Source organism: Amborella trichopoda, chromosome 3 (genome assembly GCF_054954075.1).
Source record: "Amborella trichopoda isolate Santa Cruz 75 chromosome 3, AtrichopodaSantaCruz75HAP2 v2.0, whole genome shotgun sequence".
In the NCBI taxonomy this organism is placed as follows: domain Eukaryota; kingdom Viridiplantae; phylum Streptophyta; class Magnoliopsida; order Amborellales; family Amborellaceae; genus Amborella; species Amborella trichopoda.
Window position 1 is genome coordinate 59,528,547 of NC_142338.1, and position 60,942 is coordinate 59,589,488.

Consider the following 60,942-nt stretch of genomic DNA (forward strand, 5'->3'; position numbering starts at 1 on the left):
AATTAGGATCAAATTATATTTAAAAAATATATTTATTGCCAAACCCACATTTCTACAATATACAGGCTAGTCGCATGCTAACCGCGTCCAAATGTAAATAACTAATAATATCATACATGACACAAGATACATACTAAATAACTAACAAAATAATACTATCATATATATATATATATATATATATATATATATATATATATATATATATATATATATATATATATTAACACATATTGCAAACCATATTTGTGGCATTTATATGACCCTAAAATTGCCGACATGCTCTATTCATACCAATAATCTATCCCAAAAAAATAAAATAAAATTTGCACCCTAGTTATTGTCATAAACCATCTATTTTTTGTGAATTTCAGTAACTAAGCCTTTAGGAACTCAAAATTTTTTTTTTCCTTTTTTCTACACTGTTCATCTAATAAATAAAGCCATAGGAAAGGTAACAAGCCCTTCTAAGGCATATATTTAAGCATCTCACCAAAATGAATGACCTATATCAACTGGAAAATATATTGTAGGATGCATTTTCCAATTTTTACTTTTGTAGTTGTTCATTAGAATGAAAACAATCGATGTTTAAAAATTGAAAAATGGTTTGATAGGGCTGCATCCCTATCAAAATAAAATAAAGCATCACCTCATAACTCATTGAGAATTGCCATTCAAGCTTTGGAAAACCTTTACATCAATCATCTTGGCTTAAACGTTACGATTGTAAAAAAAGTCGGATTTCAAGCTCTAAAAATAATGTATATTATAATAAATTATCTAGACCGTCTATTGCACCTTAAAAACAAGTGTTTACATATCTGTAAAACATATCACTATTAATTTTTAAGTTTCAAATTATATTGTCGGTATAGGATTTTGATTTTAAAACCATATTTTTAAAAAAATATAGTTTCATTATATTATAATGACATGAAATCACGCTCGATATATATTGCAAGGTGTAAAGTTTAGTTAGGTCATAAGCCACATAATTTTACTCTATGTCAAAATGTGAAAAATTGACTTCCCAACTCCTTAACATAAAATGGATCTCCTATTCGAACTAACCACCCAGAGTATTCAAATTGCATTTTGGGTGATGTACTTCTCTAGGGTTTGTTGTTGACCTTTACCATCCATCACAATGAACTTGCAATTGATGACTTCACCATGTACCCTGCACAATATGGAGGTGGGTTAGGGGTATGGTCTAGCCCAAAGGGCAGCTTGATAGCTTGGAAAATATAATATTAGAGCTTTAGGTTGTTTTCATCATCATAGTCTTTTTCTAATTGATTGGAATCGGTTATAAGAATCTGGTATGCAATTCTGCACTATTATGGATCATACTTCCGTAAATCTATAAGTCCCCCATATCTTTTCATATTACTTCCAACTACATTTTGTTGGACCTATCCCTTGCTCTTTTTAAACAATCCATTAGCTTTAAATGCTATAAGATATTTCCCTTTAAAATATATTGGCCCTACAATGTGATTTTTTTTTTCTTAAAATCAAGGGAATTATTGCGGTCGATGGTTGGCTCTCTGACTCAAATGTGTCCACGTAAAAATTTGAGAAGCATTACTATCTATCAATCATCAAACTATTTGTTTTTATTTTATTTTATTAAGATAACATACCAATAGGTGGGATAAAGCTCGGATGTATTATAATGATGATTGCGAGACTATACCAATAAAATGTTTTGCTTCTGGTATATAAGGGATACGGCCAGTTTTAGCTATTCAATGTGAAATTATATGGTTAGAGGTGCAACATTTACCATGCTAAATGTCATACAAAATTATCTTTAGAGATTTTTTTTATTTATTGCGTAGATAGTGGCAAATACATGCTTTGCCCATTTTAAAAATAATTAGTGGTTTTCAAAATCATGAGTGAGAATAAAAAACCTATATCGATAGCTGAGACTCAAATGGTACTACCATCACGACCTCAACTCCATTCTCAAAGTCCTCATAGTTTGTGTACAAAGGATACACCTCAACCATCCCATTCTACATCGGACGACTTTGTAGTTGACTCTTATGTAGGAAAGGTGACAATCGCATCGCAAACGATCTCTATTCTTAAATCTCAATGCATTTTTTTATTAGAAAATAAATATGGAAGGAATCGAGATGCTATAATTGAATATTGCTCTGGTCCAGGAGCCTCAGCACCAATTTCAAAGCTATGAATCACGGATTTTTTTTTTTTTTTATTTGACGTCTGGGTATGATATTTCAATGGCAAGTTTGAAAAAATTTAAATGTGTCCCGGTTAAGGCGTTAATTTATGTAAAATGAAAAATTGAAAAAAGGATAAATATATCGAGATGCACCAAATTTTGAACTATGTAGCATTTTATACTTGCCATGAGCTTCAAAGCCCATTTTGATAAGTTATTGATGGGCAACTTGAAATTTTATATAAAAAAACGACGGGCCTATTTAAAAGCAGATAAAAATATATAAGAGTCATAATAGTTCTAAAATATAAATTAGTTTGATTAGAGTTCATAACTTCTCGAAATACAAATGTTAATGCTAGAATGAGTTGTAATGGATGTATTTATTAAAAAATTCATTATTTTATGTTTAAATATTGGAAAAAGTTTGCATAAGGTTGCAACCTTAAAATGTAGAATCATTTATGTACCTCAAAATTCTATCGGAAAGGTTGTTTTAATGTTGAAAAACCTTCTAATTTATCATCTCGATATCGAGATGTATGAATATTAAAAAAAAAAAAAATTGAGTCCCAAAAATCATGCATCTTGCAACACATTATCTAGACCGTCCATTTTCAACACTTTCATATACTTATAGATATACTTGATATAAACCTTTTTTGGAGTTTAAAATTTTATAATTAGATACAAAAATAGATTTTGAAATAATCGTAAAAAAAAATTACAATAAAATTATAGGTTATGATAAATTTCGGAGGTGCCCTTTAATTGGATTGTTCAAGGTTGCAACCTCATAGAAACCACACCCTTATTTTAATATGTAACTTAATCATTAAGTAACGACAAATTAATTTTTTTGACAATAGTACAAAGGTATTTTAGAAGTTAGTGTCCTAAAACTCTATTTACTTTTAATTTTTAGTAAAAATTTCAACTTTACTCCATATAAAAATGATAAAAGCACCTAACTTTTAGTGACATTTACATAAATACCATTACTTGATGAGCAATATCAATGTTGTCATATTCACTCCGGAATCTTATTCGGTTTGGTGAGAAAAATAAAACAATTCAGTGCTTTGGCCAATTCGAGGGAAGGTTTTGTATTTAAAAAATAAATAATATAAAAATATTAAGTATTTGCATGTAAAAATAATGGAGAAATTTTTAAAAATAAAAAATTAAAAAAATACTTTTATATAGGCATTTATTTTCTAACCAAATAAGCTCAAAGCTTCAGCCGAAGCAAATCCGAATCAAACGGAAGTAGCCCGAATCTGATTGAATCGGCAAAACTAGGCTTTTATTTGCTTCGATTTTTGCTTTAAATTCGAAGGCTCTGGCCACTTCATCTGAAGCCAAACGATTTTGACAACATTGAGCAATATATCATAAATACAACTATTTTTTAAAAAAATACATATCATAGTAGAATATACACTCGTCACAACTCACTCTAACATTAACCTTTGTAATTTGAAGGGTTGTGAAATGTAGATTATCCCAATATAAATTTCAGATCATTTTATATGGAAAAAAACAAAATTTCATATCATTTACTTGTTTTCTCAAGGCAACGTTCCTTTCATCATTCAACACAAGTTGCCTAACAGTATTTGTTGAAATATCACCCATCATCATCATCCAAACCATATCCAGACAATTTGGGATCGGCTACATGTATCATGTCCTATCATTCTACTCTATCAAGGGCCATACTCTCTGTAAGACTATAGGTACCCATATATTTTCTCACAACTGCCATCCATGCCCTTTTGAGCGATCCCCTTGCCTTATATTTAAACCAACTGGCACTTTCTATGGGTATATACGCAAAAATTTAACACAATGAAGGAAATTTTATGCGACATATTAATTAATTTTATTGCTATTTTTTCCACCCAAGGGAAATTTATGAAAATCCTATTTTATTATCAAAGTTAAAAAATAGTTCGGTATATTTTATATTTTATACCCAAGTCATACTTTTCGAGAGTGTGTATTGTGTTTTAATTTAATTTTATTTTTTATATATTAGATTGAGCTCGAATTTAGAGAGTTTATATTTTCACCATATTCAATATATAAATATATTAAAAATATTATTAAAATCAAATCTGTAGAGGTATTTAGTTATTTTATTTAAGTTGTTTATAACTTTTTAAGTGTGTGATGGTGGGAAGTATGGATGTCCAAAACTTAAGTTTATTTGGGTATATAAATAAAATTAAAATATGATATCTAGTATAAAAAAATAAAATTAAGTTTAAAATATAAAAGAAAAAGTGTCTATAAGGTTAAAACCTTGAAATATGTAATTAAGGTGCACCTAAAAAATCGACGAGGCTGTTTCGATGTTAGAAAACTCTATAATATGTCATCTCGACATTGAGATGTATGAATATTATATAAAAAATAGATTTTCTGTCCCAAAAACAATGCACCTTGAAATACATTATCGGGATTGTCCATTTTCATGATTTTTATGTGTTTATAAATCTACTTGATTTTAACCATTTTTGGAGTTTAGAATTTTACAATTGAAAATGGATTATTAAGTTATCATAAGTTTTTTGACACTGAATTTGCATGATACGATAACTTTGATTGTTTAAGATTATCTTATTCAAACGACACCCAAATATAAAATATACAAAATATTTTTAATCTCTAAAAATGGAAGGAAAATAGTTTGACAGGGATGTAACACTATCAAAGTAAGTAAAGCCTCACCTTATAACTCATCGAAAGTTATAATTTAAACATTGGAAAACTTTTACATCGATCATCTTGGCTTGAACATTATGGTTGTGAAAACAAATTAGGATTTCAAGCTCTAAAAAAAATGTATATTGAAATAAATTATCTAAATGGTAAATTTTATTGTCAACGTTGAAAATTGATTTTAGAGTCATTATGGAGATTTCCGTTGCCAAAAAATGTTTCTTAAGCGAAGATTTGAGGTGAGGTTTTATTTCGTTTTCATAAAACCTAGACCTTATAGAAATTCGGAGATTATATCATCCAAAAACAAAAAAGAGGGACCTTTCTATTAATCTCTCCCGCCCAAGAACACATGTGCGACGATTATATCGTCCTCACGCGTGACGCTTTCGTGCGTCTTTCACATGTGCGTGTCACAGTATCGTGTCACAGTATAAGAAACTCGGAGAAATCGCTTTTTTTAATTTTTCGGCTAAGCAAATCGCCATTTCTCATCATCTCCATTTTCTTGTACTTCACTACGAAAATTTCCTTTGAAATTTTCATATTTTGCATTGCCATTACAGAGTTTTGATGGCATCTTTGATCTGTATGCCACGTAAGCCCTAGGATCTGCAACTCTCGGTGGACCAGAGGCCGAAGGATGGCTTTCATGGCGGTTTTGGAGTCTGATCTGCGTGCTCTCTCCGCTGAAGCTCGGAGAAAGTACCCAGCTGTTAAAGATGGCGCAGAGCATGCAATTTTGAAGGTTAGCTCAGTGCTTTTTTGAATCCGTCAAGGCTTAGTTGAATTCTATGAAATCCACGCTTTTAACTATGATGTTGTAAAGATTTCGAAAAATGGTTATATTGAACCTGCATTTAGGGTTTTTCGTGTTATTTCCATTTATTTATTCTCTGTTATGGCGACAATCATTGTTTTGGCTTAATCAAGAGATGCTATTCATTGGTTTTCGTTTCATTTTATGTTTTAATTTTGAGAAATTGTTTAACTTTGCAAAAATCTAAGTAGAAGTTATGGATGTTACAGCACTGAAGGCTTCACTTGTTCCTTTAATTGACTTCAGGCTTACTGTGTTGAGAATTAAGGTTTTGGCTTCAGTAAGGACTTGTGCTTGTTAATTATTTTTGAAGTTTTTGTCATTTTTGTCTTGTACTGATCTAACTTGAAGGTTTCAATCACCCATACTGGAGGCATCTGTGCATAATTCTTTTATGTTTATCTAGGGTTTCTTTTGTTTTAATTTATGAGGTCAAATGCTTAGAATGCAGATTACGTATGTTTGCATTATTTTGCATGTTTATCGTTCACGTGGACGTTTGCTTGATCGACCAATTAATTGTAGTTTGCACACAATTTTCTGTTTTTTCCTCTAAATAAACAATTGCTTCATTTTATTTTATTTGATTTTACATACTGATTTCATGTAACTTTCATGGACTTTCTGTTATAAAATGTAAATTATGCATGTTCTCTCATTCGTGTAATTCATGATGTAGTTCATCTGTTGAGTTTTGTTTCATTGGGATGCGATTTAACCACCAGATAGCTTGGATTGCATGTCGGATTTTGCCATGAAAATTAAGGTGTCAGTTGCAAAAAGAACCATTGAGAAAATGACCGAGAGCTCTAATATTTTGGCCTTTTAATATGCTTGTACTGTAAGAATAATTCATCAAGTAACTGAATCGAGATGAGAAAATGCAGCTGCGCACATTGTCAAATCCTGGCGAGATTGCACAAAATGAGGATATATTGCAGATATTCCTAAAGGCATGCAAGGTTAAGACTGTAAAACTGAGTGTAATTGGGCTTTCCTGTTTGCAAAAGCTCATTTCGCATGATGCTGCTTCACCATCTGCTCTTAAGGAGATACTCTCAACTTTGAAAGATGTGAGTTTCTTACTCAATTAATTTAGAATCCTCATTGTTATTCCTAATTTTGCCTGAAGCTTACTCGGCTATTGCCTAGTCATTTAATGTTTATATTAGGTTCTCTTGATGTAATTTTATTTGCCAAAGTCAGTTGTGAGTGGGAATAAATATATATATGCCTACTGTCATACTTAAATCCACATGCGTGCACACAGACATACATGTATATGTAGGTTTTGTTAGGCTACTATTTCTTTGCTTTAATATATATACACACACATTGAGAATTGCATCCATCTGTTTGCATTTGGATATTAATGTTTATGCATTAGTGCACGAATTCTTGCCTGCATGCATGCGTAATTGGTTTTTTACTCATGCTCGGCTATCGACTGCATTTAAACTGGCATCATCCGGACAGCTTTGAGCCTTGTGTTCGATTAATATATGAAACTGATAGAGATGATCTATTATACTATCGTGAAGAAGATCCCATCAGGTCTTACTACCTTGACTCATATGCCTTTTTAGATTCGACTTGTGGATATCCTCAGAAAGAGGATTATTTGAGATAGAGATTCATATCTTATTGGCACTATGTTGCTGATGGATCGACGTGTCACAACATCAATTTAAGGCATGGAGCATGAGTGTGCTTCTATTTTGAATTCCATAAATTGACATTTAATTATTTAGTTTCATCTATCTCTCGTTTTACTTATGTGTCCAGGAGTATTTTGGTCTCTGGGACCATTGCTGGGCGTGCTTGAGGCTTTCATGAGGATGTAACATGTCAACATCTTATAAGATTCCATCTGTATTTTTCTTGATTTTCTCATATTAATCAGGGAAAAAACATTCCTGACAATCATATCCTGTTACCCATCGAGGGAGATGCATACATATGACATTCATCGAATCCCATCCTTGATTGTCTTATATTGTTTGTTTTGATCTTGAGTATTTGTATCAGTATCACTTCTGATTGCTCTTTTCAATCCTCTTGCAGCATGCTGAAATGGCAGATGAAAGTGTTCAACTCAAAACACTACAAACCATACTGATCATATTCCAGTCGCGTTTGCACCCACAAGATGAGGTCAGATTTGCTTATACATTGTATAGTTAACCTTTCTCTACTACTTCTTACAAGAGGATCAGGGAGTTGGTCAAAATTAGGCTTGCTTCAAAATGAGTCATAGAACCATTTTTTTGTTGGCATTGGTTTTATTCCGGTAACATATTTTCAAAATCTTCCTGGTTTTGCAGGATGACATGGCTCAAGCACTTGGTATCATCCTCAGTCTCCTTGAGAACAGTCGGTCTCCAGATAGTGTCCACAGGTAAGAGCATCTGGTAAATGTGGTTCTGAACTTTAGATAGAAGTGTATTTTCTTGATTCACTACTTTAAATTATGTTAACCAGGACCAAAATCCTGATGCTGGGACAATTTTTTATTGATGCAGCACTGCCGCAGCTACATTCAGGCAGGCTGTCGCCTTGATTTTTGATAATGTTATTCGTGAGGAATCACTTCCTGCTGGTATCGCGGGTTATGGAAATCATCTATCTCGGACTAGATCAGTCAGTGGTGATGTGAGTCGCAGTATAAATCATACAACGTATGCATTCTGTTTCTTCTGTTAAGAAATTTGTTGCCGCTGATTTAATTTTTCCAATATATGTTTGAATTTTTAAAAAATTAAATTTTAGAGAATTTTTATTGGTTCATTCATTAACAGGTTATTTGAGGGTTATACTGTTTCTGGTGTACCATCAGCAAGGGAGAATTTGACTGATGCTGGAAAGCTTGGGCTTCATCTGCTTGAAGACCTGACAGCTCTTGCTGCAGGTGGATCTGTATGTGCTAAATAATTTGGCATTCTTTGTGTATCATTCTCTATTGACTTATTTATATTTTTATTTTTTGAGTAATATTTTGAACCTGCCTTATGTAGGAATCTGTGTTGTGTATGTATGTAGTTGATTTATTTATCTATCAACTAGATATTTGTAATGAAGTGCTTTCCTGTAGTCATTATTTTCAGAGGCCTAATTCTTCTTCTTCAAACTCTTTAAAAGAAGAAGATATCTTATATTGAGTCAATGTGTCACCACACTACTTCAAATATCCTTATTTATGTTTGTGTGTTGATTTATTTCATCACTGATGAAAAGTTTGTCTCTAATATTAGGTGATCCGGTTGCGAGTCATTGCTGTCCAGCGAACATTTACTCTTGATATACTTGAGTGAGATATCCACCTCAATTGTTTGTACTGCCTTGATGTATGATTTGTGGAATGATTGATTATTTTCTGATTCTTCTTTGAGCTGTGGGGCCTTTTGTAACCTTGCTCTATGTTCCAATTGTTTTTGGATTAAATCTCTCTACATGTTGATGTACACCTATGCTAATCAATATGTTAATTTTAGTCACTTTGCATTTATGGCAGTGATATCAACTAGCCTGAATTTGTTTTCCAGTGTCAGTATAATACTGGTTGCACTTATCTTCATTTTGAACATATTTGAGCGTTTTCTATGAAAAATATTACATGACTAGGATTTCATTCAGCTTTGCTTTTTTCTTTGGGAGATATTTGATTTTTTTCTCATAAAATACATGTTTTTGTTATGTCATATATAGTTTGTCATTCAGTTGATGCCGGGTTGAAGGATTAAAATCTTCCAATTCATGCTTCAGGTAGTCTGTTTTCATTCATTAAGCATAATGTAATAGTCCCTTTTATACAAGACATCCAGGTTACGATACAAAAACACCCTTGAGATACAATGTTGAGAAACCCCTTGGGCGTATAACCTCTTGTACATAGATGAAGAATCAAATTACACATAATAACAGCAAGTATATGTCCCAATAGCATGAAACTGGAACATCCATAGAGATCATTGTCACCATTGAAAGGAAAAATCTGTAGGGACTAGTTGTTCACCTATTAGTTGTATACATCTCGGTACTTGGTAAACAACTCTGCAACTTGATCTTTTGAAGGGAGATAGTTTTATTAATTCGAATGACATTTCTTTATAGTTTATTTTTTATTACTTTATTATTGATAATTGGCATCATAAATTGGTGTATTTCTGGTTCACCTAGTGCAAAGAGGTAAAAATGTATATAGAGAAAGGAAAATAGGAGGGAGCTTAGAAGAGAAAGGGGCTTTGATACAACTTGGTTTCTATTTTTCTTATTGTTTTGTTTACTATTTCTAAGAGACTGAAATTAGATTTAGGTTATATTGTCGTTCAATTACTTAAGTGAGAGTATTGCGTCTTACTTTAGTTGTTGATAGTTCAAAGGTAGGGCTAGAAATTTAATTTTAAATAGATGAAAGGCTAGAATTTGATTGTGGTTAGGTTTTCTTAAGAACTTTTTTTTTATTTTTTTAAATTCCTTCTTCTATAAATATGTAAATGTTGGACAAGAAAAATGTAGAGAAGAATTTATTTGGGTCTTGTGAAAAGATCTCTCTTTTGGGGTGGACTCCCTTGCTGACCCAAAATGAGGGTATAATCTCTTGCCTTTTTTTTTTTTTTTCTTATAATTCTATTCTCACGCAAAATGAGGGTATAATCTCTTGCCTTTTTTTTTTCTTCTAATTCTATTCTCTCTGGTACACAATTTATTTTCTTTCTCCCTTATCCTAACTTCAATTGGTATCAAATCTAAGAAGATCCATCCATCATAATGCCGCCAACGCCAGCCTTTGCTATCGATGATATACTTACACAAATCATAGAGCTTGTGACTTGTGAATCAACAAATTAAAGGTGTGAATCAACAAATTAAAAATACCATATACTTACACAAATCCAGATCAGCGAAATTCGAGGAGCGATTGGTGAAATGAATAGTGGTTAAAGCAACTAAAATATATTGATCGTTGAGGTGAGGTTGCTCGCAATTCCATAGATCTGACACCAAATTTCTCTTGAGGGCTTAATCGAGCTAACTCTAGGGGCAGATCCAATGCGTAATGACCAAATTTGGAGGTAAGAACCACAACTTGTTGAGCGTCCACGAGATCCCATGCTCCCATAATACCTTGGGTGTAAGGCCTTGGATTGCTGATTACACTCCTATCATAATTGAACTTCCAAGGGCCTAATGGTTGTCGAATTAAAATGGGTTGTTCGATTGGTCTCTCTCCAGGATTCACTTTGGACCGTGGTGCTAGTCACACCATGTTTGGTACTCTAATACTGCGAAATTGATCAGGAGCCAGCATTGTCGACCTAAATGTGGCCTAGTAGCAGACTGAATGCACCTTCCAAATTGTAATTTCCTAGGGTTGTGGTCTATATTCTATTGATGTTGATTGGCTTTTTTTATTGAACTTCCATTGCTTATCTACAAGTGGGGACCGTAGCTTAAGGTAGCAAACAAAAATAGTGAGTGTACGCATCGTTATTCCATTTTATTTCATTATTGTGATATGTAATAATTTGTTCACTGAGTAATTTATTCATTTGTTTAGCTTTGTTCTTTTCTTAAATTTTCTTACAGTTGTGCATACTTTAATGACCAGTTTTTACTATTTTCTTTCTTTGAATTTGTTGAAGGTCTACTGGTCAATCATATTGGTATATTATTTGGTAACTAGCAGCATATTTTCTAACTTATATTGCATTGGAGAAACATGTGGTCAGTTGAATGGTGTTACATATTGCTTTGCTAGGACAAAGACACTCTTGACATACCAATTATGAGTTTCTAGGGAAGAATCCGTGTTTGGATGAGTGATTTATTTTAAGTGGGTACTAAACTACTTATGCTTCCTGCTCAACAGGTTTGTTCTGTCAAATTATGTATCTGTTTTTAGAGTTCTTTTGCCATATGAACAGGTATTCTCATTATTGTCATCCCATTGAATTCAATAATTTATTGACATTGAATGGCAAGCTAAAAGTAAACTTGTCTCTTACTAGGTTCTGCGTCACCAGATCTGTTCTCTTCTTATGACCTCTCTCCGTGCAAACACTGAGGTAATTCATTTTTTTGAGGATATTGAATGCCCTAAAGCAATTCAACCAGTTCTGGTCATGCTTCGCCTTTTCATTGAGCATTTGATTTCCCCTGTGGCAATCATGCTTTTCCTGTTCATGCAGCTTGAAGGTGAAGCAGGAGAGCCCTCCTTCCGTCGCTTGGTCTTGCGTTCTGTTGCTCATGTTATCAGACTTTACAGTTCATCTCTTATTACAGAATGTGAGGTATACCCTTGATCACCCATTCCCATTGGTAGTTACCTCACACTTCAATTCTCATTCACTTTCACAATTTAAATGTTATATATACATAGAATGAAACCGAAATGTGAGCCAAAAGTCTACCTTTCGGCCACTTTTGCCTTTTCCCTTTCTGTTTTTGGGTCATTTTGTGAGGTCTGAGTTTTCCTGAGGCTGTTTTGCTAGGGCTGTTCTTCCTCTTATTCTTGTATCTACAGACAAATGTGATGTAATACATGCTTTTATACTATGAATACCATAGAATCATCCGGAAACAAATGGATCAGTATGCACAACATTTTAAGTTCATTGTATGCTGCAATTTATTCATCTGCAAGTTAGACAATACTATCATTGGAAACCATTTTTGATGTGCTGAAGTGGAAAAGAGCATAACCATGATGCTTGTTCTCTCCCTGTTGAGGACGGCTGTTTGAAGGGAGCCTATTCCTTGTTGGAGACACTCTAGCTAACTCCCCAGCAGGTAGGTGAGCGTGAGCCTCAAGTCTGAATCTCTCAAACCATGGTTGAAGGAGATCTCTGCTGGACCGCTTAGATCTAGACTTCGACTCATCAGGTTTGTTATACTCCATGGACGTTTGTCTCCCATTTTCTCCACATTAGGACATTGAAGTAGTAACATTTGTAGCATAGTAAAATATATGGACGACCTGAAAGACCATAAGGGGCGCATTGACTTTCATAGCTGAAGTGGCTAAAACCTGGTGGGCTAAGAAATACCATCGTAGCACTACTGCCTTCACATTCCTAAAGTTGCTGCCAATATTAAGGTCTGTGGTTCTTGATGGAACTGCCAGTAAGAGTTGAGCTTAAGGCTCCCCATTAAGTGGCTGCAAAAAGGGATAGTAGGCCTCGGTCTTGAAGCACAAAATGAGATTTCTTTCTATGTATTTTTGCTTAAAATGCAAGATATTGTACAAAAATGTGGCACATTTGGATTGACATGGTATTTGGACAATTTGTTGCATCTCATTTTAGACATTTTAGTTTGCAAAGTTCTTCTTGTGTTTGTCATTTGCCTGTTATTATTGTGTACTTCCACTGTCTTGTTTTTGTTTTTGGTATTTATTGATGCATAGCATGTGAATTTATAGGCTTTTCTTATTCTAACTGTTACTACATTAATGTGGGTTGTGGTTATCATGAAGAAGTAAGGATGTAGTGATAAAAATGCTGTGATTTCCAGGTTTTTCTCAATATGTTGGTCAAGATTACTGCCCTCGATCTGCCGCTATGGCATCGGATTCTTGTTCTTGAAGTTCTGAGGGTAATCATTACAACTGAACTTTAAGCAGCACTACCCTGTTTGTAGTGTTGTTCATGATAAAAACTGGGTTTTAAAATTTAGTTGACTCAATCGACTTATAGTCAATTAAGTTAACTTTCTCTCAGGGCTTCTGTGTGGAAGCACGGACCTTGCGCCTCCTTTATCAAAATTTTGACATGTAAGGATGTTTCTTCTGGAACTTTCATCTTTGATGAGTTGTTTGCATTATTTTTGTTGTTAGTTGGGATTTTCTGTTCATTATTTATGCTTCTAGCATAATTTACATTTTGTTTGTCTCGTAGGCAGCCCAAAAACAGTAGTGTTGTGGCCTCTATTGTCGAATCATTGGCTCGAGTTGTTTCTAATATACAGGTATATAAGATTCCTATCTGATCATGTGTTTCTTTTTCACTTATTTGCAGATTAACAGAATTTTATCAATTAAATTCATGTTAAAAATCTACTAGGAAGGCAGTATTTATTTGAAGAAGGTGACAACATATAAACAAAAGGAGAATTGTTTGGTGCGTCCAAGCCCGCACCTGTTACTATGCGGGCTTGGAGATCTACACCATCCACCAAAGAAAGTGTAGATCTACACCATAAATAATATTCCTCCAAAGAAAAAGTAAAATCAATGGTTCAAATATTTTCTCCAAAAAATATCATTTCTAGTTTTTAAAATTTATTTATTTTTGCAGATTAATATTCTACATGTTAAAGATTATATATTCCCTAAAAATTAGGATTAAATTCTATTTGAAACATAAATCATTAAGGGACCCGCATTTTTACATGTGTGTCTGTGGACTCATAGAAACCGTGTCCTTAACAAAATAGTATAGTTACAAAAGATGAGTTTTTAACAGCATCCCACAAGCTGTTTGCTTCTATGTAACAAAACATAAAGAAGAAAAGGGGCAGAGAGAAAAAGGAAGGAAGTGAGGGGAGGGTTTGAGTTTTAGAGTTGGGCGAAGGAGAAGGGGAGAGAGGGTACCTGTAGAGGAAAATGAGGGGGGAGGGGGAGAGAGCGCTATCAAGAAATGCGCTGTCTAAAAAACTCCGGTAACCAAATTTGAGTGCAGTAAAAAATGTGAGGAACAAAAAAAGTGTGCAGCCAAAAAAAGTATGCGCTAATTAAAAATGTGCGCAATCCAATAAGCTCTATACAATGAAGCAAAAAGAGAGAAATGAGGGAGACCTGATAGGAAAAGAAAAGGAATGGGCGGCCCGCTTATTGGGTTCTCAGAGATGTAAGGGGAGAGGGGCACCCACATGCTGGGTGCTTAGACGAGAAAACAGGGAGCTGAAGGATGGGTACTCTGCAAGCTGGGTGGTAGGCCACACGTAGTTGTTCTTCCCAGCAAAGAGCCATTGAACCACCTACAAAAACACACACACACACACACACACACACATATATATATATATGGAAAAAGCTAAAAAACGCCTATAGGCGAAAATGAATAGTGTTCGCCACTATAACGGATTTGTTATGTCCATGGCGGTTTATTGAATGGAGCCGCAATGAACGACGCGTGGCGGTTTCCGTGGATTTTTCGACCGCCACGGACATAGCATGTCCGTGACGGTTATGTCCATGGCAGTTGAAAAATCCTCGCCGCTCGAAAAAAAAGGACGGCAATGGCGCTATGAGCGAGATCATTGTAGCATCTTGCCCATGGGCGTTGCGTAGATGCTGCCTATATATATATATATAGAGAGAGAGAGAGAGGGTGGTGAGGTGGTAAAGCAAGAGATTGAAATAGATACGAAAGAAATAGGAGAGATGAAGAAGAGAGAAAACATGAGAGCAAGAAAAAAAAGAAAACAGATGAACATGTGAGTCAAAAAAGACACGGAGGCAGGTTCCCCTATGACGAGGCCCCAGCTAATGAGTTCTCATTAGAGTTGGCCTCCTGCCAGATTTGACGGAAGCCGACTCATAGAGGCATGCATAAATGGATAATATGGTCAAGAATAGAGGTAAGGTGCCATGGGCAGTGACAAACTCCTATTAGCCCACTGAATGATGTTGGCGTTGTCCCCTTTTACAATGTGCTTGTATCCCTAGAAGTGGTCGAATCTAGAGTCCTTCGAGCAAAGCATGGGCCTCTGCCTGGACAGTTGCTAGACTGAAATAGTATGGCCATTGTGATCTTGGAAACTTCCTCCAAAACCACTTGGTCCCAGGTTGCCCGAGGAGCAGCCCACAAAATTGAGTTTGATCACCCCCTGGGGAGGAGGGTACCAAAAGAGGATCTAGATAATTTTGGAGCGCGAAAAGTGTTGATGTCTGCCCAGTTGAAGAAGAAGTCGGTCTTGGGAAAAGATTTCAGCGTCTATTGTTGGAGCCCCTGAAAATGACCAATTTGCGGGATGCTTCGGCAATGCTAGGGATTGTTTGATAGGTGCTTTTGCAGTCTCTCGAATTCCTCTCTTGCCAAATCAACCACAAATCATCCATAACCGAAGCTTTCCAAAGAAATATGCTAGTAAGAGGATACGACGGGGAGAAAAATTCTAAGAAGAGTTGTGAGATCGATTTGGCAGCGATCCACACCCAATTAAAATCCCTGGGAGTGAGAGCCCAGAGCTGAGAAGCCAAAGAGCAGTGACGAGATAGGTTTTCATGTGTCTCGTCAGCGTCATAACAATAGCGACAATGATTGGCTAGAGCTAGGCCTCTCTTTCGGAGTCTGTCTAAAGTGAGGTTGCAGGTAAAGGGGAAACCCAAGCTCCATGGAGGGACTGGAGGGGATGGAGGAATTGAAAGATTTGTAGGAGGAACCTTGAGCACAACATAGGGGGAAGGGGTCTAGATGAGGCGGTTCGAGCCAAAATTAGGAAGGAAAATAAACTACTAAAGGTGTTGCAAAGTTAAGAAGTTGGAAAATTCCCAGTCTAATAGCAATCTCTGAAAAGTGGGGGTCTAAACTATGGGGTTTTGTGGGGAGTCTATATACCGTGCTACCGTGCCATTAGGCAAGCTAGCAAGGGGGAAGAGTCTGGGCCAGAGGTCTTTAAGAGGTTTTTGCCCAATCCAAAGGTTAGAATAGAGAAGGACGAGATTGCCAATATTGACTTTAAAGCAAGTGAGGGACAAGAAGTGTTGGTGGTAAGAGTAGAGGCTCTTGTAGAAACCCAAAGAGGTCCATTTGGCGTGGAGAGGAACCAACCATGAGGGTTAGTACCATATATTTGGAGAAGGACTTCTCTCCAAAGGAGGTGGGTGTAGTTAGCAAACCACCACCACCATTTACCGAGGAGAGCAAGATTCATGTTCTTAAGATTGTAGATGCCAATATCCCCAACTGATTTCAGGAGACACTTTATCCCGGGCCTCTAAATGATATTTGCGCTTAGAGGGTTCACTCGACAAGAGGAAGGATTTCATAACTGGCAATGTCAGAGGAGGGGAAATATGGACATGTAGTAAATGGAAAGATTGGACAGGGTGGCTTTGATGGGGGTAATTTGTGCACAAAGGGAAAGGAACCGTCCTTGCAGGGTAGGGTATCAGAAGGCGCCCACATATGAGAGCTTGGATTTAGCGTGATCCTTTCATCCTAGTTGCAATTTCAGAACAACAAAGAAAATGCCACCAGTTGTCCACCTCAAAGGGAGAGACATCTTAGAACATTAGAGTGTTGTCGGCAATATTTAGTCTTGTTTATGGGTGAGTTGAACTTTGGACTTTAGGAATGGGCATCCATGCCGGAACTTCGAAGCCCAGAGCTAAGAAATACTTTTTTTTTGTAGAATTTGTTAATGTTTGTATTAAAAGGAAAAGTATACAAGTTACAAAATATGGCAACTCACAGTTCGGGTACGATGTGCAATAGCTCCATTGCATGGTAAGCTATAAAAAAAGAAGATAAAAAAACAGCTTTACATTCAGTTTCGTCGTAAAAACGGAACCAAGAGCTCACAAGGTGCCAAAATGGTTTTGGGTTAGTCGTCTTGACTTGCCCCATGTTTAGCGAGTTCATCTGCTGCTGTGTTTGCCTCGCGTCATATGTGCTTTCATGAGGTGTGCATGTCCTTGCAAAGGTGGAGCATTTCGTAAAAAAAGTGTGGTAGTCTCCAAGGGTAATCCGAGAGCAAAGAAGCCCATATAGTAATTTCTAAAGTTTGATGAGCAAAGCTGTGCTCCAGCTAGGGTTGAAATTCTTGAGACCTTCGAGAAGTGTAAGGGACTCAACAGTATTGGAGTCGATGACTTTAGAGGAGTAGAGTCTGTCCTTCGTGGTCACGGAAGATGCCCCGTTTCCCTGCTGGGCCCGGATGGCCTAGAAAGTAATTGTCGAAGGTGAATTTGGTCTGACCAGGTTCAGGGGTCTCCATAGAGAAGAGTGAGTGTTGCTGGTGGGTCGTAAGCACAACAAAGCCTGCCAATTTTGTGGAAGTCCATATTGGTGGAGTGCTTGAAGTATTTGTGCTTTTTTGCCTAAAAGATGACCAGCTTTTGGATCTGGTCCTTCAGTGCCTCCACTGTGGTCCTTTTACCTTGGAAGATCCTATTGTTTCTTTTGTCTAAATTACCCAGAGCGTGTCTGCTTTTGAGGCCCACCAGAGTAGAGTACCCGACCTCGATCGCGGTGGCAGGAATGAGGAGCTGAAGAATGTGGAACCAATTTTGGGGTTACCCACGACCCGTTGAAAAGTTGCAGTACGTCTCCCCAAAGTGCCAAAGCCACATTGTAGTGGATAAAGAGGTGGGGGTTGAAATCTTCGTCTGCTATAGGTCCCCCCAAAGTGCCAAAGCCACATTGTGGTGGATAAAGAGGTGGGGATTGGACTCTTCGTTTGCCGTGCACATTGCGCTTTTGTTGGGAATGGGCATTCCCCTTCTTTAAACTGGTCCACCATCAAAGCTCTTTCTGATAGAGTAATCCAATTGAAAACTTGGATTTTAGGTGGGATGAATGGGATACATGCCTTAGCGGTGATGGAAGTGGGGGACGCAGGATGGAAGTGGGGGACGTAGGGTTGAAGGGGGGAGGACAATGCAAGGAAATTTCCCATTTTGTTGTCGGTTAGGGTCTTTTAAAGCTGGTATTCCAAATTCTGGAGTTTGCCAAAGTGTGGTTTGCGATTTTTCCGTGGACGTTTCGGCGAGGAAGGGAGGTTAGCGAAAAGCCTCTAGGAGTTGTCAATCCAAATGTCCGACTTAAACTTAACTCGGTTGCCTCCCAGGGTCAGAATCTTATGTTCTCTTTGAAGAGGTTGAGGTTGCGGAGTATGGATCTCCATGCTCCTGAAGGTTGGCTGCTGGCCCTAAAAGATGGCAGCCAACTAGAGGGATGGAGGTGGTATTTGTGGCTGAAGACTTGCGACAAGTGGTCTTCTTGGGTTGCTAGGCGCCACCACCACATTCTTAGATGGTTGATATTATTCCTTTGAGATTGCGGATCCTTGGTTCCCTCAGGTGTTTGGGCGGACATACTTTCTCTCAGGAAATGACGTGGTAATTGTTGCTCACCCCTTTGTCCAACCAAAGGACATTTCTCATGAGCTGTTCGAGGAGGTTGGCAACCGCAGATGACATGGGGAATAAAGACATTGGGAAGATGGGGATGTTGGAGAGGGTTGCTTAATAAGGTTGATTCGCTTCGCTAAGGAGAGGAAGCGACCCTTCTAACCTGCAAGGTTTCTGTTGACTTTGTAGGTGATGTGGCTCCATAGCCTCTGTTTTGGCTTGCCGATGCAGAGGGACAAGCCCATGTAAGTGTAAGATAAATATGGACATAAAAGAAGGGGTTAGAGATACAATCTCGAAACCAGGCCCTCCAACGAGTGTTGAAGCCATTCTACGAAGAGCTTTGTCTAGGATTGCCCAATCGACATGGTCGTAGGCCTTCTCCCAATCTAACTATATGACCAGCAGGACCACAATCCGAAAAGACGAGTATGGCAGGAGACAACCATCGGCGTTCTCCTATCCTTGCCAGGGTCAACCTTGTCCCCAATCGCCATGTCCCACCTGCCTTTGTACGTCCACCTACCACCGTTGGGAACACGCGTCACGATGCCTCATCTTCTAACCCCTGTCTATTGCAGGAGCCACCTTCCACCTGTTGTTTGTCCCCTCTGAGCTAGGGACATGTGTCGACACCCACCGTTGCAACAGACCTGCCTTTGGAACCTCATCGATTGAGGCACGACAAGGATGTATAGGTCGACATGTCCCCTAGCTTTGATGCCCACTCGCCTTTCAGCGTCTTCCCTGTTGGTCCTTCGGGCCAAGTGCGAAATCCTCGGATGGCCAACTCTCTCCCCCGGTTGTAGGCCCATCCATCCGATCTCCTCAACCTGACTCGCATCCTAACCCTACGTTTGTAACCTGCCTTCTGTCGCCCCCAGCTGTACCCGTAATCAATTCCTCTGTTCCCCCCTTCCCTCTCCCTCTCCCTCTCCCTCCTTGGGATGTAGGACAGGAGCCTGTATCATCGCCACCCATCAACCCCAATGTTTCAAAAAACGGTCCGTCTGGCACCTGTCTAGGCGCCTTGGACCAAAACACCGCACGCCCAAAACCATGCGGGCCAACATGGGCAGATGTACCTGAGCTGGCGCCTAGGTGGGCATCCAGGCGGGTGCTTTGATGGGCGCCCAGAAACGTGGGCTCTTTTTTTTTTTTTTAAGATACCCAAAAGGGAAAGGGGGTAATTTTGACCCCAAAAAAGGTTTATGGGGATTATTTTCAACCCCTAAAGTTAAAAGAACAATTCTTTAAACCCTTAATGTCTTAGCTATACTTATTTATGAGAATCAAAGGTATTTTTGTGGTTTGAAGAAGCATCCTAAAATTTTACACTTATTATGTAATATAGAGAGTTGGAGACTATTAATAATACATATCCTATTAAACTTTGTAAATTTTCTACAGTTTGAATTTTGAAATTTTGAACAAGTTTATCCTCAATATGCGATAGTTCATATGTTTGTATATAAAAAACAATGTTACAATAATACAACATTTTCAAATGCAATAAATTGCAAAATTGACACAAATATAATATATATATATATATATATATATATATATAGAACTTGTACTGCAGGGCGCCCAAGGTTCTGAGTGCCCGCCTGGGGGCTGGGTGCAGAGCGCTAGGCTTGCCGCCTTGGGGCCGTCTAGTTTTTTTTGAAACGTTGACCAACCCCTTTGTAGACACCTGTCCACCTCCTTCACCTTCATCCATCGGGATGCCCACCAACCCAACTCCTTTTGTCCCCACTTTTTCCCTCTTTTCTCTCTTCCCTCCTAGAAACTCCGTTCCCCCACCCCCTCCCAACCCATCCTTCCCTCTCGACTACCCCCACCCCCACCTTCTCTTCTTTCCCTTCCCCCTTTCGATGAAGCTCCGCTTTCTCCACTGACAACCTTGCCTTCCCCCCAGCCGCAAGACGCAAGTGTTCTACCCTCCTCGATGCCGCTTCCACTACCTTGTACCTCTACCACCATTCTAGAGTCTCCACCACCCTTGAACCCTCGGCCTCCTTCGCTCTAAGCAATATCCCTTTGCTGGAAATGGAACGGGCCACACTCCCTACTAGCCTCATGGTGGTGGATCTCGACGCTGTCATCGAATCAAACCGAGTAGGTCTGGTCCCTGCGTTGACCCCCCATCCACCTTTCCCCTCTACCCCTAACCATCGTTACATCTGATAAGGATAGCTCTACCACCCACTCTCACTCCTCTTGACCCCCTTGCTGCTCAACTGATTCCAGCGGCCTTGCCCTCCTCGTCACCCCTCTTTTCATCACCTCGCCCCCTCCCCCCCAACCTTCCTTTCTTCCCCCCCACCCCCACTAACTACCAACCCAAGTGGCTCCCCCCCCCCACCCTTGCAACCTCCACCCACCGCAATCGGAATCCGAATTTTTTCAATCCCCCCCTCTTTCTCCTTTACCTTGGCCCCCTATCTCTTTGCCTCCTCCCTTTCCTCACCACCCTTCGCCCCCTCTGCCCTGGATCCCATATTCAACCCTTTGCCACCCCCCAATCCTCTAGTTCAAGGCACCATGTCTCTTCGCTCGGCCAGAGTTTTTCAACTTCCACCCTGGAATCCCAGTTTTCTCAAGATCAGGCGGAATCGGTGGACTCAGAGTACTTAGATGGGATTGACTGAAGACAAGGTGACATCAACGAGGTCCTAAAGGTTATCGGCTTCGCTTATGATGGCCCTGAAGGACCTTTCCACCTTTTCTTCTTGGCGGATGCTGAAAGCAGGCTCAAGGTTAGTGTTAAAGGATCCAGGGAACTGAAGAATCTTACTTGCAGTATCAATTACGACAAGCAGCCTCCTATTGTTGCACATTCAAGCTCTGGCTCCATGTTTATCTCTTTGACCCTCCGTTGAGAAGGTCCCAAAGATCGATAGGTCTTCACCCACCCCCTCGATCCCAATGAAGTTGATTGCTTGGAACGCCAGAGGTCTTGGAGTGACCTCTAAGCACCAGGTGGCGGTAGACATGTGCCAGAAACACCAACCTACTGTGATTCAAATCACATAAACTAAGTAACCATATCCCACACTCAGACAGGTGTGGGGTCGCAAGCCGTGCCAATGGGAGGCTGTGCCGGCTGTAGGGGTGTCGGGAGGCATCTGGGTGATCTAGAACCCTTCTGATTTGTCCCGTAGCTCCTCCCATGTTGGGAAATTCTTCGTCACCATTCTCTTTAACAGAGTTTCAGACAGCCTCCCATGGAAATTTACGGCCATCTACGGCCCTAACTCACCTACCGTCAGAACGTCTCTGTGGGAAGAACTCAATCTGTTGGCCGAACTCCCACACCCAGCCTGGTGCCTTGGAGGGGATTTTAACATCACGATATGGTCCTTTGAAAGAAACTCCAACTCCTCCATCTCCACCGGGATGATGGATTTTTCGGACTTCATCTCGTCGAACGAACTCATCGATGTTCCGTTTCAAGGCAACTAATTCACCTGGTCGGCCCATTCCTTCCAACCCTCTCTCTCCAAACTAGACAAATTTCAATTTTCTCTGGCTTGGGATGAGGTTTTCTCTAATTCACATGCCCTGGCCTTATGCAAACTAACCTCAGATCACTGCCTCATTCTGCTGGACACTATGACTACCTTGAGAGGTCCCAAACCCTTCCTGTTTGAGCTTTCTTGGCTCGAAGAGTCTTCCATTCTCTCCTTTATTGCCTCTTGGTGGGGTTCTTTTCCCACCAGGTCTCAGGTTGGGTGGGTTTCGTTTTGCAAACTAAACTGCAGTTGCTCAAAGCATCTCTAAAGGAATGGAGGAAATCGATCCCCGGCAACTTTTTACTTTTGAAAAACTCGCAACTCTCTACTATTCAGTCCCTTGACTTACTTGAAGAAACCCCTTGCCCCCTTTGAGCTCAACATTAGACACCAACTTAAACAAGATTATTTCTCCACCTTCAAGAAGGAAGAGATCTTCTGGTTCTAGAGATCTTGGATGAAGTGGCTCAATCTCGGGGATCAAAAGACAAGTTTCTTTCATAGAAAAGTAAATTGCCGGTGGAGGGATAACTCTATCTCTACCATTAAGGTAGGAAATTGAGTGTTCGATCAACAGGACCAGATAGAAGCTACTATTTTATCCTTCTTCAAAACTCTTTATTCGGCCCCACAGGGACCCAAACCCAGGATGTCCGATCTTCAGTTCCACTCCCTCCCGGCACTTCGAGTTGTATGGCTCGAGCGAGACCTTTGTCTGAACCTGAGATCATCGCAGCATTGGCGGATCTTGGAAGAGATAAATTGCCTGGGCCCGATGGATTCCCCCTGACACTTTTTAAGGAATTTTGGGGAACCCTCAGATAAGTTTTTCTACTATTCTTTGAAGAATTTTTCCATCGTGGGTAATTCATAAAGCTATGAATGCCGCCTTTCTTGCCCTTATACCCAAAATTGAAGGTGTTGAAGAACTAAAGGGCTTCTGACTGATTAGCCTAGTGAACTCCTCTTATAAAATCCTTTCTAAAGTTCTCACAACTAGACTCAAAGAGGTCCTTCCTTTAGTGATCTCACCATCACAAAGCACCTTCATTAAAGAAAGGCAGATTCTAGATGGAGTCCTGGTGGCGCATGAATGTATCCACACCAGACACGTGGCTAAGGATCCAGGCCTTATCTTCAAGATCGACTGGGAGAAGGCCTACGATCATGTTGATTGGGCCATCTTGGATGAAACCATGACCCGCATGGACTTCGGGAGCGATGGAGAAAGTGGATGCGTGGTTGCTATTCTAGCCTTTTCTTCTAGGTGCTAATCAATGACACACCCCAAGGTTTCTTCCCTTCGTCTAGAGGGCTCCATTAAGGAGGACCCCTTTCTCCCTTTATTTTTGCTATAACAACTGAGGTATTCAGCCAATCCATCACCCCCACGTGCTGCTCTGGCCGGTTCACGGGCTTCAGTAGTAGCACTGGATGTCCTATAGTAACACACCTCCAATACGCAGATGACACCCTAGTATTTCTCAATGCTGAGCCCCAGGAAGTTGCAACCCTAAGCACCGTCCTCAAGTGTTTTGAGTTTGCAACAGGCTTCAAGGTGAATATGGTAAAGTCCACCATGATAGGGGTGGGTCTCTGCTCAGTAGAAACGAGATCACTCATTCCGGACTGGGAATGCAAAGTCGAGGACCTTCCCACCACTTACCTGAGCATGCCACTCGGTCTAGGCAAGCTAAAGAGGAGGCAATGGTCTCATGTGATTGACAAGGTTGATAGACGCCTTGCAAGTTGGAAAGGAAGGTTTCTCTCATTTGCAGGGAGATCTACCCTGGTCAAGGCAACTCCAATACCCCCATCTACCTTATGTCGTTGTTCCACATGCCCACGGTGGTAGCAAGCCACCTCGAACAGCTGATGAGGAATTTTCTGTTACCTGGTGATGCAGAAACAAAGAAGTATCATCTCATCAACTGGGAAAAAGTCTGTCAGCCAAAGGTACAAGGGGGTTTGGGCATTCAGAGTCTGAGAAAACAGAACACAACTCTCCTAGGTAAATGGTGGTGGTGCCTGGCCACCCACAATGATCTGCTGTGGACACAAGTGATCCGCTGTAAGTAAAAGATCTCGGCTAGCTCTTGGAGGCCGGAAGGTCGTTCCTCTAATTGGGCATCAGGTGCCTGGAAATCCTTTCTCTTCTCTCTCCCTTTTCCAAGATTTCATTCGCTACCACCCAAGAGAAGGCCGTACTATCAGTTTCTAGTTTGACCTTTGGCTAGGACATATTCCCTTTAAGGACCTCGTCCCCTCTCTCTTTTCTCTCGCCACAAATGCTTCCACCTCTATCGCTGAAGAGATGACCATCTCGGGAAACACCAGAGTCTGGAACCCCTCCTTCAGAAGACCTGTTAATGACTCCGAAACTTCAGAATTCCTTTCTATGTCGTCCATCTTAAGCTCAGGCTTCTTGGCTCACACAGGGTCTGATTGTATTCTTTGGAGTCATCCTCAGGGTCCTTTTCAGTAGCCTCCTTTTATAAGAAAATCCTTCAACCTCCAACCTTTCCCCTATCTCCGAGATTTGTAGTGGCCTAGGTTTGGACATTTTTTGTGCCCCCAAAGATGCAGGCCTTCAGCTGGATAGCCTGTAACGGTGGATGAATTACAACGGAGGGGTGTCCCGATTCCAATGAAGAATCAAACTCCCACCTAGTCATTCATGGCAAGTTTGCTTCTGAACTTTGGAGTCTATTACTCCGACTCTTTGGACTTTCGTGGGTAACCCCTCCGTCCATTCCAGTCCTCTTCAATACCCGTGGCCTGCCGCTGGGAGACTACTCTGGAAAACCACAATCGCTGCCACCATTTGGGGGATTTGGACGGAGAGGAACTCCAGAATTTTTAGAGGAACCAAGTGTAGGCTCACAGCTTGTTCCACAAAATCACCTCAGATCTTGCCTTTTGGGCATCCAATCACAAGGCCTTTAGAGGAATCCCCCCCTCCTTCTTAAACCAGTGGAAGGAAATCTTGCTAACCCATTTATTCAGGGTGCACAGATCGAGCCATTGGTCCCCTCCTCCGGAGGGCCACACCAAGCTTAACTTCGATGTGTGCTCTTTAGGAAACCCAGGCCCGGCAGGAGTAGGTGGAGTCTTTCGAGACCACCTAGGCACTGTTTTAGCCAGCTACTCCAAAAACATTGGCGATGTAGACTCTCAATTGGCAGAGGCCTTGGCACTACTAACTGGTCTCAAACTCTTCAACCACTCCTGGCCACAACCTCCCCTTGTGGAAGGAGATGCAAAAAATGTTGTTTCTTGGGCAGCAGGATGTGGAACACCCCCATGGTACTTGGCTTCAATCTTTGACGAGATTTCTCACATTTGTTGGGATATCGTTGTCTCTTGGAAGATATATGGAGGGAATCCAACGAATTGGCGGATGACCTAGCGAAAAATGGAGCGGGAGCTGATCTCTTAGACCTTTGAGTTGCTGAATTTTGGCTTTGTTCTTCTCTGTCTTTTGTAAGGGCTAACTGTTGTGGCCAGTCTTGGTTGTTTCCTGTCTTCCTTGGTTGGGCTTTTTTGTACATAGCCTACCTTTTTTGTACAGGAGTACCTTTTATAGTACTCTAATTCTTTTTTGAGGGCACATGGCCTAGCTTGTGGGTCACCTTTGCCTTACATATGTACTTTTCTCTCTCTTGCAATACAACAGTTACAGTGTAAAAAAAAAACAAACTATATGACCATGCCTGACACCTTTGAGAGATGATTGGAGTGGATATTAAGCAGACTAATTGGTCTGGAGTCCTTAAGTTCCTTAGCCTCTTCAACTTTGGGGATGAGAGGGATAAAAGTTGCATTCATGGCCTTGTGGATGACCCCTTTGGTATGAAACCCCTCAAGGATGGAGAGTATGTTAGGTCAAATGGACTTCCAAAAGGTTTTGAAAAGGGCCATTGGGTAGCCATCGGGCCCGGTCTTGCCTTAGGTCAGAGATTGTCTTGACCATTTCCTCTTTGGAGAAAGGTTGCTCTAGCCAAGACGATTTCTCGAGTGGGATGGGATGAAAACAAAGGTTGCCCATTGATGGCTTAGATCCGGAATGGGCCGTAAAGAGCTGTATGAAAACATTGGTGATTAAGTATTCCATAAGTGGGGGTTGGTCGAGGACAAGTTCTCGGGTGTTGATTTGGGCAATGGTGTTATCTCACGTTCTGCAATTTGTGATTTTGTGGAAGAAAATGGTATTAAGATCCCCCGATTTTGCCATTTGGCTCTGGAGTGGTGGCACTAATAGATTTCTTCCTTTCTGAGGATTAGTTGGTATTGGAGTTTGAGTTGGGATTTTTGGTGTCTTTCTTTTAAGGAGAGGGTCCTATGTTCCTCGGTTAGGTCCCAGTCTTGTATGGACTGAAGCAACCTTTCTTTCTGGGTTCTGAAGTTGCCTGGAAGCTAGCTGCTCTAGGTTTTGAGGGAAGCTTTGAGTGGTTGTAATTTTCGTTGGAGGCAGAAGCCGGCCCAGCCATTTACTTGGTTTGAGAAACACTCCCACCAGGATGGGGTCCAGTAGTGGATATTGGGCTCTTCAAGCTAGGTTTATTCAAAGCGCAAGGGTCTTGACCCTTTGACGGCAGGGTGGGTGTTAAGGAGGATGGGTCGGTGGTCGGAGGTGGGTTTGGGGAGAGCAAGGGCATGGGAGTCAGGGAAAGTAGCATCCCAATCGGGATCGATGACAAAATGGTCAATCTTGGAGAGAGAGGGGTTAGGGGAGTGATTTGAAAAAGTAAAGTCAGCTCCTTGGAGGGGGAGGTCATTGAGGTTGTTTCTGAAGATGAAATTAGAGAAGTCTAGCATACTTTGAGAGACCCAGGGGTTAGAGTTACGATCAAAGGACCCCCTGGTGACATTAAAATCACCACCTAAGCACCATGTTGATGGAGCTAGAGCAGCTACCCCATTAAGTTCCTCCCATCATTGGCCCCTATTGCTATGTGAGTTTGGACCATAAATAGCATTGAATTTCCAGGGCAACCCGTCAGAAGTTCTAGTGAGAGCCACTGTGACTGAGAAGGTGGACGCATGAGAAGAGGAGAGGGAGTGAAGGGACGGGTCCCAAATCACCTAGATGCCTCTCGAAGCCCCTTGGGCCTCAAGAGCAATCCATTGACAAGGCCTCATGCCCTAGACCTGACGGATTTGGCGGAGGGAAGGTGTAGGGAGTTTGGTTTCGATGATGGCAATGGTCGGGGGAAGGTATTTTTGACAGAAGTCACGAATTGCCTTCCATTTGTGAGGGTGGCCGAGCCCTCAGATGTTCCAAGTTAGTAATTTCATTACTGAAGAGTGGAGGAGAGGTGCGCCTGAGGAGCTGGTGAGCCAGGGTGGCTGAGACAGCAGGGGGGCAGTTGCGGGCATGTCGTCCGCCTTGTTGTGGGCGATGCCAAATGCAATACGAGAAATACTTTGCAAGGTTTATTGTTTGTGCCTTGACATATAGTTTTTTTTCTGACGACTCTATTTTTTGAAAGCTCTCCTATGCTTTCTGTTTACAAGATGGGTACTCTGACTATACACACTTTTGAATTCGAGGAAATTGGTTTATTTTTAATGGGTAAAGAATAATTTTTTTTTGATACATTAGAACTCAGGCTTAGTAATAAAGTTAGAGTACATTGGATTTACATTAGAATTTAAAGAAAATATAATGTGCTGTCTGCATGATTGTTTCTTGCTCTCCACCCCATTGGAAGTTTGAGAGTGGTTCATATTGGAAATCAGTTCCTAGTTTTCCTAAAAGTAGTCTAGATACTTATATCTATCTGTACATTGTTTTCAATAATCTTTGCATGTTGACTCAGGGCTCTCTGAATGATCCCTTTTGCATTTTCTTCCACCTTAAAAATCAATTGCTTTTTGTTTGGTATGATCTCAGACCACCTAGTACTTCTCATGCTAGCAAGCTCGATTGTTGTTGTCATCTGCTCAGTTATCTGGAGTTGCCATTTCATTCATGAGAATTGGCCAAATTTTTTTTTCTGCATGATGTCTTCCTCGTACAGCTTGTCTTTCTTTATGTTGATCAAGTGAAGCCTGTTCTAGACTTCAAATGTAGTCCATTCTTAGCAAACAAAAGTCCTAGTTTATATTCTTAGGGCCTGTTTGATAACTGGAAGCAAGTTCATGAACTGTAAATTGGAAGTTCCTGAAGAACTGTAAATTAGAAGTTACTTAAGAAGTTCCTGGTTTCTGTGTTTGATAACCTCCCTGGGAAGTTAAGAAGTTCCTGGTTTCTGTGTTTGATAACCTCCCTGAGAAGTTAAGAAGTTCCTGGTTTCTGTAGTCAAGAACACCTAATAATAATCATATAAACCAATGCCATCCCAACTTTACAACATTATAATCAAAATTCTAATTTTAGCATTTCTCTATTGAACTAAAGGCCCATAATTTCCTGGATGAAGCCATTTTCGGTTATAGAGGGGTCTTATATTTGTGGGTCCCAGGGTTTTTGATGAAAAAAGATCATATGAAGCATAAAAATAAGTAATCCATAAATTTGTACATAGGAATAAATTATTGTAAGAAATAATAATCATATATATATATATATATATTGAGCAACACAATTACAGTCAAATCGTATGAATTAGACATAGCAAATTTTTATGCACAGTCTATTGGGGGTTTAATTTTAGAGACTCAAGAAATTTAAAGGTAAAATCCCGATCATAACAGCACACTCACACAACTGATAACAAATTTCTCTTTTACTCACCGATACCACCACATGCGCTTGTAATCCAGACAACCTAATCAATGGAAGAAAATCCAAATATTAAAAACTGACCCATCTCTCTCTCTCTCTCTCTCTCTCTCTCTCTCTCTCTCTCTCTCTCTCTAAAATCAGAGAAATGGAAAAAGAGAAAAAAACCCACCTTATCTTCAACTTCCTCGCACTTAGCTACTCCTTTTGCTAGTAGTGTGAAATCCCCTGCAAATGACCTCAATGAAAACCCATGTTTTCAACCATATAAAATCACTATTTTCAAGAAAAATAAATTCAGTTCAAATGAATTAGCCAACGAAAAATCTCTTATTTATACAGAAGACTTGGAAATCCCAAATATCTGAAAAATGCCTAGAATATCTTGCACTCTCAGAGGATTCAGAAACAGAAAAAGTTTTAAAAAAATTATATATACAATAAAAAGGAAATAGAAAAAAATTTGGGAAAAAAGAAGCAGTAAGGTGCCATCTGCCTTAGCAAACTTGAAGAAGAGCCAAATGATAGCAGTTGTTACCATACAAATCAAAACTAGATCCAACATATCATCTCTCTCTATAATCTTTTTTCTTCTCTCTCTAGAATGAAGCCCACAATCAATAAGAGGGAATAGAAACCATTGTAGTTGAATCTCTAGAGAGAGAGAGAGAGAGAGAGAGAGAGAGAGAGTACTTGGGAGGGGCACCTGCTTCTTTCCTCCTCTTCTGCTACATATGAGAGAGCGAGAGACAGACACAGAGACTGATGCGTTCTTCTTAAGAGAGAGACAGAGAAGACAAAGAGAGCTTTGTCAGAGAGAGAGCTGAGAAAGCCGGCGGCTATGGCGGTTGGGGAGAGGAAGCGATTAGGGTTGTCGAGAGGAAGCGGCTATGGCTAGGTTTTTCTCTGAAAGGGGCTTTTTCACGCGGGTGGGATGGCCTTTTCATCGGGATGAACTTCCCCTCAAATCTTCCATTTTCAAGTTATGTAGATTTAGTTGGAAAAGTTTGAGAGGGGAAATTCTACAGTAATAGTAACTTTCCATTTTAAACTTACCAATTTTTATCAAACACAAAAGAGCTAGAGTAACAGGTAAGTTCCTGCTTCTAGGAAGTACTATCAAACACGCCCTTAGTGTACTTGTGACGAATCTGGGGAATTCATTCTGTTCACGACAGATTGGTCTCAAGGAACCCTTTGTTTCTGTATAATGCTCGTCTCTCCTTTGGCTTCTGTGATTGTAGACTGTATTATCCCCAAAATTACGACTTGCTGGTCAACAACAAATTAGCTATTGTTCTGGGCAGGTTCTTGATATGGTGAACGCATGACTTTGTACTTATTCAATGTAACCATTCATTGCCATTCTAGGTCCCAGATTCAAGTGAAGAGAGCCTTGCAGCTGTTGCAGGAATGTTTAGCAGTAAAGCAAAAGGTATGTACCGCGTATCCTCATCAGTTTGAGACAAGAAAACTAGGAAAGATGTTTAGATAATTAGCTTATAAGATTTGGTTCTTGATTATGATAAGTCTATTCAAAGTACTATTGGACTGCATTATTTATGTCTTGACATTCTAATGAGAGCTAAGGGTGCAGAATTCATACTTCAACAATTTCTTCAGGGCCTTTGATCCTATCAACAATCATTTCATCCACCACATCCTCCATGAAAGCCTATTACTTGTCCCCTTCCACACACCCTACAGCACAATAGCAGAGAATAAATTCCAAATCAGCTGTCACAATTCCTGAAAGCAATCCAATTGCCTTCATATTTAATATTTAGTTATTGGTCGTCTTTGGGTTCGCCCATGCTACCTCAAGATGTCTCAAGCCCTGGTCACAAAGCTATGGGATTAACACTTCACTATAGTTGCGTTGCTATGATGCGCTGTATTGCACAATGATATCAGGATTGCTGCAAGGTGCCATGCATGCATTATGATTACTTTATTGGAATAAACTCTTCCTCTTGAATTTTTGATGACTGGTACTTTCACTAAACTTACCATGATTGCTAATTAGGATTTCTGAGGAGTTTGCAGAAGGAATAAATATTGGAGGTTTATGCATTATATCTTGTCCCTAAATTTAACTATGAGATAATTAGACTATAAAAAAGAATCTACACTATTGGATAGTCTTTACATTTTTTATACCGTATTTCCAAGTTAGATTGGATAACCATTCTGTTGTGGTATTGGTCAATGTAATCAAAATATTTTAGCATTTGTTTTCAACTGGATACCTTTGTAGCATGAATAATAGTAGTTTATAGACATATACAATAGAAAAGGTCTGTCAACCATGGAATCTGAAAAAATTGATATCTTCAGAATCTGGAGGTTCCATGAAATGAGGACTTGATATTATTGGCCTGGAAAACAATTGGAAAAATCTGAAATATGGGAGAAATAAGAGAGAATTTTAAAAATAGAAATATCATAAAAAGTTGTAAAGCAATAGCAAAGTATATTGACAAAATTAATTATGGATCTGTTATAGTTGATTTAGTAAAAAAATTAAATTTCAAATGCTATAAATTTGGATTGAAAAAAATGAAAATTACCTAAAGTTTTGAGGCCGATCACCCAATCTTTGTGCTCGGTCACGGTGTGTATCAATGCCTACGATCCTTGTCAAAGCTTCCTCATAACCCAAATCAAAACTCCAAATCAATTTTGGGGTTTTGAATTGGGATCTAGGAGATCCGAGCTTCTAAAAAAATTGGATGAATAGTACATCTTAATTTCTAATGCCTCAAATCCTAATCCTTTAGAGTTTTATTTTTTATTTTTATGTTATTTATTTTGGGAAAAAAATATTTTTGTAGGTTCAAGAGCACAAAAAGAAGCTTAGGGATCAAAAGTGTTGTCAAAGATCGACCATCGATTGTGAAGAAATCACAATTCTTCAAAATTGGGCAAAAACTTGGCCCAATTTCAATCTAAAAATCTATCATCTCTGATTTTTTCTCAATTCTATTGTATCTAATAGATCATGCAGAAAAATCTAACTAGGGTTTCAAATTTGGCTCAAACCGGTTAGATTTTGGGCTTGAAATTAAAAAACAACGTAAAAAGGGGGTGGATTTCTTTGCTCCCTTTTATTTCTAAAAATGTATACTACTCAGCGAGTATTGCACATGATACCCTTCGGCTCTCATGTCTGGGCTCGGATTGCTACAGAGCCCGTGTGAGTTGCGCAAGGTGGATACTTAGGTGTGTTTTCAATCACACATGCGCACGTGCACACATGAACTGACAAACAAATATATTGAGGAATAACTTACAGACACTATAGCATCTTTCCTACGTTGGAGCGCTATCTATATCAATTGCCCCATTTTGATCGAATGGTTGAGAGTGTGGCTACTCTTTGAATTTTATTTTTTTCAAAAATCCAATCAAGTTGAAGTTTTGGGTGTCCACACTTCCAACAAGGGTGCCCTTGTTAACAATATAAAAAAAATGTTTGTAGTAGACTAAATCGAACAAAATACTCTTTCAGATCATGGTTTTTCCTGGTCATTTTATTTTATTAGAAATATTTTAAATATATTTTTAACAGGTGCACCCTTATTGGAAGTCTAGATGCCCAGTCTAATCCGTTCAAAATAAATAAATAAATTAAAATACTCATACACTCTCTCAACCGTTTGATCAAGAATGGAAGGCTCACTATATGATATTGTAGGGAAAACACTCTAGTGTTTTGTAGAATGCCACCCCACCGCCCCCCCCCCCAACACCCTCTCTCTCTCTCCCCCCCCCCCCCCACAATTCATACAAGAGAAATATGTTTGTGAGCTCCTCTTCTTTCTATGAAAGAGTATATGCTCGATGGCCTACAGCCTATATTCAATCTCCATGATCCAGACGACCAATGTGTATGCACATTGTTTCATTTTTATGTTTATTCTTTTGGAAATCCTTTGGGTAAAATTTGGGGTGTGCTTGACCTAGGTGCATATAAATAAAAAATGATATGCCAAAAAAAAGGTGATAAAACTACCCCAGCCCCTATTGGTGACCGATAGTCATTTGGTGGTTCAATCTGGACCGAAGGGCTTAGAGCTGTTCCTTATGTCTCTTGGTTCACAAAAGTTTTATCCTAGGCCCTCTCTCTCTATGTATGTAGTGCTGGGATCCCTCTATGGAATATTATATTCATTGTTTCCAGGCATTTGCTCTATACATACGGTTGATGCGCCTTTGTGTTGTCAATTTCATTGAATAAGAGTATACTCGTTGCAAGATTGGATGTTGACAATTGGTGCTTTACGTTGGTTTCTTTCGTATCTATCTCAATGTTTCTTATGTATGATTTCTACAGGAGTTGAATGGAGCTTGGAGACTGATGCACCTAATGCAGCTGTAGTGGTTGCTAGTGAAGCACATGGAATAACATTGGCAGTTGAAGGGCTTCTTGGGGTTGTGTTTACTGTGGCTACTCTGACAGATGAAGCAGTGGACATTGGTGAGGTGAGATGTTTTGGTATTTCCCTTTTGAGTGGTGAACGGTGAGTGTCTCTTTGCTAATAATGGTTTGTTGGCACACATAGCTCGAATCACCAAGATGTGAGAGCGATCCACGGGGGAAATGCATAGGAAACACTGCAGTGCTGTGCTTGTCAATGGTTGATTCTTTGTGGATGACCATCCTGAATGCTCTATCATTGATTCTGACAAGGTATGATGTGAATATGCGTAAAAATAAGTACGCTCACGTTTGTTTCTTAAGGGACGTCCTTAATCTTGATGCATAATTACATGGAAGGTCTCAAGGAGAGGCTATTGTATTGGAGATACTAAAAGGTTATCAAGCCTTTACACAGGTAAGATGGTCATACTTCTGAAGTATGAGCCTGAGTATGTTCCTCCCCTTATTTTGGTTCTTACTTTTCTTTATTTCTTGAAAATTATCCTTCGATTTCTATTTCTTTTATTTCTCCTTCTGAGATAATCCTGTGGATGATTAAAACTCAACATTTTTTATTTTTGTACTTACACTTCTCAAGAATATGTTGCTCACTCAGCAAAAAGCATATTTTATGTTTCTGGCTTTACAGGCATGTGGAGTACTCCGTGCTGTAGATCCTTTGAATTGTTTTCTTGCATCCCTCTGCAAATTCACTATCAGTACTCCTGGTGAACAGGACAAGAAAAGGTTGGTGGATTTTGTTTAAATCCCTAGTGAATCCTATATTTGGTTCTCTGATGCCTGCTACTTTGAAGGCCTGAATTTCTAATTTCCTTTGCATATCTGAATAGCTGTCTCATACATTTTGTTTAGGTGAACTATTATAATCTATACTTAGCACTGTACCCTATTGGATTGAAAATTGTATATTACTCCCATACGTTGAATACTTTTATCTAATTTCTTCATTTTAAAAGAAATATACGTAACTTTTACTAGTGATGCCAAAAACCTTCCTGAGGGGTGGGGGTAAATGTATCTTAAGGAGTTCGGGTTGTCACAATCACGGTAAGAATCCTGTTTTTTTTTGTCAAGAGTGTCTGTGCTCGAAAGCCGTTTGAAAGTTTCACATACATGTCCTATCCATAAAACTTCTGGACGTGGTTTGGGAATTTGACAGTCTTGCCTTTAATTAGCCATTATAGATCGAGATCCATATTTGAGATTTTACATAAATCACATAAATTTAGACTTAAAACTGTTGTCATTGTTTTATAAGAATACAGAAAGTTTAATGAGCATATGTGTAGACCACATCAGAAACTGCTGATTGTCATTTGCCCCAAATTTTGGTCATCAAAGCGCCGTGCAGTGAATCTTGGGTCAGAGTTCGTAGTCTCTAGAGGCCCAGTTTAGTCATGTATCACCTGCTCCTCCTCTTATTTAAGTTCTCAACCAACCACAACCAATTTCGTTTGAGTTCTTTTGTTCCTACCATAAAAGCCTAAATGTAAGACAACTTAAGGGACCGTGACTTGCAACCTGGACTTGTTGGTCGAATCCCAGTTGATCATGATTTGTTCAACCTGGACAATCAGTCCCGGTCGAACGATTCTTGGTAATATCACCGTAAGAAAGACTATGATTTATAAGTTGCTTTTGTGCCCCAGCATATAAAATGTTTATTTTATTTCTCATTGGGTAAGAATATGTGTATTATTTTTATCCTGGAATCTTGACTTCTATGTTGAATGATGAACTTTTAGATGATGTTTCAGAGTTGAATGCATATGGGAGTTTATATTTTGAATTGAATTACAAGTATTTGTGTTTTTGTTTGAATTTATACTTCTTAAATCTCTGTCGTGGGAGAGATTGACATATTATGGCTGACCAAGCTATTCAACAAGATGATGATAACAAAGAAAATGCCAAGAAAAAGTACTTTCATATTTATTTACAAGAACAAAAGAGACATACAAAACTGTTCGAATTATCGAGGGGTTAAACCTATGAGCCACATTATGAAACTGTGAGAGAGAGTGATTGAGCAAGGACTAAGACATAAAACGAGTGTATCAAAAAAACAATTTGTTTTTATGTCAGGAGGTCAACGATTGAGGCTATTTTCCTACTTAGGCAATTGATTGAGAAGTTTAGGGAGAAGGGAAGAGATCTCCACGTGGTCCTTATTGATGTAGAAAAACATACCATAAGATCCCTCAAGAGTTAATTTGGTGGGTGTTGGGAAAGATAAGGAGTCTCTAGAGGATATATTGTGTGGCGAGAGATATGTAAAAGGGAGCGCTAACTAGTGTGAGGACAGCTAGTGGAGAAGCAAGTGAATTTTTCTGTGACAGTAGGCCTACATCAGGGGTCAACAATGCCATATTTCTTTGTTTTGGTTATGGACGAGTTAACTGAACATCTACAGGATGAGGTATCGTGGTGTATGTTGTTCGCAATGATGAGACTAGAGGCGGCATCAACGCAAAGTTAGAACTTTGGAGGGAAGCTCTAGAATCTAAAGGTTTAAAATTAGCCAGACTAGGACAAAATATGAAATGCAAGTTTAGCAGTGATAGAAGTAGAAAATTGCAAATAGTTAAGATTGATGGCCAAGAAATACCTAAAAAAGATTATTTTCAATGTCTTGGGTCGATAATCCAAGAGAATAGAGATATTGAGGAAGAAGTTGCTTATAGAAGTAGAGTTGGGTGGGCCATGTGGAGATGTGCATCTGGAGTTCTATGTGATCATCGCACACTAATGAAACTGAAGGGAAAGTTTATAGAACGGCTGTAAGACAGCCATGCTTTATGGGATGGAATGTTGAGCGGTCAAGAAACAACATATCCGTAGGATGGGTGTAGCTGAGATGGATGAGTGGCAAGACAAGAAAGGATAGAATTCGGAATGAATACATATGAGCAAACTTAGAGGTGGCTCCAATGGGTGATAAGATGAGGGAAAGTTGACTTAGGTGGGCTGGCCATGTGCAGTGTAGGTTTAACATATCACCAGTTAGGAGGGGTGATTTGATTCAAGTAGAAGGTTCTGAAAGGGCAAGGGACAGGCCGAAAAATACATGGATGGAAGTGTTGAGAAATGATATGGAGGCTTATGGTCGGAATAAGGGTATGGTTCTAGATACATAGAATTAAATTAGTAAACTATAAAAAAGTCCAATATTTATGAAAATTATGTGCTTGACTTGCTGGGTGACCCTATCCATTTACTGAGGCTGGCTCGGGCTCTAGGATTTTGAATAATGCCCGATAACGTGGTACAGCATCTAAGAAATCCATTGGAATGCTTTCTAGCAGAGCCAATGAGAATTTGACAAACAGTTTTGCTGATGACCGATGCTATAATTTTACCTCATCTAAATAAATATCCCTAGAAAAATGATATAATTAGATTCATAAATCCATTTGTCAGTAGGAGGAGGTTCTATTAGGAGAAGGTTTAATTATCAAGTGTACTAAGGTTAACACTTTCAAAAAGAAAATTATCAAGTGTACTAGTTCTTTCCACAAATGCATGTGAAAGCATGTTTTAATTGTAATTGCCACTTTCCAATTCGACATATTCTGAATATCTTGTTTTCCATGTCTTGCTATATTTTTTGGTGCTTCATACCTTGAAGTTATCATCCATTGTGCTGCCTTTATAGTAATGATTGTGGTAATCCATCTTGTATGTATGGTGAGACAATGGCTTATTACTTGAAGTGTTACTAGTGTTATGCTGTCTCCTGGATCAAAACGTCCTGAACATGTAGTCGAACAGAGGGATAACATTGTCCTCACTCCGAAGAATGTTCAGGTACATGTTTAATTTCTTCTCTTCATTCTTTATCTTTTCTGCCATGTGAAATGTCTTGACCCTGTTTCTTCTAAACCTAGTATCTGTGGTTCAACTTATATCCTCTGACTTGGCTGCTTTGACATTGTAGGCATTGAGGACTCTTTTCAATATAGCACACCGGTTACACAATGTATTAGGCTCATCCTGGGTGTTGGTATGCAAATCCTCATGTCCATAATCTTATAAACAGATTGCACATTGTGTTTCTCATCTTTGATACCCATTCTCCTATGCTTTGCAGGTACTGGAGACTCTGGCAGCTTTAGATCGTGTAATCCATTCTCCACATGCTACCACACAGGTTCCTATAAATATTTTGAGAGTGAAACTACATACTGTTTTTACCATAGACTAGGCACTTTGTTCTTTGAACTTATTAATGTGCTCATTTCCTGTTGAAGTCTCAAAAAAAAAAAAAGTTCATTTTGAAGTTATTCGAAACTGTGAGATATTGCACATTGTCTTTTGCTCGATCTCCACATGCATGAATGAAAATCTAAAGTGGTTGAATAGAATTAGACTTGCATGTACCATCAAGAAATAAAGGAAAAAAGAAAAAAAAATTGTTGTATGCTTGTGAACTTGTCCTAAAAACAAACAGTGTGGGGACCAACTCCAGCATAGGACACTCAATGAACTCGAGCCTATGCATTGTGGAAAATTCCAAGTTTAAACTTTCATGTTGAAAAGGGGCATTCTATTGCAGGTGCAATGTTTTGGGACTCGGCTAGGCCAAGGTATTCGGCCATTGGCCTAGGCAAGTTCCTCGGGTAAGTCTGAGTAACTCGCACCAGTCCAAGCCAAGTTAAATAAATAAAAAAATAAAGGCGAAAATTTAATTTGTATCTATAATCTCCAACATATTTACATAAAACCCAAAATGGTGTACCTTGCGTGCCTTAGTCAGAGAGATCTCGAGCTCGATCCCTAACCTTGAGTTTTTTGAGCTGTCTTTCCTAACTTGTAAAATGAAAACGGGCTAAGTACAGAAAAAACATTAGGCGGTGTTCTCAAGGAGATTGAAACCCCCTACATGACGAGCAATAGGCACACATTGTACCCAACAAGCAATTTGAACGTATTCAATGTCAAACTTCACATATTATATATAACCAATACATACATGATGGACTACTGACTCGGGAAAAACTTCCTAACTCCGCCGAGTCTAAGCCTGAGTCTCAAGACACTGTGCAGGTCAGTTTTCTCACCATGACAAAAGAGATGCTAAAGCACATTGATGATTGTTTTATGGTTCTGTGGCTTCAGTAGTGTTATCTTTTGAGAACTGGTCTGGCCGCCCTCCTCATGTGTTTCTACATGGGTGGCGTTTATTGAAGGGACTGCACAAACATGGTGCAGAGCCCACCTTGTAATAATTTTTTCTTACTCTGTTTGATCAAAAAGCTAGTTTGATCATTCAATTTGTGTTATGTTCTTTTATGGAAAGGTCATTTTTGAGTACTTCGTAACCAGTGGTAGTACACTGGGGCCGTAGGACCTACATGCATAATATCACATACTGATATTAGTTGATCAATACGTGGTTCAAAGATCAAGTTAACGTCTTAAAAGCAAGAAAAATATATGGGTTCCTCCATACTTTGGAATGTACATAAAATTCGCTTATCTTCATTTCCCAAAATCTTTGTTGTTCTTGAAGTAGAGTTGCAGGTTTGGCATATAGGGCTGATTGGTCATTTTCTGTTCTCTAGAGTTAAGGTGCAGCCCTCCTTGCTCTTCATTCATAGTTTATACTGTTTACAGATGGAAACTGTGCCTTGCAGAAGTTGATATGCTGCTAGTTTAGCATGAAGGGAGGCACCCTGTTAAGATACACTTCTTGTTTACTGAAACAGTTCGGGAAGAAACGCAATCCCACCCTTATAGTAACACCACACAAATGAGATGAAGAAATATGTACATCGGTCCAGTTGTTGAATGCAATGCACTGCCTACTCTACCTACATTTGATGCTATATAACAAATTACTTCTTCTATAGTGGTGACCCTCCGTAGGCTCTAATGTTTATGTCCCATCCACTGGTAATCTCTCCGGCGTTTTGGATCTAGGAGCTAATTGCATGACAGATAAATTTTTTGCGTATTGCAATTGAGGAGTGAGTCACATGATGAATACTCCTTTTGTTAACCCCCAAAAAAATAAAATAAAAATAAATCCTTTCTTATTGCAACCATACATTTACAGAACTTACCTCCTTTAAAATCACAGTGAACGGAAACTTGACTTCTGATCAAGTGGGCATGCTATTTCATAAAGATTGATGGTAATCATCATCTGTCTATGGAGAGTGTTACTCTTGCTTTGTTTCTTTCTGATAGATATTTGTGATGCCACTAATTAATATAGGAAAAAGTTTATAGAAGGTTGTAACCTTAAAATGTAGAAGTAAAGATGTACCTCAAAAATCTATCGGAAAATGTTGTTTTAATGTTGAAAAACCCTCTAATTGATCATCTCGACATCGAGATGAATGAATATGAAAAAAAAATAAAAATTTAAGTCCCAGAAATAGTGCATCTTACAACACATTATCTAGACTGTCCATTTTCAAGATTTTCATATGTTTATAGATCTATTTGATTTTAACCTTTTTTTTAGTTTCAAAATTTATGATTACATATTAACATAGACTTTCAGATAATACTAAGAATTCATTACACCAAAATTACATATTATGATACAATTTAGAGGTGCGCCTTAATTGGATTGTTTAAGGTTGCAAACCTTATAGAAACCACGCCCATTCATTGTTTCTTCTGATTTTTTATCTGTGGAAGTGTTCTTCCAAGATTGAAGTAATAACGTGCATTAGCTGCCATTGTACTTAATAAGTTGCTTTTCATTTGAACTCAACTATCCTTTGTTGAGTTTGATGTATTCAGATCTTATCCTCTTCCTCCTAATTTCAGTTCTTGTACTATTATCATTTTTCATGGTTGATTTCTCCTCATGAGAATACAGTCCTTAACACATCTTATGTGCAAATTTTATTGTCTAGATTGTTTCCATTACATAATTGGTCTTAAATGTGCTTTCATTTTTCTTTATTTTCATCTAGGAAGTCTCTGCTACTGTTCCAAGGCTTACAAGAGAAATGTCTGGTCAATATAGTGACTTCAACATCCTTTCTTCTTTAAATTCTAAGGTGAGCTAAAATGTAGTTTGTTTTATTCCTTTATTTAATGCGGACCGCTTTTTTTTTGGATGTTCGAATGATTTCCTCATTTATTTTGGGCAGCTGTTTGAGAGTTCAGCGATTATGGACACATTTGCGGTTAAGTCTCTTCTTTCTGCATTACGAATGCTATCAAATCAGTGCATGAGAGGAAGCTTAAGCAGTTTTGGACAAAGCCCAGGTTCAAACTCAGGGGGCTACTTGCCTCCTGGATCTAGTCAGCAAATTGGATGTATCACATTTTCAGTGGAAAGAATGTTGGCTATACTTAACAATAATCTGCATAGTATGTAATTATTTTAAGTCCTAAATGTGATATCTAGGATTAAAACTCGTGATTTTCAATTCATATCTTGTTCCAATAGTTTTGTTTGCATTGAGAGTTAATAGAGCTTATAATTTAGTTCAATGGTATTGCTGATGTCTAGAAATATATGCATGTATGGTTTTCAATTGTCATAAATTAGGTACAATTTCAACAAAAGAAGTTACAGAACATGTTCTTCTAGTTATGGAAGCAGGTTTAAAGTCACATATATGTCTAGATATCCATATTGTTCCTATTCGCAGCCCCACCCACTTCTCTGACATTGTCATAGTTCACACTTAACCCGAAGAGATCCTTTTTGTTCTTGTGTGCCAAAGTGCCAATATAATGACATTTATTGCTTCGGGTTTCAGATTAGAAAACCATTATTAAATGACACCTCAGTCGCAGTGGGTGGTCATCTTTGGACTTTTTCAACCCCAATCTTTGATGTGTGCTGAGAGCACCGTTGTACCGAACCTGATATACAGAATTGATGTATATGTGATGGTTATGGACAAAAAATACTAGATTCAAAATCTAAATCAAAGGGTAGGGGAGATAACTATATTTGATCTTATGCTCTCCTTATTCTGTGAGTCCATTAAATCATTTGACTCTCCCATGAGTGTTGGAAAGAGATATTCGCATTGGAGCGATTTCTTGAATCTCCATAGAAAGGTAATGTAGCCACCAAGGGACATGACTAGGGTCCTTCTCACTGATCATGGAATTAGTTGAATCTCCTTCGACCATGAGGTTGCCCCATTCAGGGTCATATAGTTTAATTCCTGCAAGCAAAGGATGAGCTTCTGCCTTGTTGGCATCACGTACTCCTGCAGGGCCAGAAAAGGTGAGTATACTATCTCCCTCATGATTATGATGAAATCTGCGAGAACTCCCATCAAACTTAAGTTCAATGCTGTTTGGGGGTGGTGGAATCAATTTGTTTGGGTGACTTTGCTTTCTATTTGGCAGCAGTGCAATGGTTTGCAGTTGCGTATGAAGGTCTGCGTGTATGAAACCCCCAAAATCCTTTTTAAATAAAATGTATTAAGTCATGAGGATTCTGATCTTGTCTATAATGTTGTTTATATTGAAACACTTGCTCTGGAATGTCCCCTTATTTCCCTTTCCAATTGTAAGTTCCATAACATGGCTAAAGAGCAAAACTGCAGTTGTAGGCCTGGGGTTGGGTGAGGGGGAGAACCACTGCTGAAACAGGTCACCATCTGAACTGGAACATGCTTAGGATGTGACTCCATATACCATATATGCGACTTGGCAATGATTAAACTGATAATACATCATTTCTTCATTTCTGCAAATCATGTGTCTTTTGGGGATAGGCAGTTCACAATTTTTCAGATAGTTTATAGTAAGAATTTTTTTTAAAGCTAAAGGATCCGGTTTCTATGTGGCCAAGCCCGCATATGTAGAAATGCAGGCCTCTTAACAAATCTATTTTTGAGATGGATTTTAAGACTTAATTTTTAAGGACATGTAATCTCTTACATGGAGATCATGAATGTGAAACAATAAATAAATTTTTAAAATTAGAAATAACAATTCTAATACGAAAACATTTGGATGGTTGGTATCCATTGTTTTTAGATAGAACACCTTCTTGCATCCATCTTTAAGATGGATGCTTTACACTTTCTGGATCGCATATGTAGAAATGCGGTCCAGCCTGCATGAAACAATTTTCCAAAGCTAAAAACCACCAATCATCTGAATCTTTGAAACTTTGGTGGGGCTTTTTGGTCCACATCTTACAAGTTACCAACCCCCCACCATTTCATTTCAATAGTTGATCCTTGAAAAGGCCTTTTCTGGTAGGGCTCCAGATTATCATGTCTGAGCCATTCAATGATATGAAAGCATGCTGAAAGTTGTTAGGCAGGTTGTTATGGTAATCTCCTTTCTTCTTCTTTTGAAATTTTTCTGGAATTGGGGATTCCTTGCCAGTTTGCCATCGCTGCACTTATACACGTATAGATTTTGAATGTTTTAGTTGGCTGTTATCGAAGCTGTCCTCAGGCTACACTCTGCCAGTCATAGGTCTAGCCAGAGGTTGATGTGAAGGCCATTCCCATCCAAAATCTGACCTTATCAAAGTACGAATTCTGATGGAGTTTATGCCTCCTTGAGCATGTTATGGTTTTCTGATGTTTGGTGTTTCATTGACCATCCATCCTCTTTGGTTTGATTCATATCTTCATCCATGAACTTGCTTGCGCAAGTGTTTTTAGGAATCACCAAACCCCCACAGCCATTTGCGCAGCATTGCCTTGTTAGCTTCTTTGGTGCATCTGATTCTGAGTCTAACCGGCTGCTAGGGGATTCATATTAGATCCCAATTTATAGGGTGAAACTTATGGAATATTTGAGATCCTTTCCAAAGAAAATCATGCTGGAGTTTGTCAATTCCCTCCCCCCGGCTCTCTGTCTCTCTCTCTCTCTCTCTTACTTGTAAGAAAAACCCAAAAATAAAAACCCATCTCCCTGAGGGTTTGGGAACTTGGGATTCATAATTTGGAGGTTCTTGATTAGATAGGTAGGTAGTTTTTATTTGTCTTATTTTATGTGTGTATATATGTATATTTTATGTATGTATAATTTTTTTTACTATTCTATACTCTAATATGTATTTGAATTATATTATTGTATAAACTATGATCTGTGTACAATATACGGTCTACATTCCATACATATAAAATGTTATACTGCATATTGTAATAAGGTTGCCTATGGGCTGCACCATGGCTGGTCCAGGTCAGGCCTAAAAATTGATTGGGCCTGTCCCTCAGGCCTTTGTGTGGCCTGGACCTGCCTGGCCCAAGGGGTGGTCGTAGCTTGAAATCACACCCTGGACCTTGTGCTGCCTAGGTGCCTACGTCTCCCCCAATACACACATTGCATGCGATTGCTTGACAAATTCATGTTCACAAATTTAACTGATAACATACAAGGTATTTGAATTTTATATATCAGAAAAATTATTCTCTCTCATGCTTCTGAGTACATGAGATGCAGAAACATCGGGAATTTGGGACCCTGTAATTATGTTCTTGTGGTATTCTTTTGATACATGTACTTCAGCGTGTAACTTGTATCCTGGTTTTATAGGTACTCAATTACCGAGTATAAGTGTGTTACTACTTCCATTTCCTAATGGCATGTGGAACCTTCTCTATTTCTGTCTGTTCCAGATCTGAGTTGATAGTAGAACCTTAATGCTTAGATACCAACTTATGATTTGAGAATCTGTGACAATTCCTACTGTTGATATGGAAAACACCGCTAAAATGAACTAGCATTTAAAACCCAGAATCATGTTGGGACTCGCTGTGGTCTCGAGTCTGAGTCAGGCATTGAGATATGGTGGGGTCTGTGGCAAAACAAGAAATTATGGAAGGCCCAAAAGTGTGAGACTCGGGTGAGTCTTGTAGTATTTGTGTGGGACTCACCAGGGTCCGAGCCAAGTTGACTCGGGTTATTCCTGAATCAACTGCCTGAGTTTTAAGACAATGATATGAAGTGTTTGCTTTTAGGTATTCTTATGCTCTAAGTTTTTTGTGTGTGTTATCTGTATATCTGTGCTGACTGGATTTCCCATTCTTCTCCAATTCTTTCATGCTTTATAGTTTATGGATCTTATAATTTTCAATTTATCAACATATGGAACTTCAATACCTCTTACAACTATGCTGTACATCTTAATCATTTATCTCTAGATGTGTATTTCTTTTATTTCTTAAGCGTGCTTTTGCTTTTTTCTTAAATCACATGCTCAGATTTGGGTACCGTATATTAACAGGAGTGGAGCCCTTGTGGGATCATATTGTTGGCCATCTTCTTGAGGTGATGATTTTGAGATTTCATTGTGGATTTTTTCAAATCAGTACATTTCTTAAAAACTTACACCGGCAGATTCATTTTATTGTTGTGCAGCTTGCAGATGTTGCCAAATCACATGTACAGAGTATTGCACTTGATGCCCTAGATCAATCAATTTGCGTTGTCTTGGGTTCTGAGAGATTCCAAAGTGGTGATTTATCAAGACAGCAGCTAGACAAAGTAAAAACTTCTTTGATTTGTTAATATGCTTAGTCAGAATTAAGAGCCAGGGGATCTAAAATTCTTATATTAGTTCATTTGTTCAGACAGTGACAATTGATACAGAGTTGAGAACATTCGAATGGGATGTGATATCACCCCTAAAGGTTCTGTACATGTCTAGTCAAATACTTGATGTCCGTGCTGGAGCTTTAAGGATATTGTTGCATGTTTTAGAGGTAATTCAATAAATTTATGACCCATGAAATTTATATTAGCTGTAATATTTTATTGAGGAAGATATATTGATAATCTGTTTGGGATCTTGATATTTAGAGGCATGGAGAAAAGTTGTACTGTAGTTGGCCAGGCATCCTTGAAATTTTGAGGTTTGTGAACTAGTATTTATTTTATTCATTTCATCCTTGTGCACTAACTTTTAAGGTATTTTGCTTCGTTATTCTTCTGTTCATAATTATTTATGTTCTTATTGGCAGGTCTGTAGTAGATGCTTCAGAAAAGGATCTTATTCCGTTAGGGTTCCAGGTAATTCTATTTGCTCTGCAATGTGGGATCATAAAACCTTTTTGCTTTTGTTTTTTTTTTTTTGGTTCTGAATGTATTGCTTGTGCTATTCTACATAAACTTATCTATATACCAATATTAGGATGAACTTTTAAATTCTGTTTAATACTTCGACTGGAGTGTGATATCATTGATAATTTATTCGATGCAAATTGATGCAAAATTAGGTATGTTTTTAAGAGTTCACACACTATTGAAACCAATCTTGTATCTTTAAGGTTATGTAATGAATAGACAAAGTATCTGATCAAAAGAATATTGTATATCTTTCTAGCCTACTTGAATCAGTAAAAAGAAGCTTTGTCCTCCTCAGCTATAAGTAGGAGTAAGTACTGCTTCTCAGCGCCACTTACTCAAAAAGGTTTGTTACCTCTGGCCTGCCCATATAAAAAAAGGCGACCTCTGATCTCACGTTGGTGGAGAGACATATACATTTAGGTGTAGTCCATCAAACTAGCCATATAACTTCTATACCCCCCAAAATAAACGCTTTAGATACGAATCCCGGAGAATTATTTATAATCCATACAACTTCCAAATGTTCTGTTGTCACATTGCTTCCAGTAAATATGTTGCAATTGTGGCAGTTCTGGGGTTCGTTATTCCTGCATCTGTGATCCATGAGCCCAATACTATGCAGGGCTACTCAAGAAGGCCATGGCCTTCAAGCTATGTAAAATCATCTCCATGTAAGGGGTATTATATGCTGTCTCTCAGTACCCTAAACATGTTTACGGCTGCATTCAGTGGATAATGCATGTCTCATTTCTTGTGTATATATGCGTACTATCGAGTTCCATTATGTGCGTACCTTGTGTCAGTATTGCTTTTCTCACTGCATTTTTCCATGGACAAATTTAGTTTTTTGAACATCAAAAAATTGATAGTTACGTTCTCTGTTAAAAAGAGAAAAAAAAATTGGTGATCTACTGCCCTTGAATTAGCATAACGCTGAGTACTTCCAATATGTTTCTATGTTCCCAAACCAAATGATCTGACAACAAGACAGCATTTTAGAGAGTTGTCATTTTTCATTGGTCTGTGTAGAGAGTTCTGATTTTCAGTTGTCTGAAGATATAACTAGTTCCAATTAAAATAGCCATACTATGCAAGAAATCATTGCAAGTAAATTTCCTTAGGATATGCAACATCCTTCTTTTGGAGTTTGTGCATGCATGTGCGTGCTCATATGTTTTTGTGTTTACACACACATATATGTATACTAGGCTCTTGTCTGTTTGGGTTTTTAGAGGTGCATATGCACAGATGATAGGTGGCGGTGCATATGTTGGTGAGTGCACGTTGGCACATTAGTGTGCATAGGGGTCTATGCATGCATGCATGCATTTTGTGGGCTTTTGCTTGGTAGAATGTGTGGTTGTTTGTGCTCTGTCTACATGTGGGCATGTGCCCCTTGCATACATAGGAGCGTTTAAGTGTTGGATGCTTATGTGGGTGAGCGTATACACGGATGCAGGCAAGAGGCTGGAGTCTAGATGCTTCAGGCATGTCTAACAGTCTAAGGTGATTCCCTAAGGCTTATTGCATCATCAGGGTGGTGCATAGTTATTTGACTTGTAGCTGTAAGGTGCTTGTATTGACAATCTCTGGAAAGCATTGTCTGAAGAGGTTAATGCAACTGAAATTTTTAATTTTTGTAATGTATAGAAACTATTCATGGATGATCTAAGCCAAAAATTTCTGCTGGCGTATCAATCTCTGCTTTTGACTCTTTTTTGCACTTGATCTAAAAACAAACTTCTTTTTCATGCTGAAAAGCAGCCTAAAGTCAGAAGCCCTGTGGTAGAAAAAAGATCGTTTGGGCATCTTGCCATTTGATACAAGAAAGTGTGCAAATGGCTTTTTTGTCTTCTTATTTTTAACTTGGGACCTTGATAGGAATGGAACTCTAGATGTCATGTTGTGGCACCCTTCTTCCTTGATCACCCACAGAAGATTGATTAAAAATGTGATGATTCATTCCAGATGGCACCTGCTATATGCCTCAAATTTCTCTTAGTGGTTTCCTATTGTTAACTTTCTAGGAATGCTTCCCAAATAAAAAACAAAAAAACTTTCTAGGAATGCTAAGGCTAACTGTTACAATTTAAAGCAAATCTGATGTCTACTCTTGTACAAGCAAGTTTCTTCAGAGAATTACTTGCTTGTGGACAAAAATCGAGGCGTTCAAGAAAAATGTGCTGTGAATAAATTATTTTCCTACCTGGCAGGCACAAGAGCTCACAAACCCTTTAACATTTATTTTATCCTTGCAGAGTGTACGAGTGGTTATGAATGATGGGCTCTCAACAATGCCCACAGATTGCCTTGACATGTAAGATTTCCTGTATCTTCCTAGTATATTTCATTTACAAGCCTCATCGTGTTATTGCTATAGTATGTATTGCACTGCTGTGTACGTACTCACGAGTGTCGGGAAGGGAGTTCAGCAGCAACCATCCAATGCCTTTACATGAAAGATTCTCCTATGTCTTTAAATATCTTGCTTAATGTGTGTTTGTGTATTCCACAGCCTGCTTGGTCACAATTGCAGTATTATAGTTATATGCATATGAAATTACAAACCTTCACCATTTATGGATGTCAACTGAGGAAAGATTGAAATTGGTCTCATATAAGTTCACTTGCAATGCATTTAGTAGAAATGCTCTGTGCTACGTCTTCTTTGTGAAGTGATTTTCATGTTGACTGAACAAAGTGAGGTTCTTGTGATAACCATTGTACAAGAAGGTCGGAAGCTTCTTTTGTAAAGTGAAAATATAAATCCATCATGTGTGGCTACAGTTTCTGATAACATTTTCTTGTTTCAAAAACTTAATTAGTTGATTTAATGAAATATAAATTAGTTGACCACATGAATTTGAGTAAATATTGGCAACTACATTAATTTTGAAGTATTTTGGGAGCCAAGTTCTTCTGATTGCTACCAGTGGTTGTGTGTTTTCTTGTTTCTGAGTAATCATATCACAAATCTCTAGAATGGATTTAAATAATCAAGTCACTTCTTTATTCTGGCACATGAATCCCTGAGTTTTATAATGTCTTCTTTTCGTTCCTGGAGGTGTCACTAAACCATTGGCTCCTTTTTCTCTAAGATCAACTGATTCCTTATTTTGGTGAGAGATTTGCTTCAAGAGGAGCCAACAGAAGTTAAGATGGTTTCTCTACTCTTTGAACCAAAAATCATTATATTTTTACATGTTGGCTGTTTACTTGTTTTTATTTCAAGCATCATACTTGCAGTTGATGCAGCAATTTCTTTAAATCATTGTGCTAGATATGTGGGACTTGTTTGATCTACAATGAAGTATTTGTACTTGATGTATTGGTTGAATATTTTCTGCAGTTGTATGGAAGTTACTGGTGCATACAGTGCACAAAAAAGTGATATTAATATAAGCTTGACGGCAATTAGTTTGCTGTGGACTGCTACTGATTTTATTGCTAGAGGCCTGAGTTGTTTGCCAACTGAGGACAGAGAAGCAGGTTAGGCATTATTGGTGTGCCTAAAACCTCCCCAATTAAATGTCTATTTATCCTTGCAATTACTATCATTTCTGTACTTATCCAGATTTTGATGTTTGTACTGATGTACTGTTTCACATATAGGTGGCCCACCTATAGTTGAGTTACAATTGGCTCAGAAAGAGCATGAAACTCTTGGTGAACAGAGGAACGGTGGACAAACTATTACCACTACTGACGAACTCCCGGAAAGGGATTCCTTGATGGTGAACAAAATTGATTGTGATAGATTGTTGTTTCTGGTGTTCTCTATGCTCCAAAAGCTAGGGGCAGATGAAAGACCAGAGGTATATCACGCTTTCCTGATGACTTAGATCTCAACAAGTACATGATCGTATACTATTAAATGCTGACCAACATTATATTAGACAGTAATTCCATCTTCTCCATTTTTTCTATGTTAATTTAGGTGATAAGAAAGTTAAGAGACTAAACAATTTTGATACGATGATCACAATGGTGGCTAAAACAGAACATTAGTTTGCCTTAAAACGGAGCAGGTTACTGAAGATAGCTAGAACAGCTACACTTTAGCTGGATAATTTAGAATATGTGAATTGGCTTCATCTTGCCTTTGTAGCTTACAATATATTTATGGGTTGTTGCCATTATGTGATAGTTTCTTTAATATAAAATGCAATGCTTTAAAAGTCGGGCCTGCCTCGGTGCCTATAAGGTGGCACGTTATGCATGCGCCATGTAGAGAGAGAGAGAGAGGGGGGCGAAGGGAGGAGGGAGGTAGCAAGGGAGGGAGGGAGTTTACTTTTAAATTGTTGTTTGTTATTTATTTTACATTTTTTAACCCTAAAATCCCTTCCTTCACTGTTTTTGTATTTTTGGATTTTGCCGGATCTCGGATCTAGATCGGTATCGGTGGGTGGGTGACCCATCCCACCAATCCATTTTTTAAAAGCAGTGGTAACGGCCATTACTCTGCAATTAATTGGAGCTATAGGATGCGGAGAAACTGAAAAGCCCAAGATATGAGGGAGGGAGAGTCCTCACGCAGCTGATCCATTGAGCAATGGATGCAAGGTCAACAAGAAGTGGAGTCAGGGAGACAAAAACCTAAGTTATTATTGTGGAACAAGTGGCACAAGATGATAAGTTGGAGAAGTAGACCACCCTTGGAGCAGTACCATGAAGAAGGGGGGGATCACCACTGGAGTGAGTCCAATGCGAAAATTTGATGGCCGAACTATTTTTTAATAGATTTTGTAGAGAGAGAAGATTAATATTACTTCAACAGAATAGCAAACTGACAGCGCCGAGACAATACCATAACACACATCAAGGTCAATGATAGGCTGTTCGACCAACCTGTTCGACCAACCCCGAGATGTGGAAGAAGCTATTGTTTCCTTCTTCAAAGCCCTCTTCACAGCCTGTCCTGGCCCCATACCCAGAATGGCCGACCTCCCTTTCCTCTCACTCGTCCACCACCTGGTGGGCTGGCTTGAACGCCCCTTCTCAGAAGAGGAAATTCTCTTCACCATCATGGAACTGGGCCAAGATCGTGCTCCGGGACCGGATGGTTTCCCGGTGGCTTCTTTCAGGACCTTCTGGAGTACCTTCAGGAATGATTTCCTTTGTTTTTTTGAAGAGTTCTATAATAGAGGTATCCAAGAATGATTTCCTTTGTTTTTTTGAAGAGTTCTGTAATAGAGGTATCATTCATGAAGCTATGAATGCTACTTTCATCACTCTGATCCCCAAAATAGAAGGAGCCGAAGAGCTCAAAGATTTTCGCCGCATCAGTCTTAAATTCCATCTACAAGATTCTCTCAAAATTTTTAGCCTCCCGCCTCAAGGAGGTCCTTCCCTCTGTCATGTCCCTCTCGTAGGCGGCTTTCGTCAAAGACCACCAGATCCTAGACGGGGTCCTTGTGACCCATGAATGCATCCTCTCCCGACACCTAGCACAACTACTTGGCATTATTTTTCAAAATCGACTGGGAAAAAGCCTATGACCATGTCGATTGGGGCATCTTGGATGTGACCCTTTCTCGGATGGGGTTTGGCGACCGTTGGAGAACATGAATGAAAGGATGTTACCCACAACCTCACTTTTCCATTCTCATCAACGGATCACCCAAGGACTATTTCCTAGCCTCTAGGGACCTCAGAGAGCACGACCCTCTCTCCTCCGTGTTTGCTATTTCTGCCGAGGTTTTCAATCAATCCATCTCTCTGTCCTCAAACCAATGCTTCTCAATGGCTGATGATACGGGCAACTTGAGAGTTTGGAACCCTTCTTTTAGAAGACCTCTCTCCGATCCCGAAACCACTGATTACATTAACCTTTTTGCCCTTCTTCACTCCACCTACCTTTCCCCTAGTGGCTTGGACCAAATCATTTGGACCCCCTCCACCTCAGGATCCTTTTCGGTATCATCCTTCTATAAGAAACTGCTCATGCCACCTACTTTCCCCCTCCCCCAACGTCAATTGTCACCCAGGCTTGGTCCTCCATTGCCCCTCCAAATGTCCAAGCTTTCATTTGGATCGCCCTTTCCGAAATGGCCTTGATGGTCGACCACTTACAACAAAGAGGCCTTCCTATCCCCAATAGACGCGTCATGTGCTTAGCTGCCGAAGAAAGCAACCCCCATCTCTTCCTCCACTACCATTTATCCCAGGAACTTTGGGGAGCCTTACTCCAACTCTTTTGCTGGCAATGGGTCACCCTGCCCTCCATCCCGGCCCTCTACGGCCTGACCCATGCTAGCCCCTGGCCTAAAGCCGGTAGAATGCTGTGGCAGGTCTCAGTAGCAGCCACGGTGTGGGTCATATGGACCGAAAGAAATTCCAGAATCTTCAGAGGCGACAAATGTTCCATGTCGGTGCTCTTTAACAAGATCACATCCTCGGTCATTGTTTTGGCCACCAACCACAAGAGGTTTCAAGGGCTACCTCTCCTCAACCTTCCTCCGAAATTAGCAAAGCTGCTCCACTCCTGCCTTCCGCTCCTCTCTCAAGCTCACCATTGGTTACCACCCCCCTGGGGCAGACCAAACTCAATTTCAATGGGTGCTCTCTTGGCAATCCTGGTCCAACAGGTGTTGGTGGCATTTTTAGGGACCACAATGGTCTTACTTTGGCTTCCTTTTCTTGCCACATTGGCCATGCCGACTCCCAGTCTGCTTAGTCCCCTGGCCCTTCTTGAAGGCCTCAAGCCCTTCTTGATGGACTCAAACTATTCGACCCTATTTGGAGTCAGCCTCTTACCATCGAAGGAGACGCTCAAAGCATCATCACTTGGGCTTCCTGGTCCTCTCCTTGCCCCTGGTCACTTGCTCCAATTTATGACGATATCACTCATATTTGCAAGGATATGGTCGTCTTAGGGAGGCATACTTGGCGGGAATTCAACACCGAAGTGGATACCCTAGCTAAAGATGGAGCGCTCAACAGCATCACCTGATTTTTTGGACTTGCAGTTGTTTTATAGTTTCCTGTAATTTTGTTTATATTTATTGTGCTATCCTTTATGGAGTAGTCCCATTTTTTGTATAGGGCTAGCACTCGTTAGGAAGCCTATTTTTTGGACTAGATCCCCCAACATGTGGGTGGCATCTACTCTATCCATGTTCTCCCCCTGCTCTCTATCAATAGAACAGTTAACAGTTTCAGAAAAATATTACTCCTACCTTTTCCAAATGAAAGGATTACTTGCACCTTCAGTTTGTTAGAAGACAATATAAACTTTGCCAAAGCCATTTGTACCGCGTAAATGAACTTTGCCATGCGGCCAGACCCCCCCCAGCTTCCTGGGTGCTGCAAGGCAAACTTTGATACACTGATAAAATGGATTTGATTGTTTCTTTGTTGTAAAATGATATTCAATTTCTCCTGAGAAAGATGTCTTCTAGACACATGTTTTTTTTGCTCAAAGAAGGCTTACATTTCTTGTAAACATATGCAAAATTGGCTCTTAGCTTTCTTTTTCTATCTTACTTGCACATTTACTTTTTGCAGATTCTTTTCATAATTTGAAGCTTCCCATATTTTTTATGGTTACATTTGCCAATCCTTAAATCTCACTACATCATGCATGATTTGTATTTCATAGTTTTATTAGGAAATGCATGGGGAATGGATCTATTATGCACATTATCTCACTTTATTCATATCACTACGTTTGTGAGAATGATATGGGTTCTGTGTTTGTTACCCCGCCACATATGCATGAATGTGTGCTTGTGTGTGACATAGGTTGCTCAAGCTGATTGGCCTTTTCTACTGTAGTGTTTATTTCAATAGGCAAGGCAAGATGTTCTGTGACATTCTGGCCAGTAGGAATCCCTGGATATCATGCTCTGTGATTTTGTCCTTTGTTTCTCACGTATATGTCGTTCGGTTATATGCCTAATATGCTTAACTGCTAATTTGGTTGTGTTTCAGGTCAGAAACTCTGCTATTCGGACACTTTTCCAGATACTAAGTAGCCATGGACAGAAACTATCTAGGGTTAAGTGGGAGGATTGCCTATGGAAATATGTTTTTCCTATTGTTGACAGTGTTGCCCATTTGGTAGGTTTACATGCTTGGGACAGTGTCAGTTATTTACTTGTTGCCTCTGCATTTTGCATCTAAGCATGTAAACTGCATCTAAGCATGTAAATCTTTCTTGTTTATCACAGGCGGCATCTTCTTCTAGAGATGAATGGCAAGGGCAAGAATTAGGAATACGAGGGGGAAAAGCAGTCCACATGCTTATACATCATAGGTAATAACAAGAATCAGTTTATAGACATTCAATATCCCTTCATTCGGTTGATAGGTTACATGTGTGCTAAGGATGGCTTCTTTTTTTGGCTTTTTTACTGCTTGTTTCTGCAGCCGTAATACTGCTCAGAAACAATGGGATGAAACCATTGTACTAGTCTTTAATGGAATATCTCGTCTTCTCCGCACATTCTTTCCTTTCCTTCAGAGCTTGAGCAAATTCTGGATAGGTGGATCCCACACTTTTTAAGTTATTTGTTTCGAATCAATCCGATCTCCTTCGTGTTTCTTTCTGGAAAGTTTAGGAGTTTCTTTTTTACAGGCTGGGAGTCTTTGATTCTTTTCGTTAGAAGTAGCATTGCAGGTGGTAGCAAAGAGGTTGCTCTAGCAGCTATAAACTGTTTGCAGACAACCGTTCTTTCTCATTGTTCAAAGGTAACTATGCATTTCTACAATTATTCTTCAAAGTTTTTATATATATTGTTGTTTTCTATGGTGTGGCTTTGTGTCACATGGCACATTTAAGCTACATATTCAATGGGTGTTGCAGATCTTATCAATTAGTTCCATTCTGATTGGATTAAGAAATTTGAATCATGCTATCTTATTTTAATTTCCTATTAAGGAAATTGTTTCTGTGATGTTCATCCCATGGGAAAATGTTGTGGTGTAGGGAAACCTGCCAATGCCATACTTCAAATCAGTTTTCGATGTCTACGAACTTGTTCTTCAGATGTCCTTAAATTGTGAGAATACCATCCCAAGCAAGGTGAAGCAGGAGATATTGCACAGCCTTGGTAATGCCCCAGTAACCTATATTTTGTTCTCTAATCTGTATTCCATATTGTGTATTTGGTACCTTGTTCTTTTTTTTAATGCTCATTTGTTCGTACATTGCTGGCAGGTGATCTATATGTCCAAGCACAAATTATGTTTGACAATGATATGTACTTGCAGTTACTTCATATATTGCATCTGGCAATCAGTATCAGTGATAGCATGGAGGCTGATTCTGTAAGTTGTAGATTGAATGTTATTGGTATAGTTCAGGCTAAGCTTTTTGAACATACATCTTTCTTGTTTGGTTATACAAAATTTTCTTATCATTGTTGCATCCTTGAAAATTAGTTTCTTCAGTTGATTGCCTTGTTCATGTAAAACAAACTATTTCTTTTTTCTTTTTCTTTTTTTTTGAAAATTGTGTATTTATTGAATGCCCAAGCATTTGTTACCTACAGGGGAACATTCCAGCAGTCCAACGCACCATGCTAGAGGTCCTTCCTGCCCTGCACCCGAACGAAAGATTATCTCCAATGTGGTCACATCTTCTGCGGCAGTTGTTATGTTACCTTCCTGGATCTGAAGCTTCTTTGCCTGTAAAAGCCAAAGGAAATGAGCAAGCTGGAAGTATACTATGTTCATCTGGAAATCAACATGAATCTAGCATTTTAGAAACACATAATGCGAAGGATTTGAGAACTGCCCTTAATGGAAGCCCCAAGGCAGAGAAGTTTGATTCTTCCATTGTTGCTTCTGGTATTTCCTGTAAAATCTCAAAAATGCAGGTTTCACCGTCCTCCGCACCTATGACTTATGATTCTACTGCTAGCAATTCAAATCATTTGTTCGGTGAAAAGCTTATACCTGTTCTTGTGGACCTATTCCTACTTGCTCCTAGAGTTGAAAAGTGGAAGGCATTCCCTGAAGTAATACAAAGTCTTGGAAGGTAGCAAACTTTAATTCTTATTTGTTTCCATTGAATGAAAGGTGTAGCTCTGTGAATTTCATCAAAAGAATGCCATGACTTGCACAAGTGATGTCCAGCTCTGTACCTGTTTGGGCTGGGCACTCTGACATTTCAACATCGGTTTATGCTTAAGCCAAATTTGTTGGAAATCTAATCAAAAGTGGCCCAGCTTTGTCCTATAAAATTTAGTTTTTCTCATGGTTAAGTATCTGAAAGGATAAATGAGGCTGACATGCTCTTATCTCTTACTTCTCAAAAGTTTCTTTACATATCGCAGCCAACTTTCCTGTCTAGTCAAAAGTTTTTTACTTGGAAAATTTTTCCCGTAGGTGTTTAAAATGGTAGAATTATACACATAGGTTTTGAAAATAAGATTTCTTCAATAATATTTCTGAATCAGCATTACCTTCAGTACTTTTTTGGTGCAGGATGTGGAGCTAACAATTACCTGCATCCATGTATGCTAACTCTTAAGATCTTTTTCTCTTGTATCTTTTCGGTAGGTGTATGGCCACAAGAAGAGATACTGCTGATGGTTCTCTTTGGAGATTAGCTGTCGAAGGATTCAACCGTGTTCTTGTAGATGACGTGAACTCTCTTCATTTCGATCACAAGATTGATCCCAGCATCAGCAAGCCTATGAGGACCCGCTGCTGGAAAGAAGTGGCAGATGTGTATGAGATATTTCTAGTGGGTTCGTGTGGGCGTGCTCTTCCTTCTGATGTCCTTTCTTATCCTACACTAAGGGCTGATGAAACTCTCGAAACAACTGTTCTGAATGTTCTATGTGATCAGATTCTCAAGTCTAGTGTCGATGCTCCTAATGAAGTAACCTTCGTGCCGCATTGATTTCTTTCTGCTGCTTTCTTTTCCTTTTGGAAGGTCTATCATAATGACTAGTGCAGAGATGTTTCCTGAGACTCTCTGTAAACTTTGATTTTCTGAGAAAATCCCAGAAAAAATAAGAAATGTGTTTCTAATAGGATAATTTGGGAACTTTGTAACTCTTTAACCTTGGGAAAATCTAACATTCATATGTGTACATAAACTGGAGATTTTTGTCACACTGCATTTACCAGTGCCAGTGTTGACTCTTATTTTTACTTGTCTTCTAGTTATGGATAAGTTTTTTAGGAAAACTAATTGTGTATATATCATTCTCAGATTTTGCAACGTTTAATCTCAACATTAGACCGCTGTGCGTCCAGGACAGTCTGTTTACCTGTTGAAAGTGTGGGGCTCTTGCCTTTTCATTGTAGCAGATTCTCCTTGGCTTGCTTACAGAAAATATTTTCGCTGTGCAGGTATGTCATATCTCTTTGAAGGTTCTATTGCAGAAATGTGCAATTTCCTTAGTCATCTTTCCTAGAGAATTACCATGAGCCATATGGCTTTCTCTTCTTAATCTATGAACTTCATGAGATTTTTTACTTATAGGCACTGCTTATTTCAATGCCCCCTTCTCTGTCTTTTTCTGGAGTTAAGCAACCACAGTTTTCCTTTTCAAAGTAGGAAACCTATTTGATTTTGAAGTTCACTTCTACATGTATTAGACTTAGGTTTATGGGGGTGTGTGGTTCATTTTTGTAGTTTTGTTCTCCATACCCTCTCTGTCTTTTACCGTATTTTGGTTCCTTCTAATGAATTTCAGTATTGAGCAGCCATTTTCGACTCCTGTTTTTTTCCTTATTTAAAGTCTAGGAATAGTCTCAGCTCACCTCCATCCTTCTGAGAATCTGCTCTCTTTTTTACCCTTTTTTTTTTTTGAATTATCATTTGATATTGAAACTCAAAGCTCGTGTCAGAGATGGATGGCTCCATACTATGACACCTAGGAGCTCGAAATGCCTTTTATCCATTTGACTGTAAATGAATTGGTCAAGTTCATGTATCCTTACCTGATGCACTTTCTATCACTGTCCTCTAAAAGGAAATTTTAATTGCAGTTGTGATCCTGGAACTGATTGGCACTCTACCAGAACTGAAGTTGGGAAGTGTGCAATCACTGTCCTGATGAACAGATGCGAGTTCATGCTACAAAGGTTTCTGATTGACGAGAATGTCTTAGGTATGGATGCAGTCAATTCTGCTTGCTATAAACTGTTGAAGGATCCAGTGTTTTTGAAGCATGTTCTAAGCACAAATATCTCTAGTTTCTTGAGCATCTTGATTTTTTTAAGAAACGATATTATCTTCAAACTCGTGATATTCCATGATACTCTCAAACCATTTATTTATTTATTTATTTTTCCTTTTGAAATTTGGACTGCTCTTTATTTGTCCCAAGATTTTTCTGTTTTTTATATTTAAATCATCCTCTCAATTATTGTCCTGACAGTTTTCATCAAACACAATTTGTAGCCAACTTTTGGCTAACCTAGCCTCCTTTGTCCCTCAGGATGTACAATTCATTTGTCTTTTCTGGGCAGTTATCTTTTCATTTGTTTTGTATAAGAAAATAACAGGGAACACTAGAAAAGAAAGTGAAGAAGCTTAGATTGTGAAGTATAAACCGATTCATGAATGGTTAGATTCCACCCATGCTTCAAATTCTCCTCAGATCATGAATATTGAGAAATTTCTCAAGTCTTAAATCATCTTTTGGATTCGACAGAGATATTGTTATTATTAACCCAGCTGCATTTCCCCAACAAACTGGGTGCCTCTCTAGTAGCTCCAAATAAATCAACGGCATGCATCTCACTCAACAACAACAAAAGTACAACCATATCTTAGAACAGAGCACTTGATTTCAGGCTAAATCATATATTCGGGATGGTGCAGGTGAAGCTCCTGTACCCTCAGTGAGAGTGGTGGAGGTGGTCTTTGTGCTTCAAGAGCTTGCACGGCTCGTTATTCATCCAGCTATGGCCTCTGTTCTTCCCTTGCCAGCATATGTGAGAGAGCGAGCATCACAAGACAAGGACCGTGAGGGCTGTGCTCATCTGCTTGTAATATTTCCATCGCTCTGTGAGCTTGTTGTTTCAAGGTTTGTTTGCATTTTACTGTCTCTACATGTGTGTGCGTGCATGTGTGAAAGGGAAACAGCTGCATCTCAAAAGCCTGCTAGAAAACCTAGTGATAGTCTGAAAATCCATTTTTCTTGACTATGGAATTTGAAGTTCCAAAAATATGCAGATCTTATGGATCAGTGAAAGGCTTGAAATGAATGGTATAGTAAAAGTCTTCTACAATTGCACCATTTTAGGGCTTGAAAATTATCTCTCTTTAGATCCATGATCATCAAGCTGGAGATGATGGATTTGTAGGTTTTTTGGGGCTGGGAATGCTTTTCCAGTGTGATCTTCATAATGCCGTGGCTTTATGAAGCAACACCCCCATCCTCCCAAACACACAGAAACACAAGACACAAGGCACATAAACCCCCCTCCCATAAAGCCATAGATTAATATGGCAGACATCCCATATTCATACATATGCTAATCCTCTGAACAAAGGGTTAGTTATGTAGTATTGACTTTGAGATGGTCTCGTATTTCTTTTTAAAAATATTGGTTCTGTACTACAGAGAAGCAAGAGTAAGAGAGCTGGTGCAAGTATTACTAAGGCTAATCACAAGGGAGCTGGGCTTGCAGAAGCTGAACCTAAGTGGTTAGATGCTTTAACGATGCGTGGGTCAACATGATCACTACATGTTTCAGTCCCCAAAAATTTCCAGTCTTTGTGGACTTCGAGCTCTCACTGTTCTTTTTTGAGGGAACCGTATTCATTTTCTTATTTGTTTATCTTTGCATTTCTTGTAAAATATCAGTTCGAATTGCCCACAAATTTGTATTTAAAAGCACTAGATAGAAAGGAAATGACTGTTGTAACCATTTTTTTGAACTAAAATTTCGTGTATTAGTTGAAAAGTATTTGTATGATTGAAAGCTGCTGACCATGTCTGAGCAATCTTGTCCAAATTGTATCTAAAATGTGAGATATCGGGCACCTGTGAAGAGTGGTTTTGGTGGTTTGACAAGAGTATGGTCGAGAGAGTACCCACTCTTGGCTTAAATCGTTTTGTTAAATATCTTTTAAAAAACTTAGATTTCTTAACGGGTTTCAAAAAATCTAGAAGCGATAGTTTCCAGTGCCAGAAAAAAGGACGCATTCCTTTTTTAGCCAGGCTGGCCACAGAGGTGATTAATATTTTCGATCGTCGAAAATATCAAACGGGCCAATTTGATATTTCAAATATCAAATTTAATATTAATTTTTATTTCTTAATGTTTTCCATGATCGAAAATTTCAAATGGGCCCTATTTATAGCGTGTCCAACGATTAAGACAGTAAATCGCCCATACCCGAGTCTTACTCTGAAGTCTAGACTGCCCTTGGCTTCAAACACTGCTCTTGCCATCAAGTGATCAGAAGTCGAACATTCAAGTGATCAGATGTCTTATAACATTTGAGTGTGAAACTAGACAAACGTAATCATCATCATCTTATCTTTTTTCAATTAATTGAAGTCGATTTTTCAATTAATGGTTGAGATCGACTAGATTGACTATACGAATTTTTCAATTAATTGAAGTCGATTATACAAATCTTGATTTATTTTCTGTTCTCTAAAAAAACCATAACCTTGCTGTATTAAAAGCCTCTTAAAAACCATAGCCTTGCTGTATTAAAAGCCATAGAGTCTTACCTTTTTGAGTCTTTACCTCTCGCCCTTCGAGTCCTTCCTCTAAATCAAGGTAACCAATAAAAACAAAAAACAAAACCGCCGAGCCAGCCTGTGCCGAACGAGGCTCAGCTACATACCCATATGCGAAATCAGTCGAGATCTGAGCCATCCAGGTGAAAAAAGGCAAGTTTGTACCCGCTGTTTGATACATATTAACGCCTTTTCGAGACCTGTAATGCGTTTTGGAGACGTCTTCAAGACCCGAGAGGGCGACTTTTTCCTTTTTAATAGAAAGATACCTAGAATTACACGTGGTCGTTTCTATAGGGTTGCAACCTTAAACCATCTACGAGCACTGCAAATTTTATCATAACATAAAATGTAACTTTGTTAAAAAAAATTCTCAAGACCATCTCAAAATCTATTTTTTTATATAAAATTCAAAAATTCTCAAGACTCTCAAAATCTATTTTTATATATAATTATAAAATTTTGAACTCCTGTTAAAATCAAGTAGACTTGTAAAACAATATGAAAATTTAAAAAATGGACAGCCATATTGCAAGATGCACCTTGGACAGCCTACATAAATATAAAATTAAAAACTTCTCAAGACTCTCTCAATCTATTTTTATATAGAATTATAAAATTTTGAACTCCTGTTAAAATCAAGTAGACTTGTAAAACAATATGAAAATTTTGGACAGCCTAAAGAACATACAAGATGCATTATATCTGGGACTCTGAAATCTTCTTTTTTATGTTTTATATTTCTTT

The 60,942-nt window shown here is 38.9% G+C and overlaps 1 protein-coding gene across 16 annotated transcripts; it reads left to right on the top strand.

Moving 5' to 3' along the window:
• Window positions 1-5,322: 5,322 nt before the first annotated feature.
• On the top strand, window positions 5,323-59,447 carry LOC18421407 (ARM repeat superfamily protein). Of its 16 annotated transcripts, none has more exons than XM_020663225.2 (43): window positions 5,323-5,675; window positions 6,635-6,820; window positions 7,812-7,901; window positions 8,072-8,145; window positions 8,270-8,425; window positions 8,546-8,663; window positions 8,999-9,054; window positions 11,617-11,671; window positions 11,756-11,812; window positions 11,936-12,037; window positions 13,260-13,340; window positions 13,466-13,518; window positions 13,643-13,712; window positions 30,439-30,502; window positions 33,404-33,552; window positions 33,633-33,760; window positions 33,848-33,905; window positions 34,140-34,237; window positions 37,225-37,318; window positions 37,449-37,514; window positions 37,602-37,661; window positions 40,444-40,530; window positions 40,624-40,846; window positions 44,691-44,734; window positions 44,825-44,950; window positions 45,037-45,168; window positions 45,266-45,318; window positions 45,427-45,475; window positions 47,791-47,849; window positions 48,882-49,021; window positions 49,145-49,347; window positions 53,465-53,593; window positions 53,704-53,789; window positions 53,903-54,018; window positions 54,111-54,223; window positions 54,462-54,585; window positions 54,693-54,802; window positions 55,027-55,514; window positions 56,039-56,363; window positions 56,700-56,839; window positions 57,482-57,603; window positions 58,320-58,524; window positions 59,065-59,447. In XM_020663225.2, the coding sequence occupies exons 1-43, from the start codon at window positions 5,571-5,573 to the stop codon at window positions 59,150-59,152; spliced, it is 5,082 nt and encodes a 1,693-aa protein (XP_020518884.1). In that variant the 5' UTR covers window positions 5,323-5,570; the 3' UTR covers window positions 59,153-59,447. The 16 variants fall into 16 exon arrangements, 15 of the variants coding, with proteins under 15 accessions (XP_020518884.1, XP_020518956.1, XP_020518997.1 ...); XM_020663297.2 differs by having other exon boundaries at window positions 58,320-58,486; XM_020663338.2 differs by having other exon boundaries at window positions 40,624-40,741.
• Window positions 59,448-60,942: the final 1,495 nt, after the last annotated feature.

What these genes read in the sequence shown, in the direction of transcription:
- LOC18421407 (XM_020663225.2), top strand. Translation starts at nt 5,571, where the DNA reads ATGGCTTTCATGGCGGTTTTGGAGTCTGATCTGCGTGCTCTCTCCGCT. An exon ending in AAGCAGTGGACATTGGTGAG is followed by an intron (nt 33,553 to 33,632) that starts GTGAGATGTTTT and finishes TGGCACACATAG; the next exon opens with CTCGAATCACCAAGATGTGA. An exon ending in AAAATATTTTCGCTGTGCAG is followed by an intron (nt 56,840 to 57,481) that starts GTATGTCATATC and finishes TTTTAATTGCAG; the next exon opens with TTGTGATCCTGGAACTGATT.